Source organism: Solanum verrucosum, unplaced genomic scaffold (genome assembly GCF_900185275.1).
Source record: "Solanum verrucosum unplaced genomic scaffold, falcon-dt-bn FXZP01000101.1, whole genome shotgun sequence".
Lineage (NCBI taxonomy): Eukaryota > Viridiplantae > Streptophyta > Magnoliopsida > Solanales > Solanaceae > Solanum > Solanum verrucosum.
This window is the reverse complement of record NW_026020111.1, coordinates 838,676-910,764: the sequence shown is the minus strand read 5'-3', so window position 1 is coordinate 910,764 and position 72,089 is coordinate 838,676. Positions and strand designations below refer to the sequence as shown.

The 72,089-nt window shown below is 35.4% G+C and overlaps 1 protein-coding gene and 3 pseudogenes across 1 annotated transcript; 1 reads left to right on the top strand and 3 right to left on the bottom strand.

Moving 5' to 3' along the window:
- Positions 1–46,388: 46,388 nt before the first annotated feature.
- Positions 46,389–49,989, bottom strand: LOC125825404 (pantoate--beta-alanine ligase). The gene is made up of 4 exons (XM_049504746.1): positions 49,376–49,989; positions 47,326–47,439; positions 46,991–47,122; positions 46,389–46,560 (listed from the first exon to the last, which is right to left on the bottom strand). Exons 1-4 carry the CDS (start codon positions 49,955–49,957, stop codon positions 46,444–46,446), a joined length of 945 nt encoding a protein of 314 aa, XP_049360703.1. The 5' UTR covers positions 49,958–49,989; the 3' UTR covers positions 46,389–46,443.
- A 1,233-nt stretch (positions 49,990–51,222) lies between these two features.
- LOC125825456 (uncharacterized) lies at positions 51,223–57,029 on the top strand (annotated as a pseudogene).
- An 876-nt stretch (positions 57,030–57,905) lies between these two features.
- LOC125825406 (uncharacterized) lies at positions 57,906–58,798 on the bottom strand (annotated as a pseudogene).
- Positions 58,799–58,933: 135 nt separating this feature from the next.
- Positions 58,934–60,648, bottom strand: LOC125825455 (uncharacterized; annotated as a pseudogene).
- Positions 60,649–72,089: the final 11,441 nt, after the last annotated feature.

Here is a 72,089-nt window from a genome sequence, read left to right as displayed (position 1 = left end):
TACTAAATTGGAAATAGCAAAATCTGAAATTTTGCAAGTTATACTTAAGTATGAGTTTTAGGTCGACTTCAAATGACCATAACTTCCATCTCAAGATGAGTTAGGTGTGATACCAGATACCGTAGGGAAGATCTTTGAATTATCTTTCCAACGCCACTGAGTTTGATCAGTTTCGAGTTCGTATGAGGGAGATATGTCCATTCAAAGTTGGGCTGTCTAGTTAAGGAAAGTAAAAATCGGATTTTAGAGGGGTATTTTGGTCTTTTCCTTATCCAATTAGGTTTAATTCATTTTTAGTAATATTTTAGGGGTCTAATCCTATTAGGTTCAGTTTTATAATTCTAGTTTACGCCTAGGGTTTTAGTTGAGAGTTCAAGAAGAGAAAAGAGGAGAGGATCAAGCGTTCGTCGAGATTCTTGCGTCTTGTTGCGGATTTTCGCCATAGGTTTAATCCCTAAGAGGTATGTAAGCTTCCATAGTGTTGGGTTTTTTCACCCACATGCCAAACATATTATTTTTAGCGAAGTTTCATTCTCAAAAAGTTGAAGGTTTAAGTTCTTGATAGATGTTCTTGAAGTTCATTCTAAATCTTGTTTTGTTGGGGTTTTGATGATTTCTTGAGATGAAAGTGATTGTTTTGAGTGGATTAGTGTGTACTTAGGTTGGGTAATTGAGAAAAGAAATTGATTAAAAAAGATTTAGGGTCAGAAAACGAGAGGCTCAAAATTTTGCCTGGGGAGAGGCTGGCGCGGCGCGCCCCAGATGTGCCCAAGGGACTGGGGCAGCGCGCCTGCAGTGTGTCCATATGCAGTCTCTGAAGTTAGGGGCTGGCGCTCGGAACGCGCCAGGGTCGCCTGCCCCCACTCCTTTTCCGTCGGTTGTCCCGTTTGAGCCCCTTTTAAGTGTACCTTCACTCCCTTTGATTCTAATCACTCTAAAACTACTTCCAAATACCTAGAAATCATTCATAACATGATCATAACCTTGAATTCATAATTCAAAAGTCAAAGTAAAGTTAAGAGTAATGTCTTGAGAGTTCTTCCGATCATTTAGAGAAAGTCTCTTTTAGTCTTTTTGAGGTGTCTTCTACAATTTCTAATAATTTGTTTCAAGACTCAAGTAAGTGAGCATGAGAGTTAGGAGAATGTATTCATGAGTCTACACTATCACCTAGATCTTTCATGTCATGAACCAAACTCTTGAATTCATAATTCACATTTAAGAGAGAGTTAAAGAGTAGAGTCCAAGAAAGCTTTTGAGTTCAATTGTGAATCCTTTGAGATCAACTATTGATTTAAACTAAGTTTTGAGGAAGTAAGTAAGAGAATGATAAGAGTCATATACATGAGTTCCATGTATTTTGTAGACCTTCGAGTGAAGTCGTTCATGCCCATAAATTTCGCATGAACTCCATAAGTTGAGTATCTATGAGAGGAGTAATATCTCCAAGTTCTAAGCCTTTACGTGTTGAGTTTCTAACCCATTTGAGATTACATTCCTAATCATGAGACTATTACATGTTACCCTGAAGTCCTTGAGTTGAATTATTCATTCCCATAATTCCGCATGAACCCTATAAGTCGAGCAGTCTTGGGACGAGGAGTATTTTTGAGTCCTTGAGTTGAGTAGTTCATGCTCATATTTCTGCATGAACCCTCTGAGTTGAGCATTCTTGAAATTAGTAGTATCATTGAAGTTCTTGAGTTCCAAGTATTGAGTTCTATCTATGGTTATGGGGAACCTTGCCTTGAGTCATTCATGTCCATCATTCGACATGAACCATATTTTAAGAAGTCTTTTACAAATGTTTAAACTTTTTTTTAAGACTTAAGCTTTGAAGTTGAGTAAAAAGTAAGAGTAAAGTTGAAGTTTATTTCTTCGAAAGTATATGGGTACTATGTATTTGTTAAAGATCGAGATAAGATCAGTTAGATATAATTATTAGTTACTTGTGATAATCTAAGATATAGAGTCCATGTTAAATTATAACTCTATCTCTAGATAGTTGTCTTGTATTAGGAGTATTACTCTCTATGCTCTGCACGACTTGTAAGTGTATAAATACACTATGATGTACTCTGTATTTCTTCATCAGCTAATACAAAAACATTACGCTATATTAGCCTCATATTTCTCATGGTATCAGAGCTTTAAGCTCTTCTTCCGCTATAATTCTTGACTACTAAAACTCTGTTTTAGACGCCAAATGGCATCAGCCTCCAACACACTCTCAACCTCCTCCCTTCACCATCTTATTGCTTCAGTCTCAATTAAACTCAAGCCCTCAAATTACTTGATATGGAGGACTCAAATGTTGCAGCTTATCCAAGTCATGAGACTAACATATCTCATTCGGGATGAACCAAAAACAATTATCACTGAAGAAGACATTTCTAGCAGTGACAAAAACAGTGGCAAAACCAGTGATAAAGGCAGTGAAAATGATGATAGGGAGGAGAAGGACGTGTTGCTGAGAAGTTGGATCTCTGGTACACTATCAGAGGAAACCATGTACCTCATTGTAGGCTGCAATACTGCAAAAGAGATATGGGAAACCTTGGAGGAAACATACCTTCAAGCTACCAAGGACAAAGAATTCCAATTGAGCAACAACTTCAAACTATCAGGCTTGGAAACAAGTTTACAGATGAATTCTTGAAAGAATTCAAGGGCATATGTGATGGTTTAACAGCCATACACAAGCCAGTAGATGAGGATAGCAAGGTGATAAATTTTGCCAGAGGACTAGGTCCTAAGTATAAAACCTTCAGAACTGTCATGCTTGGCAAACCACCTTATCCAACTTTGAACCAACTGATCAATGCATTGAGAGGCTTTGATATCAGGGAGGATGATGGAGAAGAATCACAACATGTTAACCATAACACAGCCTTCACTGCTCAACAGGTAAATCAAAACAGGTCCAACAACTATAGAGGTAGAGGAAACTCCTATTCAAAGAGAGGAAATATGAGCTACAACTCAAGAGGCAGGGGTTTTAGACCATCTGGACAAAGCACACATCAAGCTGCTCAAGGACAAGGCACTGAAAATCCCTCCAGGGAGAAGGAATAAGTTGTTTCTTGTCAAATTTGTGGTAGGAACAACCACACCGCACTCAAATGCTTCTACAAGTGGGATTCCTCATACCAAGCATTAGAGGACTTGCCCCGAGCCTTAGCATCTGTTAATCTGAATGATCCTAACATTGGAGATAATACAGTCTATGTGGACTCAGGAGCAAGTACTCACATGACAAATTCTTCAGGTAAGCTATCTAATCTAAAACCTTATAAAGGGACCGATAAGATTGTAGTGGGAAATGGAAGTGAACTTAATATCACTCACATAGGCAATGGAAGTGTATCTGGTTTAAAACTAAATGAGGTCCTTGTTGTTCCTGAACTTAAGAAGAAACTCTTGTCAGTAAGTAAGCTAACTAAGGATAATTACTGTACAATTGAGTTTGACGAATCAACTTTTGATGTAAAGGACAAGGTAACAGGGAAGCAGCTGGCCAAGGGATCTAGAAGGGGAGGTATCTATGCCTTGGAAGACAACAATCTGCTAGCATTGGCAACAACACAGACAGGAAAAAGTAGTTTAAGTTCTAGATTTAGTTCTAGTGATGTTTGGCATGCCAGACTTGGGAACCCAAACTCTAAATTTTTAGAAGTTTTAGACAAAAATAAGTGTATCAATATCACTTGTTGGAATAAAAATCCTACTGTTTGTGTTAGTTGTCAAATGGGAAAAGGTTGTAAATTGCCTTTTAATTTGAGAAATAAAACTGAGAAAGAACCATTGCTGAAAATACATTGTGATTTGTGGGGTCCTGCACCAGTTGAGTCTTCACAACACATGAAATTCTATGCATTGTTTTTGGATGATCATAGTAGATACACTTGGCTATATCCATTGAGAAGGAAATCAGATTTCTTTGAAGTGTTTGTTAAGTTCCAAAAAATGGTTGAAAAATAGTTTACTAAAAGCATTAAGGTATTCCAATGTGATGGAGGTGGTGAGTTCTCTAGCTCAAAGTTCATTAACCACTTGGAAAATTGTGGTATTTTTAGGCATATATCCTGTCCAAATACACCTGAGCAGAATGGCATTGCTGAAAGGAAACATAAGCATGTAGTAGAGACTGGTTTAACATTGTTGTTTCACGCTAAACTGCCTTTATTTATGTGGACGGAAGCCTTCCTTACAACTGTGTTTCTTATAAACAGGTTACCATCTTCAGTACTTAAGGACACACCTTTCCATAAACTCCATGGAACACATCCTGATTACAATAGCTTAAACGTGTTTGGGTGCAGGTGTTTTCCCTACATCAAAGGAAGCAACAAGTTTTCACCAAAGACATATCCATGTGTCTTCATTGGATACAGTAGCCTTCACAAAGGATACAAATGCTATTATCCATCCACAAGAAGGGTCTTTATATCAAGACATGTTGTGTTTGATGAACTAACTCTTTCTTATGTGCAGGGAAACAACAATGAAAGTGATTCTGCAGGTTCCATTCATCTCGCCACATTCTCTGAATTTTTCTCAGAATCAAAGACCACAATTGATGACGTGCCAAGCCAGGAGTCTGAATCATCTGAGCATCTTCCTGCTGATATATTGCTAGATGGACTAGCACCTGAAGAACCTCTACAATATACCGAGGAATTGTCACCATCTACATCTCCCGCATCACTTGAGAACTCATCTAATGATTCTCCTAATGAGGCACAAGATGCTGCAATGATGCAGACACAACTATATGAGGATGAGCAGCAGCCCCAAGAATTCAGCATTGCAGATCGAAGGGGACTTCAATTTGAGGATGATCTATCTAAACTCTTTACTGATCAAGTCCAACCTCAATTACAGGCTCCATCTCAACCACCGACATCAGAACATGTCATGATAACCAGGTCAAAAGCTAAAAACGTATCTCACAGTTCATTATCTACAACTAGGAAAAACACTGCACTTAGTGAACCTATGTCCCTCAAAGAAGCGCTTAGCATTCCATATTGGGTAGCAGCTATGAATGATGAGTTGCAAGCACTGCATGAAAATGAGACCTGAATTCTGGTTCCCAGAACTACTAAGATGAATGTAGTAGGATCCAAATGGGTGTTTAAGACCAAAATGAAGTCAGATGGTTCAATTGAGAGACATAAGGCGAGATTAGTTGCAAAGGGCTACTCACAGCTTGAAGGAGTAGATTTTGAAAAAACCTTTAGCCTTGTTGTGAAAGCAACTACTATAAGAGTTGTTCTATCTCTTGCAGTCACACAACATTGGTTCATTAGAAAACTTGATGTTAAAAATGCATTCCTCCATGGATATCTTGCAGAAGAAGTGTACATGAGTCAACCACCAGGATTTGTTGATCCAAACTATCCGAACCATGTCTGCCAGTTGAAAAAGGCACTGTATGGTCTCAAACAGGCTCCTAGAGCCTGGTTTGAAAGGTTCAGCTTGTATCTGCTCCACTTCAAGTGCAGTAGAGCTAACTCATCTCTGTTCACTCTTCATAGTCCAGCAGGAACAATACTACTGTTGTTGTATGTAGATGACATAATTGTGACAGGCAATAACTCAAAGCAAATGGATGAAGTTGTGAGGAAATTGAGCATTGAATTTTCCATGAAGGGCCTTGGACAACTAAGTTTCTTCCTAGGTGTTAAAGTTACCTATTTTCGAGATGGAATTCACTTGTCTCAAAGAAAATATGCTACTGATTTGCTCAAGAAAGTGGACATGGAAGATGCAAAGGAAGTGCCTACTCCCTTAGTACAGAAGCATGGCTTACATGAAGCTATTGGAACTCCAGTTGATTCCTCAGTATATAGGAGCATTGTAGGAAGCTTACAATACTTGACACTAACCAGACTAGATATAACTCATGGTGTGAACCTTGCAAGTCAGTTCATGCAGAATCTAAATTCTGTGCACCTCCAAGCTGTAAAAAGAATACTCAGATATGTAAAGGGAACTATTACTCATGGTTTGTGTATTACTTCTCAGTCCTCACTCAGGTTGTATGGTTTCTCGGATGCTGACTGGGCAGGATGTGCAACAACAAGAAGATCCACCACTGGTTACATCATATATCTTGGTGCAAATTGTGTGTCCTGGTCCTCTCGAAAACAAAACACAGTTGCAAGGTCAAGTGCAGAAGTAGAGTATAGAGCCTTAGCTGCTACAGCTGCTGAGTTCACATGGCTAACTTACATTCTGCAAGATATTGGAATATACATCAAGTCTGCTCCTACACTGTTTTGTGACAATATGAGTGCACTGTACATGACCACAAATCCAGTATTACATGCAAGAACCAAACATGTAGAATTGGATTATCATTTTGTTAGAGAAAAAGTAGCTCAAGGGCAGTTAATCACTCAATTTGTTCGATCAAGAGATCAACTAGTAGACATTCACACGAAGGCACTGGCAAAGGACCAATTCTTTTTTTTCAGAGACAAGCTAAGAGTAGTAAACTCACCTCCAATTAGCTTGAGGGGAAGTGTTAAAGATCGAGATAAGATCAGTTAGATATAATTATTAGTTACTAGTGATAATCTTAGATATAGAGTCCATGTTAAATTATAAATCTATCTCTAGATAGTTGTCTTGTATTAGAAGTATTACTCTCTATGCTCTGCACGACTTGTAAGTGTATAAATACACTATGATGTACTATGTATTTCTTCATCAGCTAATACAAAAGCATTACGCTATATTAGCCTCAGATTTCTCAGTATTCCCAAAAGAGTTTAAAATGTTTTCACATTTAAATAAGAACGGAAACTGAGATTTTCAAAAGAGCCTTTGAGCTAGTTTTTCAGTAAAGAGCCTTTGAGCTAGTTTTTTAGTAAAGAGCTTTTGGGATAGTTTTCAGTTAAAAAGTAAATGCTTTCACAATAAAGCAAGAGAGGAAACCTTGATTTCTAAGATAGCCTTTGAGCTAATTTTTTGGGCACTAATCTCAAATCACAGAAAGAAGTATGTTTTTAAAACATAAAGAGCTAGTATATTTTGGGAGTAGTATTGAGCACCGATATGGAGGAGAGTTCAGATAACTCACAGCCCCCATAAACCATGTAGCCATCATGGGTAGAAAAAAGTCATACTTTTTAAATGAATCCTTTTCGCATAGACTAGTGGATCCACTTAGTAGTTTAGGTCCTATACTATGGCAAGGTATAGGATGCGCTGGCAGCGTGAGGGAGATCGCTGTATCATCACAATAGCTCTTATGTGTGGTCGGTTAGAGAAACTTCCACAAAAGTTACTGTATTTTTATATACATCAGTTTATTTGTATTTTTTACATACATCTCAGAGTTATTTGTATCTTTGCATACACACATAGTTGATAGCATGTTTTTAAACAGTTTGTTTCTTTATATTGCACTTGTTTTAAATTGTTTTATATTGAAATGAGTCCAGTCATATTGAGTTGAGTACTTTGAGTCGAATATCATATCTTTGAGTTGAGTATCTTATCCTTGAATACTTCTGAGTTGAGTAAGTTGAGTAGTTTTGAGTATCCTTGAGTATTCCTTGAATTGGGTAAGTTTGAGAAGAGGTAAGTATGTTTCCTTTTTATCAAAGTTCAAGCTTATGTTTATTCTTTAGAATTCCTCTTACATGCTCGTACATTCCACGTACTGAGCCATTTGGCCTGCATCTTCTCATGATGCAGACACATGTATTCAGGATCATCATATATGCGCTTCGTTGATACATCCGAGAGTTCAAGTTAGCTATGGTGAGCCTTCTTACTTCCGGAGGATTTCATTTACCTTTTAGTTATATCAGTTGTTAGGATGTCGTGGGTCTTGTCCCGACTTCCATCTTTATCAGTTAGGGCCTTCATAAATAGTCAGTATAGTTGAGAAATCTGTATTATTCATTTATTTTATTAAATGTTTTAAAGACTTAAGTTGCCTATTTTATGGCGAGTTGAATATCTTATTTTTATTCTAAGTTTTTCATTTGAGTTAAAGTTTTGTACAAAGTTGAGTTTATGGAATGTTATTTCAGTTTTTATGCTTTGTATGCTTGAATCAGTTTTCCGCTTGTAGTCAGCCCAGATGAGGGTTAGCTTGGGGACCAGCAATGGTCTTCGAGTGCCGACCACGTCCAGGGTGTAGGCTCGGGTCGTGACATACCTGGGGTATCGCTAGGCTCAGTGGCGGACCTACCAAGTTCAAGGGAAAATTACGTTGTATATAGTGGTCAAATTTTAGTCCAATAAATACATAAATTGACACCTCTTGAAACAAGTTGAATGTTTAGTCTATTGGTTAGGGGCTTGGAACCATTTCATGATGTCATGTGTTCAAGCCATATTAGCCTCAATATAATTCTAGCAGATCTCAAACTTAAGAGACTTCAAGTTGAAGAAGAAGACGAAATTGACGGAAGAAAATCAAGGATGACTGCACTCTAATTAGGGGAGGAATCGACCAGAAAAAATGAAGCTGGAAGTGAAGTGACAAGAACAGGTTCAGATCACCTACAGAAGCTCTGATACCATGAAAGCTTCAGTAATCCATCAGATACCAATGCAAGGTCTTATATATACATGCTATTTGTGTCACTTACTAACTTCTATTGTAGTTGATGCCAGCTGGCAGCCTTCTGTTAGGGATCTAATACTAACAGACTAATAACTAACTTATATTTAACAATGTACCCATATTAAAGACCTTCCCTATTTTATTTGATCGCACGAAGAACATGTCTCTATAGTCTTGTACGATATGATGATATTGGTAGGTGTCATAAAGCTATTCACCTCTTTCGACACATATTTGGTCTCGAGTGATAAAGTTAGGCAACCTCACGCTTATAGGTTTGAATGATTTGTCTATAAATACATAATTGTTCAACATGTTACAAAAAAATGATGGCAAAGAGGTCAGGGCCGGCTCAACAAGATCGGAGGCCTAAAGCCAAATCTTAAAGAGATCGAGGCCCTAATATTTTGAGAAGTATTTTGTTTTTTTAATCTCTTTAATAATTTTATTATTAACTTCACTTGCCAATAAGTTTAATAATTAACTTTGTATATTATGTCCAAGGTAATGACTATGAATTTCGTCATTGCTTATTCTTCGAATATGTTCTTGCATAGCTGGATCAAATTTATTAATCATTTCAATTAGGCTTTAAAAATTACCGTTACTTTTTTGATAGATCTTTCCATTTGTCCCCCTAAATGCTAAATTATTTTTCCCAAGAGTTTTGACCACATCAATAATTCTTGACAATACATTTTTCCATTGCACTGTATCTCTATCAATTTGTTCCTGCACAACTTTATCAATTATTTTTTTAATGCAATCTCATTTCTAAATCAATACATGAGCTCATATTATTAATAATATGTTCATTCTTTACTTCATGGACTTTGAGCTTAACACTAATATTTCTCCACTCGTTACTACCTTCACTAGCTAGTTACTATAACAAATAATAAATGCTGTGCTAAATAATTTACAACAAAAACAATTTTTTTTCCAAATCCTTAGAATAGATTAATCATTTTCTTTCATGTTTTTCTCCATTTACCAATTTTTGAATATAGTGTGTTGTAGAAAAATGTCGTACGTTACGTATTTATCTTGTAAAAAATTTATATCAGTCATTCTAAATGGTCCATTTTCTACTAATAGACTCAATTTTGTATCTACATTATTCCATTGACTTGGATCATATATATTTCTAGGGATGCAACTATTTAAATTATTTAGGAGTTCTTGATATCGGGAACAATGTCACATTTTCACCAACTTCTTCTAGATTTTCTTCTTGGATATTATTATTATCATCTAACTCAATTCTGGTGACTTGTTCATTTGAAGAACATCCCCCAACATTTTTTTATTCGAAATTTTTATTATTTGTTTAGAATCTATCAAGGGCTCTTTTTTAAGATTTGTTTAATTCTTTAAGTTTTCTCTCTTTTTTGCAAAATCGAAATCATGTTTTCTAGTTGACATATTAATAACAATTTTTCAAGAAAAACTATAAAACCTCTTAAACGTTTTTTTTTTGTTCAAAAAATTAATATAATTTTTTTAATAATATGTATAAGTACTTTTTTTTAAAAAGGGGCCCAAAAAATATGGGCCCCAAGTGCTGGCTTTAGTGGCCCAGTGTCACGACCCGAGTCTACACCCCGGAAGCGACACGGCGTACTCGACCCCGAAGGGGTCTTATACAAGCCTCATAGCATTCTTGAACATAAGAACATAGGAAAATAGAGAAGAATTAAAAACTTTCTTTTACAATTGAAGACATTTTCATTAAAAAGCAAGCGGAAGACTTTCTGGACTTTGTCTCAAACCATCTAACACTTTGGATACAACATTGGGACTTAGCCCATACAAAAGCTTTAACAAAAACTAAGACATAAATGGAACATAATGAGTTTTGTCCTCGAAACTATGAGGACTAAGTTTTCATCTTCAAACACCTTAGAAACCTATTTTTCAAGCATAGAACACCAATATCTCCAAACCCTACACTTTGGTAAAAATGGAGAAGAATGGGGTTAGCACAATTAAGTACCAAGTATGGAAGCCATGCAAAAACCATGCTTAAAATGGACATTTATTTGAAAGTCATGCTTTTATGCCATTTCGGTAAAACTTCATGAACATTGCTAAAAGAGGCATAATATAAGTCACAACCAACATTCAAGTCATATTTTCACATTTGAACATAATCAACATATAGACCATTACCTTCACCTAAAGCCTTCACCTCAAGTAACCCTCAAGCTATACCTTGTGCAATGTATGGATAGCGTCCCATACCACCATCCACACTAAAGTACCACCTTAAGGTCACCAAAAGTGAACTTACCATTCATCGTTTCTACCTTTACACAATAAAGCATATAGGAGACATAAACATTACATAAATCACATCATCACATTAAGGCCAACATCTAAGACAACTCTAAGTCATACTTGTGCAATGTGCAAGTAGCATCTCATACTACTACTCACACTAAGTACTTCTTTAAAGTCACCATAGACAAAGCACATTCATATACAATAAGTCATGACAAGGAAATAACTCATAATACAATCCAAGTATAGCATGCATCTTTACATTAGACATATAAGCATATAAGTCAACCTTCTTCATTAACTTCTTTTATGACACATTCATACATTAGCCATTAAGACTTAGAGAACTCACTATGACCCTCTCAAAGCCTACTCGTGCAATGCATGGATGACATCCCATACTACCACCCACACTTCATAGAACTCCTCAAGAAACCATAATGCACATCTCACATGATGGAAATAAGCGTTTAACCGACATAGACCATGAGAGCTAAATCATGGAATTCGGTGTCATGAAACCCCATACCGTAAAGAGGTGGTCTAGTACTTGCCTAAGGAAGACCAATAACCTAGCTTATGTGGATCCACTAACTAGACCTATGTGGGCATATAGTTTATGAGATAGGAAGATGTTCATTGGAACTCTAGCCTAACATTGGGAGAGTTTCCATCTTACCATATCCACTTGGTGCTTAGCCTACATTTCCATAGATAATGTCATTCACATTACATTAGAGGAATGCCATTGGCCTATCGTCCCAAGTTACATCATTACACAAGGAATGAATGCTATAAGCCTATTGATCCATGGTACATTCAAGGATAGCTCTAGAGTCCTCATGAAAGGAATGCCATAAGCCTATCGATTCATGATTCCTCATTACATTCTTATACTCATGAAAGGAATGCCATAGGCATATCGATTCATGGTACATTGACTCATTAAGAAAGGAATGTCATTAGCCTATCGATTCTAGAGTCTTCATTTCATTAGATCATTTATGAAAGGAATGCCTTAAGCCTATCGATTCATATCCATTAAGTCAAGACACATTCATTACTCATATATGAAAGGAATGCCATAACCTATCGATTCATATTCATCAAGTCAACACATATTCATTATATATGAAAAGGATGCCTAAGCCTACTAATTCAAGAGTCAACATTAACATTAATTTCATTTGTATAAGAAAAGGATGCCTAAGCCTACCAATTCAAGATACAACAATACATAGAAGAAACCCTTTACATTCCATCATCATCATTCATGAGTGTCAATTGAGAATATACTATCAACCACAACACAAGTATATTCTATACATGATAATTATTCTATCATTGAAATCACATGCATATCCTTCACATCATAATCATACATAGTAATTAAACACCTCCACCTTTTAAGTGGATCAATAGCTCAAGCACAATTCTATTTCAACATGTAACTAGGTCATAACTTGCCCTTTCAAGGCCATGATCACAAATCATCAACTCACCAACTCACCAACAATGATACAGTTCAATAACCCAAAGCAATTTAGACATATTTCATTCATAAGCCTTCATAATCATCAAACCCACTTCATAAGGGCACAATTTAGGAATTGAGAGAATTCATGGGTTCATAGAGTATTTTCATCATAAATCATCAATTAAACACTAATACAATCATAATTTGTCATTAGAAACCATTTGAAAACGTTTGATGAAAGAACCCATGAGATTGAGTAAAACCCTAGATTTTTCATACTTTGAAATCACCTTTGAATTGGCTCCTTGAATGAAAAGTTAGACAAGGATCCACGAAAATTCTTTGAAAACCTTGAAGATTTGACCTTGAGAGCTTGAAGTCTTCACCTCCAATGGAGGTTTTTAGAGAGAGCGGAGATGGGAGGTTTTGATTTTGGGATTTTGAAATAATGAGGTCTAAAATATGTTTTAATACTTTTAATACTCTTAAAGTACTTTAATAAACCCAAAATAACCATCCAAACACTTAAATAAGCAAAGGGTGAATTTACCAATCCACCCTTCACTAGGTTGCACCTTAGCAACTTTTACAGGTGCAAACCACGCCCCTCACCTACGGACCGTAGGTGGGGCTACGCCACTGTCGTGCTAATCCGTGGTTTGGGGGCCCTTGACCTACGGAGGCCATCCACAGGGTGTGGATGGACCTACGGGGCGTGGACCCCTTCCGTAGGTCACTCCATTTTTGACAACTTTCTAGAATCAAGCGGTCTTGGGGGTTAGGCTTAGGGTCCTCCTCAAGGACCCCTAGGGTGGTCTTTGGGGAGTTGTACCTTGACGTTTAACCTCTAAATCCCTCAACCATAGCTTGAAACAACATCAAACCACCTCAAACCTCATGACAAACTCACACCCTCACTCGTTATGCTCTAGTTTCACTTATTCGTTTTATGGGTCGTTACACCCAGTGGTTAAGAGGGCTTGAGAGAGGCACCATTACCCGCTCTTACAAATTTGAATGCAATTCCTTTTTTGAATCTCGAACACAAATTCAGTGGTTAAATTTTACAAATTTGAGTTGTCAACTGGATACTTGTGGTCTCTTGGGATAATGACAGAGACATTTTTTATCCCAAAATATAATTGAGGGTATAAGTGGTCTATTTCACATAGTTTATGAATAATTTTGACTCCTTTCCCTTATTTATATGAATAAAGATTAATTCTAGTTAATCAGATGTTAGCTATGTATTTTTAATAAATTACCTTGGATATTATCGTAAAATGTTTATCTATTATTATGAAGATTTGAGTACTTTAATTCAAAATTCTAAATTATTTCTTGTAAAAGATAGATAGTAATTTTAAAATCATTATAATAAATTTTGCATGTTTTGTTTTTACAATTTTCAATATTGTTTAAGGTGAAAATAAAATCATAAAATTCTTTAGAAAGTTTAGGGGACTAAGGTAGACATTTGACTGGCCTCATCCTTGATCGGTTGATCCACCCCTATGTGAATTGTGTGTAGGGGCGTATCAAGGGGTCACCAGGTTCACGTGAACCCATGTTTCTCTTCCGAGATCATATATAGTTATGCTATATTTTTTTAAAAATATTTAAATATACATGTGTAAACCTATACTCGGAGTATCATATAATGCGATGATGACTGAGTGAATCTCTCTACGTGAGGTTAGAAATTTGAATTTTATATTTATTTTTCTTTCTAAAATTAGATAACACCTCTCTAAGTGGTTATTGGTAGCATTTTTGACATTTTAATTTTATATATATGAATTAATTTTGGACCTATAATATTAAAATTTCAACGGTTTTCAATAATAAGAACCTAAATATCGAACCGATCAAATTTATATCTTAGATCAACCTTTTTGTAATAGTGCACCATCATCTCGAAATCCTGGATACGCCTCTGAATTTGTGTATCACCTCATGGACGTTTTGTTTTCAACTAGTTTTTAAAGTTTCCACCTCTTCTGTAGCTTTTATATGTCATTTATGACTTGTGGTGATGGGTGACACGATTTTTGAAGTGATTAGATGAGTTTTAGAGAAAATTTTAAATTATAAAAGTGTGATTTTTGAAAGATTTTATCAAAGTCAACATTTTAGTTTAATGAGCTCGAAATTCCGACAATCTTGTTAGGTTCAAAAGGTGAATTTTGATTTAGTTGGATAATTTGCGTGTATCCCCAGGCATTCAAGAGTAATACGGGTCATTGGATGAATATTTGTATTTTACGGATTGCAAAATTGACTACGGTCGATATTCGATTAAGACGAATGGTGATTTGATAATTTCAACATGTTTGAAATATATTTATGATCAATTTACACTATTGATTCGTGTTTGGGAGATCCGGATGAGTTTTGAAGGGTGATTTCAAAATTTGGGTTGTTTTGGTTGATTAATGATGCATCAGGTCTAGTGCAGCCCACCTACAATCTCAGGCGCGACCGATAAAGGTGGAGTTAATATCTCAAAATGTCACTCAACTTTGACAATTTATCCAACAAAGTTATTGAACTTTATTTTGTATCAATAAAACCACTCAACTTAAGCTTTTGTATCAAAAAAATCATTTAACGATATTTTATCATTAAAAAGCCAAGCTTTACAATTTTTTGGTCCATATTCCCTGTTGTCACCTGACAACAATTGAATTCCATTCATCGTTCAATATTATTATGTTAATCACTTCCCTAATTGAATTCCAGTTAACTAAGTAGTGGGAAAAATATATGTATGTACCGTATAATTTACTTGAATAACAAATGATATTAAAGGGATCAATAGGATTTCGCTCCTCAATGTGAACACACATAAATTCTGTACTAAGAGATTAAACTAAACAACTCAATGATCATTTCATGAAATACTGTTGAACTAATTCATGGACCAGATCCAACTGGTACTTGCATTTATATTTGTTTTTGGTCAAAATGACATCCAAAAGATCCAATTCCATAGCCATTTTATTTTTCCTTATAAACTTCTGCATAGTTGATTCATGGAATAAAATTCGTGCACGTCGCCCTGTAAAACTTCAATTTCTTACTTCCATGACATAATCTATAACGGTGAATGTCAAAAAGGCAACATCTGGGAGCTCCAGCTAGCAGGAAAAGTTTTTGGCTGGTCAAAATTATTTTGGAGATTTAGGGTGTGTTTGGTATGAAGGAAAATGTTTTCCATGGAAAATGTTTTCCTAGAAAATGTTTTCCTGGAAAACAAGTTGATTTTTGACTTATTTTCTCATGTTTGGTTGGTGAGTAGAAAATATTTTTCGAAAAAGATTTTTAGTGTTTGATTTATGAATGAAAAATATTTTTGAGAAATATCTTTTATTTTTACTAGAGTAGAAAATAATTTTTGAAATTGAAAATAGTTTTTAAAAACAAACTTAATTTTTTTTTGGGGGTGGGGGTGGTAGGGGGTGGGTGAAGGGGGGGGGGGTCGAGGGTAGGGGTGAAAAATTGAAATTTTGAAGTTGAAAATATTTTTGAAAAACAAACTTAAAATTATTATTTTTTTTTGGGGGGGATGGGGGGCTGGTAGGGGGTGGGTGGGTGGGGGTTCTAGGGCTGAAAAAATGAAATTTTGATTAAAAATATTTTTTTAAAAAAAACTTAAATTTTTTGTGGGGGGAGGGGGGCTGAGTAGGAGGTGGGTGGGGGATGGGGGTCAAGGGTAGGATGAAAAAATGAAATTTTGAAGTTGAGAATATTTTTTAAAAACAAACTTAAATTTTATTTTATTTTTGGGGGAGGGGGGTTAGTTGGGGGTGGTTTGAGGGTAGGGACAAAATAAATTAATTTTTTCAATAAAAAAATAATTGTAATTTGAAGTTGGAAGAGAGTTTTGGAAAATGTTTTCCTTAAGTTTAGAAGGGAAGTCATTTTCCTTAAATTTGAGGAAAATGAGTTGATTTGGAAAACATTTTCCAAAACATTTAGCCCAACCAAACATGAGAAAATTGGAAAACATTTTCCGGAAAATGTTTTCCTTCATACCAAACACACCCTTAGTTGTATTTGATGATCCAATTACTTTGGATAATTAATACTAATATTCATTCAAATCCAGTTGGAAGAGCATAAGTTCTATAAGCCTTATATATTTTTAATAATAAATTTAGTTGAATGATTTTATTAATATAAAGACCTAAATTGAGTGATTTTATTGATATAAAACAAAGTTTAATGACTTTACTAGATAAATTGTTAAAGTTGAGAGACCTTTTGAGATATTAACTCGATAAATGTGCTTCAACGAAGGACTAGTCACATCCGCATCTACGAGAGTCGGGGATTTTCAGTGATTCAGTTTCTGTGATGGGTTTTTCGTAGAAATGATGTCACACTCGTGGAACTCATCTGCACCTGCGGGATGTTAAATTGCAATTTATATATATAATAAAGAAAAACATAAACAAGGTAATATGACACCTCTCTGTGATCTCCATTCTTTTTTTATCTTTTTTCTCCTTTCCAGTCATAAACATGTATTCAAATTGATTTCTAGTTTTAGATTAGACTTAAAAGGTATATAAACTATTTAATTTGAGGGTATTTCTAATTACATAGCAACAGTTCGTACGAATCAATACAATAGAAAATATACAATCCATACGTTCAACTAGATATCTAATATAAAAGGGAAAATGCATAAGTACCCCAGTCTATGCCCAAAATCTCTGAGACACACCTAACTTTTACTAAGGTCATATTACCTCCCGAGCATATTTTTTAGCTAATTTTTTACCACTTTTCGGCCTACGTGGCTGAGTCCGTGACTTCACCTATGTTAGGCGTGTGGGTGCAACTTTTAGACAGCACTGACCAATAAAAATTGGCCATGTGTTAAAATAAACTTGAAAAAAATAAATATTAACTCAATTGTCTTCTTCTTTATTATTGTTCTTCATGTTTGGAAAAAAAAAACCTCCATTATCATAAGTTAAATTGCTCCTTTCTTCGAAAAGCTAACAAAATAAAATCAAGAAAAAACTGACCTTTGAACTCAACCACGATTCTTGATGACTTAGAAGTAGGGGTGTACATAGGTTGGTTTGGTTTGGTTTTCCATTAAAAAAAACCTAAACCAATTATGTCGGTTTATTAAATCTAAATACCAAATCAAACCACACAAAGTCGGTTTTTTTTGGTTTTAGTTTTAGTCGATTCTTTCGATTTTTTTTTTCGGTTTTTTGGTTTTTTTCGGTTTTTTACAACTTAACGGTGTTTGAAAAAGAGATCAAATATATTTTCACCTACCTGTGTGATAAGCTAAACTTAAGAAACGTTAAATGAATAGAAATTTTCGTAAAGACGATAAAATTCACATGAGTACAAAATATTTTTTTTTGAAATATCAACGTTCATTATGTTAAATTAATAAGATTAAAGGATACAGTCAAACTGAATACAAAACGAAATATTTACAAAGTAAATTGTTAACTTCAAATTTGAAAACTATAACAATATAATTGTAACTTCGGATCTTAATACAAAATAAAATATTTACAAGTTTTGCAAGCCCAAGTTTGAAATAAAATATATAAACATTGAAAACTATAAACTAGCTAAAATATACTAACAAAGTAGATTATAAGAAATATTTTTTTTTATCTATAAATAAAATAAAATTATATATATAATATTTGCAAAATTTTACAAGCCCAAATTTGAAATAAAATATATAAACATTGAAAGCTATAAACTAACTAAAAATATATTAACAAAGTAGATTATAAGTAATATTTTTTTTATCTATAAATAAAATAAAATTATATATATATATATATATATATATATATTTACAAAATTTTACAAGCCCAAATTTGAAATAAAATATATAAACATTGAAAGCTATAAACTAACTAAAAATATATTAACAAAGTAGATTATAAGTAATATTTTTTTATCTATAATAAAATAAAATTATATATATAATATTTACAAAATTTTACAAGCCCAAATTTGAAATAAAATATATAAACATTGAAAGCTATAAACTAACTAAAAATATATTAACAAAGTAGATTATAAGTAATATTTTTTTATCTATAATAAAATAAAATTATATATATAATATTTACAAAATTTTACAAGCCCAAATTTGAAATAAAATATATAAACATTGAAAACTATAAACTAACTAAAAATATACTAACAAAGTTATAATATTTTTTATCTATAAATAAAATAAAATTATATATATAATATTTACAAAATTTTACAAACTCAAATTTGAAATAAAATATATAAACATTGAAAACTATAAACTAACTAAAAATGTACTAACAAAGTAGATTATAAGTAATATTTTTTATCTATAAATAAAATAAAATTATATATATAATATTTACAAAATTTTACAAGCCCAAATTTGAAATAAAATAAATAAACATTGAAAGCTATAATCTAACTAAAAATATATTACAAAGTAGATCATAAGTAATATTTATGTTATCTATAAATAAAATAAAATTATATATATAATATTTACAAAATTTTACAAGCCCAAATTTAAAATAAAATATATAAATATTGAAAACTATAAACTAACTAAAAGTATATTAACAAAGTAGATTATAAATAATTTTTTTATCTATAAATAAAATAAAATTATATATATATATATATATATATATATATATATATATATATATATATATAATATTTACAAAATTTTACAAGCCCAAATTTGAAATAAAATATATAAACATTGAAATCTATAAACTAACTAAAAATATATTAACAAAGTAGATTATAAATAATATTTTTATCTAAAACATAAAGTGATAGCTTTCTGAAATTTTGGAAAGTGTAAAAGCTACTTTTGAACTGATAGCTTACTTTTTAGAAAGTTGAAAAAGTGGGGCTCAGCGCGTGTTGAACAAAGCTTTCAACCTATCTGATTTATATTGCCACGTAAGCCGAAAAGTGGTAAAAAATTAATTAAAAAATAAGTTCGGGAGGTAATTGGACCTTAGTAAAAGTTAGGTGTGTCTCAGGGATTTTGGGCATAGGCTGGGAGGGGGGGTACTTATGCATTTTCCCAATATAAAATTATAATGGGTAAATAATAGAACTAATCATATAATTATCAAATCAACATATTCTTTCGTCCACCAAATGCATCTAAGCCTCTCAAAGAATCATGTTAGTAAATGTCTTCTGAATCAATCAGAGCATATGCAAGTGATTGTATATGACCTGTTCATATAACAAAATTATACTCAACATACGCAGAAATAAAAAGCAATATTTAAAAAAAAAATGAAACATACCTCATGGATCCAAGCAATTACATTTTTTGGATTTATGATTTTTTTTTCTTCCGTAAGAAATGAAAATAGGAAAAATTTCCAACGGCTGGCCAGATATACAGGAATTGAGAAGGATTATTCCAAACAATGTGAACTGAAAGGAGAATGCAACAATGGATTACTAAGCGGCAGACACGTTTTGATCAGAGCATCATGTTTGGAGGATTATCTAAACTTGCTGTCGAAGCCGGCCTACTACTTACTACACAGGGGATGGACATATACAATGAGAACTTTGAAGTGGGATCTAATGTTTTATCCAGAGGAAGATCATCCACGGCTATTGCATGGATATCTTTTCCATCACTACCTCCAAACTTCTTCGTGAAGGAGGCAGTTTTCTCGCTAGCGGCAACGGTGGGAAAGCCTCTACAAGTGGATCTGGCGACAAAAAATCAAACAAGACCAAGCTGCGCAAAAGTGAAAGTGGAGGTTGATCTACTTCGTGAATTCTCAAAATGGATTAACGTGGGGATGAGAAAGAAATCAGGCGAGGTTAGCGAGAAGTGGATTCAGATTTTTAAGTATGACTATGTCCCTAAATATTGTAAAAGTTGTAAAATACAAGGACATAATGAGGCGGAATGCTTCGTAGTACATCCAGAGCTATATCCCAAAAAAGATAAGGAGAAATAGGCATCAAAAAGAGGGGAATGGAGAAACTAAGGAAGGGGACCAGACACTCAAGTCTCTCAAAGCGGTGGAACAAATCAAGAACACAAAACACGGAGAAGTGCAAGAGCTAAACAACAAAAATGGAGGGGGATGACGAGTACAGGGCAGAGGCAGACCAAAACAAGTTTGGAACAGGAAAAACATACAACACGAAAGGGTGGGGATCAACAATGAAAATAAATTTGGGGCCTTGAATGAGCGGGAAGACATGGGGGAAACACAACAAGAATCACAAGATAAGGGGGAAGAGGACAATACAAAGAAGTGGGTAGTGGAGGCCTTTAAGGACACAACGAATACATCAAGGGGGAGCGAGACAAAGTATAAGGTGAAACAAAATGTAATGGAGAGTAGCAATAGTATAGAAACAATCATCAATGCTATTCAATTGGACTAAACACAAAAGAATAAGAGATTGGAAGTGGTGAACCAGAACGAGGAGGAAGGGGATGCCAGAAGTAGCAATAATGAAACACATATGAATTCCATTGTGGAACACATTAAAGGAGCTGAAAATGAAGAGGAATCGGGGCCAATAAAACGTATCACGGACTTGGAAGCTATAACAGAAGAGGAAAAACAGAGGAGGAAGGAGAGGGAAGTGGACATAAAAGTAGAAGAAAACATAGAAAGAATGGCACGGGAGGGTGATCTATCACCCAGACATAGAAGACTGATGGAAAGCAGTGCCAAAAGGGGGAAACAAAATCAACCTTCACTTCCATTACAAGTGAAAACAATGAGCAACATGGATAGGTTGGAAGAAGTTTCGCAATGATTGGGAAGGCGATCTTTTGGAACATTAGGTTTGTAAAATCTCAGAAGGCATTTTAGTGACTAAGAGATTTAAATAGAAAGCATAAGTACAATTTTATAGCTCTTATAGAACCATTTTAGGGACCATAAGAACTAGAACAATACAAAAAGAAGTTGGGTATGGAAAATGCGTACTGTAATTGTGCATCTAAGATATGGGTATTCTGGGAAGATGATTGGAAATGTGAAGTATTTAAGGACAGTGGGCAACACCTTACAGTGAAAATTAGCAAAAGGAATGTGGAAATCCTGATTACGGCTGTATATGCAAGATGTGATGCTCTTGAGAGACTAGAGCTTTCGGAAGAACTAGAACAACTTGCTGAGGATAATACTCTCCCGTGGATTGTGGGTGGAGACTTTAATGTGATACTAAATGAAGAGGAGAAGTAAGGGGGATTGGAGTTCACACAATTTGAAGCAATGGATTTTAGTCAATGCATAAACAATTGTGATTTGATAGAATTGAAATACTCAGGTAACAAGTTTACATGGTGGAATGGTAGAATTGAAAGAGAATGCATTTTCAAGAAATTAGACAGAGTGTTTGTCAACTAGGAGTTTCATAACATGTTACCAACTAGTGAAGTTCAACATCTAGTAAGACAAGGATCAGATCACGCCCCACTTCACATAGAATGCAGTATTGAGAAATAGCCAATAGTGAAGCCTTTTAAGTTTCTCAATTTTTGGGTAAAACATCCCAAGTTCATGAAACTTATTGAGGACAACTGGAGGATTGATTTTGTGGGGAACCCTTTTACTGAGTTTCAGGCTAAAATATAGAAACTAAAAAGAGTGCTAGCAAGTTGGAGCAAAGAAACATTTGGGGATATTTTCCACCAGATTATGACACTGGAATACATAGTAAGGGTCAAGGAGATACAACTAGAGATAAGTCCAACACCGAAAAATAGGGAGGAGCTGAAGTTGGTTGAAGCAGAGTTGAAAAAATTCCTCTACGTGGAAGAGGAATTCTGGAAACAAAAGGCCGACATGAGATGGTTCCAAGATGGGGACAAAAACATGATATTTTTCCACAATTACGTAAAGGGGAGAAGAAAAAAATTACGCCTAACTGAGATTCAAACGACAGAAGGCGATACCATCAACACAAGCGAGAATATTGGAGCTGTTGTGGCCTTCTTTGAGAAACAATTCAAAGAAGATCAAACATCAGGGGATGAATGGATGCTCGATGTAATCCCAAAATTGATTACAAAGGAGCAGAATGAAGAGATAACAAGACTGTCTGGAATGGTATAAGTTAAAAAAATGGTGTTTGAATTAAATAGAGCCACTAGTACGAGTGGGCTAGATGGATTTTCGGGGATGTTCTTCCAATCATGTTGGGAAATCATAGGGGAGGATGTAACTACAATGGTAAGGGATTTTTCCTGTGGACACCAACTACCTAGATTTATTACGCATACCAATTTGGTATTATTACTAAAGAAGGAAAATGTGAGAAGCCTAACTGATCTGAGGCCAGTGAGTCTATGCACTTTTGCAAGCAAAATCATATCAAGGGTGCTGTATGATAGAATCTCTAATACTCTGCAAGGCATAATTTTAAAAAACCAATTTGGCTTCATAAAGGGGATAAACAATAGCTTAGGAGATTATTAGGGATATCAATCTTAGGAGGATACATCACAATGTGGTGGTTAAACTTGACATGGCAAAAATTTTCTTGGGTTTTCCTGACCAAGGTTTTAAGAAGATTTGGTTACTCAGATGTGGTGATGATATGGTGTGGAGACTGATTTCCAATAACTGGTACTCAGTATTAGTTAATGGAAAACCCTTTGGCTTTTTCCAATCTTCTAGAGGATTAAAGCAATGAGATCCCTTATCTCCAACTTTATTCATTATTGCAGCAGAAGTGTTGGCAAGAGGTTTGAACAAACTATTGGGTTTTGGGCCTTTTCTCCCTTCCTATGTGGATAAATAAATGGAAAAATTACATAAGTGAAGGTCTTTTATTTAATAATTACCACTTTTAAGTATACTTTTAATTTATTACCATTTTTGTCAACTTTTAGCAATACTTACTTAAAACAATTTTTCCTTTAAACTTAGCAAAAAGTGTTGTCATTCGCAACTTTTAGCAATACTGTCATTCAGCCAAATTGTTATATATGGTTAAAAGAATAATGTTGACAAATGACGTAAATATTTTTTAAAAAGGGTACATGTAAGTGATTTTCCCTAAATAAAAGTCCAAGGTTTTGGGTCTTTCTTCCTTTCCTTTGTGGATAAATTTAGCCCAAATTTGACTTGCCAACTTTTGGCCATAAGCCCAATATTATGATGCATATGTAAGACTTTATTTTAGGTCTTATTTGTAGAGAATCACAAGAGATTAAGAACAACCATATAGAGAGAAAAGTGAAAAAGTGCAGATTTTCGCACAAACCCTAGCAACCAATTTCAAATGGTGATTCCCACTTCGTTTCTTGTTCGATTGAGCTGATTTTTGGACAACTTGTTCCTTTCAACTTAATATTTGATTGGGAACTGAGAGAGAGGGTGATTTGGAGTACTGTAGCTCCAGATTTTATCCCGTGAACAGTAGTTGCGGGTTTGGTGTTTTTGCTTCTTTCATTTCTCTAGTTTTTTGGTGCTATCTTGTAGTTGTGTTGCTCATTATTTGGCACTTTGTTGGTGGCCATTTCGGAGAACACTTTTGTAACTCTTGTTGATTATAGTGGAGCTTTGACCTTGTGGTTTTTACTCTTCACACCGAAGAGGTTTTCCACGTTAAACTTTGGTGTCTCGTGTGTTGATTTATTTTCTTGCTTAGTTGATTTGTTTACTACCCAAACTATTTTATTCTTGCATTATTTTGTCTTTTCTTGGTTCAAATAGAAGGAAAGGTTTTGACTTGGGTTTTCTTCCGCTATCGCCCTGTCGTGCACATTTATTTTGTGGTTGCCTTTCCCAACAAAGTGGTATCAGAGCATTGGTTGTTGTTGATTATCTATTTGAATGATGTAGTCAAATATGAGCAAGATGATTTGTTTGAATGGTAGTAATTATCATACTCTAAAGGCAATATGAAAGATCTTCTATTTGTCAAAAAATGCATCTACTTGTGTTTGCTTCTAATAAACCCGAATCTATGAATGATGAGGATTGGGAATTTTAGCATTTACAGGTTTGTGGCTATATTAGACAATGGGTTGAAGATAATGTTAGAAACCACATTGTGAATGAGACACATACCAGAAGTTTGTGGGACAAGCTCGAAACAATTTATGCTTCGAAGACTGATAACAATAAATTGTTTATTGTTAAAACAATTGATAAACATCAGGTATAAATATGGCACTCCTATTTCTGATCATATTTATGATTTTCAGGGTGTTCTTGACCAGCTGTCCGGAATGGGTGTAAAATTCGAAGAAGAAATTCAGGGACTATGGCTTCTTAATACTCTTCTAGACTCTTTTGAAACTCTTCGAGTTTCTTTGACTAATTCTTCTCCCAGTGGTGTTGTGATCATGGAATATGCTAAAAGTGGTGTCTTGAATGAACAGATGAGAAGAAGATCTCAAAGCTCATCTTCTTCTAGTTGACACTCCGATGTTTTGGTTACTGAAGATAGGGGGAGAAACAAGTTTAGAGGTCAGAATGACAGAGATAAAAGTAGAGGAAAGTCAAAGTCTAGATTCAAGAATGTTACATGTGACTATTGCCACAAGAATGGGCATATCAAGAAATATTGTTTCAGGTACAAAAGAGATATGAAATAGCAAAAGAAAGGAGGCGATACTAAAAATTGTGTTGCGGTTGTTGCTAACGATGACCTTCTTGTTTCTTATGATGAAAATGTTGTTAATCTTATTTGCGATGAGTCTAGTTGGTTTGTGGATTCTGGTGCTACTTCTCATGTCACGTCCAGGAAGGAATTATTTTCTTCTTATACTCCAGGTAATTTTGGGATGTTGAAAATGGGTAATAATCATGAGGTTGCAGTTCTTGGTATTGGGACAGTTTTTTTGGAAAGTAACAATGGTTCCAGACTAGTTCTCAATAATGTCAAGCATGCTCCAGATGTTCGCTTGAATTTGATTTATGTTGGATACCTTGATGATGAGGGTTATGTTAATACCCTTGGTGCTGGCCAGTAGAAGCTTACAAAAGGTTTGATGGTGGTAGCCCGTGGTGACAAGTTGTCTAACTTGTATGTTTTTCAGGGCTCCATTCTCAGAGGCTTAGTAAATGTGATGGAGAATGATACTTCATCATTGTTATGGCATAGAATATTGAGTCATATGATAGAGAAGGGGATGGACAATTTAGCTAAGAAGAATTTCTTTTTTGGAGTGAAACAATCAAAATTAAACAAGTGTGTTCATTGCTTAGCCGGTAAACATAAAAAAGTTTATTTTCAAAGTCATCCGGCTTAAAAAAAGCTTGATTTGCTGAAGTTGGTACATTCTGATTTTTGTGGTCCTTTTAAGGTAAAATCTCATGGTGGTGCACTTTACTTTGTGACTTTTATTGATGATCATTCGCGCAAACTTTGGGTATTTTCTTTGAAGTCCAATGATCAAGTACTTGATGTGTTCAAGTATTTTTAGGCCTTGATTGAGAGACAGACAGGGATGAAATTGAAATGATCCATTCTGATTATAATGGTGAGTATATTGGTCTTTTTGATAGATATTGTAGAGAGCATGATATTTGGCATCAGAAAACTCCTCCGAATACTCCTCAACTAAATGGTTTAGCAGAGATGATGAATAGAACTCTTGTTGAGAGGGTTAGATGTATGCTTTTAGATGCTAAGCTGCCAGATTCCTTTTGGGCAGAAACACTTAATACTGCTGCATATGTTATCAATTTATCTCCTACTGTTGCTTTGAATGGTGATGTTCATGACAGAGTTTGGTCTGGTAAGAATGTTTCTTATGATCATCTTAAAGTTTTTGGGTGTAAAGCCTTTGTGCATGTTCCTAAGGATGAGAGGTCAAAATTGGATGTTAAAACTAGGCAATGTATCTTTGTTGGTTATGGTCAAGATGAATTTGTCTATCGTTTATTTGATCCAGTTGAGAAGAAACTTGTTAGAAGCTGTGATGTTGTGTTCTTTGAAGACCAAACAATTGAAAATCTTGACAAGGTTGAGGAAGTTGATTCTCAGAACAGTGAGAGCCTAGTTGATGTTGATCTAGTTTCTTTGATTATTCCACCAGATGAAAATCTTCAAAATGATGAAAATCAAGTTGATATTGAAGATTGTGATCATATTCAGAATGACCAGTATGCCGTTGATGCTCCAGTGCAAGACGATGCAGTTGGTCAGCAACCAACTATTATTAATGCTCCCGAGAGTTCTCTTAGAAGATCTACTAGAGAGAAAATACCTTCATCTCGATATTCTCCCAATGAGTATGTACTCTTGACTGACGGGGGGAGAACCAGAGAGTCTCGATGAGGCCATGGAAAGTGAAGAAAAAGAAATGTGGTTTGGTGCTTTGGACGATTAAATGAAGTATCTACATGATAATCATACCTTTGATTTGGTTATGTTACCTAAAGATTGAAAGCTTTGAAAACACGTGGGTTGTTAGGGTGAAACATGAAGATGGTAACCTAGTTCCAAGGTACAAGGCTAGATTAGTTGTGAAGGGTTTTAACCAGAAAGAGGGAATTGATTATGATGAGATATTCTCTCAAGTTATGAAAATGTCATACATCCGTATGGTTCTAGGCTTGGCTGCAAGTCTGGACTTAGAGGTTGAACAGATGGATGTTAAAACTGTTTTTCTTCATGGTGACTTGGATGAAGAAATTTATATGGAGCAGCCGGAAGACTTTGAAGTCAAGGGAAAAGAGAATTATGTTTGCAAGTTGAAGAAGAGCTTGTATGGTCTAAAACAAGCTCCAGACAATGGTATATGAAGTTTGGTTCTTTTATGAGTCAGCAGGGCTTCAAGAAGACTTCTTCAGACCATTGTGTTTTTGTCCAAAAATTCTCTGATGATTACTTTATTATCGTTTTGTTTTATGTTGATGACATGCTTGTTGTTGGTCATAATACTTGCAGGATTAAAAAGTTGAATCACGAATTGAATAAGTCTTTTGCAATGAAAGACTTGGGACCAACAAGACAGATTCTTGGCATGCAGATTGTCCGTGATAGAGATGCCAAGAAATTGTGGTTGTCACAGGAGAAGTACATTCAGAAAGTACTTCATAGATTTAATATGGACAAAGATAAGGTTATCAGTACACCTTTAGCTATGCACTTCAAATTGAGTACTAGACATTGTCCTTCCAGTGATAGTGAGAATGAAGATATAAAAAAGTTCCTTATGCTTCAGTTGTTGGTAGTTTGATGTATGCAATGGTGTGTACAAGACCGGATATTTCTCATGCTATTGGTATTGTTAGGCGGTTTCTTTCTAATCTGGGAAGAGAGCATTGAAATGTTGTAAAGTGGATTATGAGATATTTTTGTGGCACTTCTAGTCTGAGTTTGTGTTTTGGTACAGGGAATCCTATGCTTTGTGGTTATACTGATTCAGACATGACCGGTGATGTTGATACTCGTAAGTCTACTTCAGGCTACTTGATTACTTTTGCAGGGGGAGCTGTGTCTTGGCAATCTAGGTTGCAAAAATGTGTTACTTTATCTACTACAGAGGCTAAGCATATTGCAGTTGTTGAAGCTTGCAAAGAGTTGATCTGGATGAAGAGATTTTTGGGGGAACTTGGTTGTGCTCAAGAGAGGCATGTGCTTTATTGCGACAATCAAAGTGCTATCCATCTTGGAAAGAATTCCACATTTCATGGTCGGTCTAAACACATTGGTGTGAGGTATCATTGGATTCGAGATGTGTTGGATTCTAAGTTGCTTGAACTTGAGAAAATCCATACCAATGATAATGGATCCGACATGATGACTAAAGATTTGCCAAGAGGGAAGTTTGAAGAATGTTGCATGATCGCTGGGATGACGGTTTCCTCCACATAGTCGGTAGTGGGAGAATTGTTGGGTTTTGGGCCTTTTTCCCTTCCTATGTGGATAAATAAAAGTTCAAGGTTTTGGGTCTTCCTTCCTTTCCTTTGTGGATAAATTTAGCCCAAATTTGACTAGCCCACTTTTTTCCATAAGCCCAATATTATGATGCATATGTAAGACTTTCTTTTAGATCTTATTTGCAGAGAATCACAAGAGATTGAGAGAAGCTATATAGAGAGAAAAGTGAGAAAGTGCAGATTTTCGCACAAGCCCTAGCAACCAATTTCAAATCACGATTCACGCTTTGTTTCTTGTCCGATTGAGCTGATTTTTGGATATCTTGTTCCTTTCAACTTAATATTTTATTGGGAATTAAGAGAGGGTGATTTGGAGTCGTATAACACCAGATTTTAGCTCATGAACAGTAGCTGCAGGTTTGGTGTTTTTGCTTCTTTCATTTTTCTAGTTTTTTGGTGCTATCTTGTAGTTGTGTTGCTCATTGTTTGGCACTTTGTTGGTGGCCATTTTGGAGAACACTTTTGAAACTCGTGTTGATTATAGTGCAGCTTTGGCCTTGTGGTTTTTACTCTTCACACTGAAGAGGTTTTCCACGTTAATGTAACATCTCGCACCTAGAAACGACTAGAAAGAGTTAAAATCTGAAAATATTGATTTTTGGAAAGATTAAGGAAATCTGGAAAATTATGTCTAAGTTAAGAAAGTGAGTTTTTGCCATTTTCAAACGGCCATAACTCCTAGCTCAGGATGAGTTAGGAGAAGTTCTTGAGATGGTTGGAAATCCCTTGGATATATCTTTCCAACGCCGCCGAGTTTGAGAAATTTCGACATCGTATGAGTGAGATATGCCTTTCGGAAGTTGGGTTGTTGGATTGAGGAAAGTCCCAATCCAGATTTAGGGAAGGGCAAAGTAGTCTTTCCTCTAAGTTATTTCCTAATTTGATTTTAGGGGTTTATTGGGGTAAAAACAGAACCTAAATCAGTTTTGGAAAATTAAAGAACGCTTAGGGCTTGGAAAAGACAGAAAGGAAGAAAGAGCGGGAGAAAGAGGCAAGAATTCGTCAAGATCATCCAAGCTTGCGAGTGAAATTCGTTGGGGGTGATCCCTATTAAGGTATGTGAGATCTTTTCGTGTTTGGTTAGTTCACCCACACACCAACTTGTTTCAATCCATTGGTTTTGAGTTGTGTACATGTTGAAGAAGTGAAGTTCTTGAAGAACAAATTGTAGAATTCTTGTTGGTTGAGTTGTTGATGATTGGGGGTGAGTTGATTTATGTTTTCAGGTTGTTTTTCGAATTAGATTGGTTGTATATTAAGAGTACAATTGATCCTAAGTGTTTGGGGAACGAATTATGGAAGTTAGGGGAGTTTAGAGATGAAAAACGGAAGAGAAAAGTCAGAAGTCGCTGGGCAAAAAGGGTTGGGCGTCACGCCTGCCAGAGTGTCACAAAAACTTCTCTAAAGTTTGGCCTCTAACGTGTCTCGCCAGTTTGAGGGCTGGCGCCTCTCAGAGCGCCAGGGACACTAGTTATCCCCATTCGTTCCCCACATTTTTGCACTTATTCCTAAGCGATGTATCTATGTTTTCTAGTTGTTTCCAACACTCTACGGTACATCTAAACATCATGAAATCATCCATAAACATGAGGTCATGAACCTTGAATCCATAATCCAATTCAAGGAAAGTTAAGATCAAAGTCAAAGAAGTTAAGAGTCAAGTGTAGAAGTTAAGAAGCAAGTCAAAGCAAAGTTTCTTAAAGTTTTCAAGAGTCTTTATTAAACGTTTAAACTTCGTTTTAAGGCTCAAGTTTCAAGTAAAGTAAAGAGTAAAGAGTTGAGTTTATTTCTCAAAAGTTATTAGGGAACTAAGTATTCTCAAAGAAGTTTATAAGTGTTTTCACATTTGAACAAGAAAGGAACTATAATTTCCAAAAGAGCCTTTGGGCAAATTTTCAGTAAAGGGAACATCGATTCCAAAAGAGCCATTGGGCTAAACTTTGAGCAATTATCTCAAACTAAAGAAAGAGGTGTTTAAAACACATATGAGCTAAAGTATATTTTGGGAGTAGTATTGAGCACCAAACATTGGATTTAACGGGTCATACTTTTTAGATGATCACGTAAGTTAAGCTAGTGGATCCACTAAGTTAAGTAAGGTCCTATATCACAGCAAGGTATAAGATGGTCCTTAGGAAACGTGAGGTAAAACGTTGTATCATCACTTGGGCTCAGAGTGGTGGTTGTCGGTTAGAGAATCTCCCACAAAAGTTATATTACTTTTATATATAAGTAAAGTTGAGTTTGTTATTGCTTTATCTTTAACGACTAAATTGTTTGCACTGATTTACAAGCTTTATATATATATATATATATATATATATATATATATATATATATATATATATATATATATATAATGCATGTGTCTTATTACTTTATATTGAATTCAGTTATTCATTAGTTGTACAGAGCCGAGGAAAGTGTTCCTTCTTACTCCTTTCAAGCTTAAGTTGTTGTTTAGCATTCCAACTCGCATACTCGTACATTCAATGTACTGATGCTAGTTGGCTTGCATCTTATTATGATGCAGACACAAATAACCAGGATCAACATCCAGCGCGCCGTTGATCTAGTTGAGCACTCCAGAGTCAGTGGTGAGCCTCCTTGCATTTCGGAGGACTCTTTTATTCGCTTTCTAGTTTTTCTTTATTAGAATGTTGTGTGGTCTGTCCCAACATCCATCTCAGTATTATAGAGGCTTCATAGACAGTCAGACAGTAGTGATGAGTCTCTCATCTATGTATTTGCAGATACTTTGTTTTGAGACAGAAGTTGCCAATTTGGCTAAGAGGTTATCATTTAAACTATTACATGAGTCTATTTTGCTGAGTTATGTCTTCCGCTGATTTAAGTAAGCCATGCCAAGGGTTCACTTGGGGACATCAATGGTCTTCGAGTTCCAGTCTCGCCCAGGGTGTAGGCTCGGGGCATGACAAACCTGGTATCAGAGCATAGAGTTTAAGAGTCCTAGGGAGTCTATGAAGTTGTGTCTGTAGAGTCCTATTTATCGGTGTAAAGCGCGCCACATCTATAATTAAGAGGCTACAACATTTAGGAAATTCTTCACCTCCTTCATATCCATTTCATGTGTTAGAGTATATCTTTAAAAGTTTTTCTCGAATTTGTTCTTGTGCGTGTTTCAGATAACCATGCCTCCATGAAGAGCAGCATAAGGTCGTCTAGCTAGGAGAACTGTTGAACCACAAGAGCAAGGGGTACCTAATGCACCAAACGTCCAACCTCAAGGCGAGGTCACTAATGCTGAATTCCGTGATGCTATCTGGATGTTGAGCCAAGATGCGACTAACTAGGTTGGGCATCCAAGAGGACCAAGGAAAGATGAGGTTGACACTTCGAGGATTCGTGAATTTTTGAGAATGAATCCTCCAAGTTTCACTAGTTTGGTCACTACTGAGGATCTAAAAAATTTTGTTGAGGAACTGAAGAAGGTTTTTTATGTGATGCATGTTGTTGACGCTGGAAAGGTTGAACTAGTTGCATATCAACTGAAGGATGTTGCTAGAGCATGGTTCGATTAGTGGAAGGGGGCAAACCTGAGAATGCACCACCTGCTAGTTGGGCTTGTTTTGAAGAAGCCTTCTTGGGGCGTTTCTTTCCCCGAGAATTGAAGGAGGCTAAGGTACGAGAATTTCTTACACTGAAACAGGATTCCTTGAGTGAGCATGAGTATGGGTTGAAGTTCACCCAGCTGTCCCGCTATGCTCCTGAAATGGTTAAGAACATGAGGAGCAGAATGAGCTTGTTTGTTGCTGGTTTAGGTCGTTTATCAAGTGAAGAGGGCAGGGTTGCGATGCTGATAGGCGACATGGATATCTCAAGGCTGGTTGTTTATGTGCAGATGGTTGCAGAGGAGAAGTTGAGGGACAGGGAAGAGTATAGAAGCAAGAAAGCTAAGATTGGGAATGAGTTTGGGCAATATAAGGGCAGTGTGAATCGTTCGTCCTTTCAAAAGCAAAAGGGACCAGCACCATTATCTGCAGTGCACCTACACCCAGAAACAAAGGTGACTATAATGACCAGAATTCGCAGGACTTCAGGGCTAGACTAGCATAGTCCCGAGGTAGTGTGGCACCAGGAGGTAGTTTGACTCCTACATGTGCTAGGTGTGGTAGAACCCACCCAGGTAAATGTCATGATGGCCAGACAAGTTGTTTTAACTGTGGACAAGAGGGTCACTTCATGAAGGAGTGCCCTAAGAACAGGCAAGGTAGTGGAAATCCGGGCAATAAAGCCCAATCTTCATCAGTTGCGCCACTAGACAAGACGGCACCTAGAGGAGCTACCTCTGGTACTGGCGGAGGAGCAAACCGCCTCTATGCAATCACCAGTCACCATGAGCAAGAGAACTCTCCATATGTTGTCACTGGTATGATCAAAGTCTTTACTTTTGATGTTTATGCTTTGTTAGGCCTAGGAGCAAGTTTGTCTTTTGTAACACCTTATGTTGCAAATAAGTTTGAGATTCTTCTTGAGAAACTGTGTGAACCCTTCTGTGTTTCTACACCTGTTGGGGAGTCTATTCTAGCTGAGCGAGTCTATCGTGATTGTGTCATTTTCATCAATCACAAAGACACTATGGCTAATCTAGTTGAGCTAGACATGATAGATTTTGATGTCATTCTAGGTATGGACTGACTTCATGCCTGTTATGCCTACATAGATTGCAGAACTCGAGTTGTCAAGTTTCAACTTCCTAATGATCCTGTCATAGAGTGGAGTAGTAGTTCAGCAGTGCCTAAGGGTCGTTTCATTTCGTACCTTAAGGCGAGAAAGTTAGTTTCAAAGGGTGTATCTATCACTTAGTCTGAGTTAATGACTCTAGTGTTGAGGTACCTCCCATTCAGTCAATTCCTATAGTAAGAGAGTTTCCAGAAGTCTTTCTTGATGATCTACCTGGAGTCCCTCCAAAGAGAGAAATAGACTTCGGCATAGACATCATTCCAGATACTCATCCTATTTCTATTCCGCCATATAGAATGGCACCAGCAGAGTTGAAAGAGTTGAAGGAGCAGTTGAAAGATCTCCTAGATAAAGGTTTCATTCGACCAAGTGTCTCACCTTGGGGCGCTCCGGTCTTATTCGTGAGAAAGAAAGATGGTTTTCTTAGGATGTGTATAGACTACCGTCAGTTGAACAAGGTCACCATCAAGAATAAGTATCCTCTTCCAAGGATAGATGATTTATTTGATCAACTTCAGGGTGCCACCTATTTTTTGAAAATTGACATCAGATCAGGCTACTATCAATTGAAAGTTAGGGAATGCGACATTCCAAAGATAGCATTTAGGGCTAGATATGGTCATTATGAATTCTTGGTCATGCCCTTTGGTTTGACCAATGCACCAGCAGCGTTCATGGATCTTATGAACAGAGTCTTCAAACCATATTTAGATATGTTTGTCATCGTCTTCATTGATGACATACTAATCTATTCAAGAATTGAAGAAGATCATGCTAGTCATCTCAGAATAGTTCTTCAGACCTTAAAAGATAAGGAGTTGTATGCTAAGTTCTCTAAGTGTGAGTTTTGGCTTAAGTTTGTGGCATTCTTGGGCCATATTATTTCCAGTGATGGTATTAGAGTTGATACTCAGAAAATTGAGGCAGTGTAGAATTGGACTAGACCCACATCTCCAATTGATATTAGGAGTTTCTTCGGCTTGGATGGTTATTATAGGAGATTTGTTGAGGGTTTCTCGTCCATTTCATCTCCTTTGACGAAGTTAACTCAGAAAACAACGAAGTTTCAATGGTCTGAAGCTTGTGAGAAAAGCTTTCTGGAATTGAAGAAGAGGTTGACTAGTGCCCCAGTTTTGACCTTACCAGAGGGTACTCAAGGTTTTGTGGTGTATTGTGATGCATCCAGAGTTGGTTTGGGTTGTGTGTTAATGCAGAATGGCAATGTGATAGCTTATGCCTCCAGACAGTTGAAGGTTCATGAGAAGAATTATCAAACCCATGACTTAGAGTTGGTTGTTGTAGTTTTCGCCTTGAAGATTTGGCGACACTACTTGTATGATGTTTATGTTGATATATTTACTGATCACAAGAACTTGCAATATGTGTTCACTCAGAAAGAGCTCAATCTCATACAGAGGAGGTGGTTGGAATTGCTCAAGGATTATGACATGAGTATTATTTACCACCCAGGTAAGGCTAATGTGGTTGCTGATGCTTTAAGCAGGTTATCTATAGGTAGTACCATCGATGTTGAGGAAGAAAATAGGGAGTTAGCCAAAGATATGCACAGACTTGCACGCTTAGGAGTCCGACTGATGGATTCCACAGAAGGAGGAATAGTGGTGACGAATGGGGCTGAATCATCACTAGTGTCAGAAGTGAAAGAAAAGCAAGACCAAGATCCCATTTTGCTAGACTTAAAGGAAAATGTTCATAAGCAAAGAGTATTAGCTTTTGAACAAGGGGGAGATGGTGTATTGAGATATCAAGGTAGATTGTGCGTACCTATGGTGGATGGACTCCAAGAGAGGATCATGGAGGAAGCTCATAGCTCCAGATATTCCATTCATCCGGGTTCCACAAAGATGTATCGCGATTTGAGAGAAGTGTATTGGTGGAATGGTATGAAGAAGGGCATTGCAGAGTTTGTTGCTAAGTGTCTAAATTGCCAGCAAGTGAAAGTCGAGCACCAAAGGCCCGATGGTTTGGCACAGAATATAGAACTTCCAGAATGGAAGTGGGAGATGATTAATATGGATTTCATCACAGGTTTTCCAAGGTCTCACAGACAACATGATTCAATATGGGTGATTGTCGACAGAATAACAAAATCAGCCCACTTTTGCCGATAAAGACTACCCATTCGGCAGAAGATTATGCCAGGTTATACATTCAGGAGATGGTAAGACTTTATGGAGTTCTAGTCTCCATTATTTCAGATAGAGGTGCCCAATTTACTGCACAGTTCTGGAAATCTTTTTAGAAAGGTTTGGGTTCAAAGGTTAACTTGAGTACTGCCTTTCATCCCCAGACAGATGGGCAAGCAGAGCGCACCATTCAGACATTAGAAGACATGTTGAGGGCTTGTGTGATTGATTTCAAGGGAAATTGGGATGATCACCTACCTCTCATCGAGTTTGCTTACAACAACAGTTTTCACTCTAAGATCCAAATGGCTCCATATGAAGCTCTTTATGGGAGAATATGCAGATCTCCTATTGGATGGTTTGATGTTGGTGAAGCAGGGTTGATAAGACCAGATTTGGTTCACCAAGTTATGGTAAAGGTGAAGGTGATTCAAGAGAGGCTGAAAACGGCTTAGAGTCGTCAAAAATCCTACACAGATATTAGGAGAAGGCCATTAGAGCTCGAAGTAGATGATTGGGTGTATCTGAAGGTTTCACCCATGAAGGGTGTTATGAGGTTTGATAAGAAGGGGAAACTTAGTCCCCGGTATATTAGACCTTATCACATAGTCAAGAGAATTGGCAGTGTAGCTTATAAGTTGGAGCAACCACAAGAGTTAGCAGCGGTGCATCCGGTATTCCACATCTCCATGTTGAAGAAGTGCATGGGAGATCCTTCATTGATAGTGCAAACTGAAAATGTTGAGATTAAGGATAACTTATCTTATGAGGAGATTCCGGTTCAGATTTTAGATCGCCAAGTTCGCAAGTTGAGGACAAAAGAAGTTGCATCAGTCAAGGTCCTTTGGAGGAATCAATTTGTTGAAGAAGCTACTTGGGAAGCTGAAGAGGATATAAAAACGAGATATCCACATCTCTTTGAATCCAGAGAAGATGTGAATCAAGGTATTAATTCTCTTCTTAGTACTTCTTGAATTATTGAGTAAGCATGTTGTTACTTGATGTTGTTTGTTTAGTGTTGAACTTGATGTTACTACCCTTAGCTTAGTGCAATAAAGATCATTCGAGGATGAATGTTGCCAAGGGGAAGATATTGTAACATCTCGCATCTAGAAACGACTAGAAAGAGTTAAAATCTGAAAATATTGATTTTTGGAAAGATTAAAGAAATCAGGAAAATTATGTCTAAGTTAAGAAAGTGAGTTTTTGCCATTTTCAAACGGCCATACCTCCTAGATCAGGATGAGTTAGGAGCAGTTCTTCAGATGGTTGGAAATACCTTGGATATATCTTTCCAACGCCGCCGAGTTTTCTAAATTCCGACATCGTATGAGTGAGATATGCCTTTCGGAAGTTGGGTTATTGGATTGAGGAAAGTCCCAATCCGGATTTAGGGAAGGGCAAAGTAGTCTTTCCTCTAAGTTATTTCTTAATTTGATTTTAGGGGTTTATTGGGGTAAAAACAAAACCTAAATCAGTTTTGGAAAATTAAGGAACGCTTAGGGATTGGAAAAGACAGAACAGAAGAAAGAGTGGGAGAAAGAGTCAAGAATTCATCAAGATCATCCAAGCTTGCGAGTGTAATTCATCGGGGGTGATCCCTATTAAGGTATGTGAGATCTTTTCGTGTTGGTTTAGTTCACCCACACACCAACTTGTTTCAATCCATTGGTTTTGAGTTGTGTACATGTTGAAGAAGTGAGGTTCTTGAAGAACAAATTGTAGAATTCTTATTGGTTGAGTTGTTGATGCTTGGGGGTGAGTTGATTCATGTTTCCGGGTTGTTTTTCGAGTTAGATTGGTTGTATATTAAGGTTACAATTGATCCTAAGTGTTTGGGGAAAGAATTATGGAAGTTAGAAGAGTTTAGAGATGAAAAGCGAAAGAGAAAAGTCGGAAGTCGCTGGGCAAAAAGGGATGGGCGTGCGCCTGCCAGAGCGCCACAAAAACTTCTCTGAAGTTTGGCCTCTGACGTGTCGCGCCAGCCAGAGCGCCAGTCAAACTTCTCTAAAGTTTGAGGGCTGGCGCCCCGCGCCTCTCAGAACACCAGGGACACCAGTTCTCCCTATTCGTTCCTCACCTTTCGTACCTGTTCCTAAGCGATGTATCTATGTTTTCTAGTTGTTTCCAACACTCTAAGGTACATCTAAACATCATGAAATCATCCATAAACATGAGATCATGAACCTTGAATCCATAATCCAATTCAAGGAAAGTTAAGATCAAAGTCAAAGAAGTTAAGAGTCAAGTTTAGAAGTTAAGAAGCAAGTCAAAGCAAAGTTTCTTAAAGTTTTCAAGAGTCTTTATTAAACGTTTAAACTTCGTTTTAAGGCTCAAGTTTCAAGTAAAGTAAAGAGTAAAGAGTTGAGTTTATTTCTCAAAAGTTATTAGGGAACTAAGTATTCTCAAAGAAGTTTATAAGTGTTTTCACATTTGAACAAGAGGAACTATAATTTCCAAAAGAGCCTTTGGGCAAATTTTCAGTAAAGGGAACATCGATTCCAAAAGAGCCATTGGTCTAAACTTTGAGCAATTATCTCAAACTAAATAAAGAGGTGTTTAAAACACATATGAGCTAAAGTATATTTTGGGAGTAGTATTGAGCACCAAACATTGGATTTAACGGGTCATACTTTTTAGATGATCACGTAAGTTAAGCTAGTGGATCCACTAAGTTAAGTAAGGTCCTATATCACGGCCAGGTATAGGATGGTCCTTGGGCAACGTGAGGGAAAATGTTGTATCATCACTTGGGCTCATAGTGGTGGTTGTCGGTTAGAGAATCTCCCACAAAAGTTATATTACTTTTATATATAAGTAAAGTTGAGTTTGTTATTGCTTTATCTTTAACGAACTAAGTTGTTTACACTGTTTTACAAGATTTATATATATATATTGCATGTGTCTTATTGCTTTATATTGAGTTCAGTTATTCATGAGTTGTACAGAGTCAAGGTAAGTGTTCCTTCTTACTCCTTTCAAACTTAAGTTGTTGTTTAGCATTCCAACTCACATACTCGTACATTCAATGTACTGATGCCAGTTGGCCTGCATCTTATTATGATGCAGACACAGGTAACTAGGATCAGCATCCAGTGCGCCGTTGATCTAGTCGAGCACTCCAGAGTCAGTGGTGAGCCTCCTTGCATTCCGGAGGACTCTTTTATTCGCTTTCTAGTTTTTATTTATTAGGATGTTGTGTGGTCTGTCCCAACATCCATCTCAGTATTATAGAGGCTTCATAGATAGTCAGACAGTAGTTATGAGTCTCTCATCTATGTATTTGCAGATACTTTGTTTTGAGACAGAAGTTGCCAATTTGGCTAAGAGGTCATCATTTAAACTATTACATGAGTCTATTTTGTTAAGTCTTCCGCTGATTTAAGTAAGTCAGGACAAGGGTTCGCTTAGGGACAACAATGGTCTCTGAGTGCCAGTCTCACCCAGGGTGTAGGCTCGTGGCATGACAGTTAAACTTTGGTGTCTCGTGTGTTGATTATTTTCTTGCTTGGTTGATTTGTTTGCTGCCCAAACTGTTTTATTCTTGCATTATTTTGTCTTCTCTTGGTTCAAATATAAGGTAAAGTTTTGAATTGGGTTTTCTTCCGCTATCGCCCTGTCGTGCACATTTATTTTGTGCTTGCCTTTCCCAACACAAACTACATGAAGATGCGGAGTTTAGGGGATTTGGGATGCCAAAATGAATCCCCCCTATTAACCATCTTTCATATGCGGATGACACTATTTTGTTCTGTTCAGGGGATAAAAAATCCATTAGCAAAATGATGAATGTGTTGAGAAAGTATGAGTTGATATCGGGGCAAATGATCAATCTAGACAAGAGTTTCTTCTACTTACATGATAACACCCCTCTTATTATAGTAATCAGACTAAGAAAAAATGACAGGGATCAAGCAAGGGAATTTTCCTTTTACCTACTTAGGTTGCCCAGTGTTTTATGGCAGTAAGAAAATGGCGCACTTTGAGGAATTGGTGAAAAAGATTCACAGAAGAATCATGATGTGGCAGAATAAATGGTTATCTTATGGTGGAAAATTCATCCTGATAGCAAATGTACTACAATCTATGTTGATATACTTACTATCAGCTATGAACCCTCCAAAAAAAAACCACTGAGAAAATACATCAACTATTCGTTGGATTGCTCTGGAGCAAGACAAGAGGCCAAAGAGGATAACACTGGATAGCATGGGAGGAGATGTGCTATTCTAGGGAGGAAGGAGTAGTTGGATTCAGATCATTACATGAAGTCATGAAGGCATTGTTCGGGAAGTTGTGGTAGAATTTTAGAACGTCAACATCACTTTGGAGTACTTTCATGTGGAATAAATACTACAAAAAGGTACATCCTAGTATTGCTAAAGAAACTGGAGCCTCACATACTCGGAGTAAAATGTTGGAAGTAAGAAAAGAGGTAGAACATGAGATTTGGTGGCAAATTAGTTTTTGGTTTGACAACTGGACTAAACAGGGGGCCCTATACTTTACAGAAGATGGGGATGTAAGGGAAGACGAAATAGAGGTAAAAATTTTCATGGAAAATGGTGAGTGGAACAGACAAAAACTGATGGATTTAATCTCTGAGGAAATGACAGAATATATAGTGCATAATATCAGGCCAACGATAAATGGGCAGGCTATAGAGAGACCATGGTGGATGGGGAACTCCAATGGGGTTTTCTTAGTTAAGTCAGCTTATGTATGTGTGAGGAGGAAAAAGGAAAAGAAGTGGTGGTGGAGTAGTATCTGGAGCAAGAGAGTACCTTTTAAGATAAATTTTCTTCTATGGAGATGTTGGAAAGGCAGAATTGCCACAGAAGACAATCTCAAAAGAATGAAAATTAGTATGGCTTCCAGATGCTGTGAAAGATATGAACAGGAAACTATGAAACACCTTTTTCTAACAACCCCCATTGCCAACAAGCTATGAAGGCATTTTACTTCTTGTGCAGGGATCAAAATTGGAGAAGGACTACAACAAATAGTCACTAACTGGTGGGTAACATCTCATAGACCCAAACTAAGGAGGATATACCAGGCCATCCCAGCCATTGTGATGTGGGAGATATGTAAAAAAAGGAATGCAAGAAGACATGGGAGAGATGTTTATTATGAACATGCACTTCAACAGTTTCACACCAACATTTTCCTACTAATGAAGAAATTGTACCCTTGGATTAAAGCACCTAATAGCTGGAAAGGAATTGTGGAGATGCTAAGGAGATACAAGACAAACTATATCATCATGTTGTGGTCTGGGATAAGCCACCAATTGGATGGATGAAATGCAACATGGATGGGGCAAGCAGAGGAAATCCAAGAGAAAGCACATATAGTTTATGTGTCAGGACAGTGATGGAAATTTAATTCGTGCAGAAGCATAGAGGATAGGACAGGGAACAAGTATGGAAGCAAAAGTCAGGGCTATTCTTATTGCTCTAAAGTTTTGTAAAAACAATAGCGTTACAAATGTGATTGTTGAAACAAACTCACTGAGCATTACAAAGATGATCAGAAAGGAATGGAAAGTACCCTAGAATCACATAGAGGAAATAGAAGACATACATATTCTAAGTAGAGAAGCAAATGCAATAATAAATCATGTCTACCGAGAGGTTAACCAATTAGCTAATGAGGCATACAAGCAACAAGAAAGCATACAATGGAATAATTTCCAACAACTATCAGTGGATTATAAAAAGGTACTAAATGCAGACAAGTCACACATTTCAACATTAAGGATCAAAGCACAAGAGTCAGAAACATGTGCAAGCAACACTTCATATGCACAAGAGCTATCAGCCTTCAAGATGTGCTATGCCCATATAAAATGGATGGAAAATCAGAAAATGATGGAAATGGGAGTGAACAAGCTGAAAGCATACCTTTTCGAAGCTACAAGAAGACACGGAGACCAAGTGGTAGGCGTTTATCACCCACAACAAGAGGAAAGCGGGCAGAGAGCTTTATGCGGCAGCAAGAAGAGGAAAAGAGGGAACTCAATTTCGAAGCCCTACCGATTAGGAAACAAGATTTAAAAGCGGATAACTTCACTAAACTTGGGTGGGTGTTTTAGTTTTATTTTATGGGTTGAGTCATTTTGACTTGCCCTTTTTGTACGGACTTGAGCTTTGAAATAAAAGAGCTATAAGCTCAGAAAATTGATTTAAAAAAATAAAAAATAAAAAATTAAGGTGTAAAGTTCATTAGCTTATTAAAGATAAACAAAAATTTTATGAAAAAATATATAGTATGTTTAGCTTCAAGTACATATTTCAAAAAGAGTTTCAAGAAAGTATATTTTGCCTCAAGTGTACATTTTTAGAAAGAAAGCATAGTCCGTTTTTAAAGAAAATGTGTTCAGCTTAAAAGAAAAGGAATAAATACACTGGGATTTTAGTCATAATTCGGATAGTAATAGGGCCCTAGTTAAGTTAAGATATGTTGCTGAGATTTTGGTCATAGTTCAGAGATATGTATGCCTTATCCCTTAAAGAAAACATATCTCAACTTTGAGAAAGCATAGTCAACTTTTCAGAAGAAGCATAGTCAGTTTTAAAGCAAGTTCAGTTCTTCCTCAGTTCTAAAGAACTATTTTGAGCAATGACTCAAAGAAAGAGAATTCCAATTTTCTCCTAAAGTGGGACAACTTTAAATTATTGAACACCAATGCATGTTTTGCAAGTAGTATTAAACACCGAGGTGGGTAAGGATTCAGATAGTCTAAAACCCCAAAACTTCACCACCAACATATGATATGATTTTATCGTTGATTCGAGTGATTCCTTAGAAAGCCCCTAAAATAAGAGCTCAGAGATTGGATATAGTTAAGTTTGTCATTTATCGTGACAAGGTATTGAATGACTCTGACAACGTGGACAAGATGTTGTATTGTCATAAAGCTCACATGATGGTTGTCGGTTAAAGCAACTCCCAAAGAACAATAAAATTGTAAAACTTGATTTTTTAAAATCGATGTGCCATAATCGTGAATCATTTCGAGTGAATAATATATCAAAAGACTCTAAACATTGAGAGGAGCTCTTATCTAAATTTTAGGACTACTTAGAGGCTATTTGACTTAGTTGAGATACAAAGAGATCGATCTGCAATATATAAATATTATATAAACAAAATATATAATGTATATACATCATTGTTACTAGGGGTGTACATGGTCGGGTTGGTTCGGGTTTTTCAAATATCAAATCAAACCATTTGTGCCGGATTTTTAAATCTATAAACCAAACCAAACCAATAAAACTCGAGTTTTTCAACTTCGGGTTTTTTCGAGTTTTCAGATTTTCGGGTTTTTTCTGAAAAAGTATTCATACAAACATATAATTTACTTGTACTTCAAATATTTCTTTAGTCTTACCAAAGTACAACTATCTAAGGTGTTTCTTAAGAAAATAACACAAAAATATTAAATGAGTAATGATACTAAAATATCCAACAAAAAATAATAATAATAATGAAATCGCGTAAAACAAATATTGCAAATTAACAAGTCATAATGAAAATGATCATAATTTAAAAGTAATAAATCATGCTAAAATAAGTTTAATAAGTATTAGTTACATGACTAAATATTAAAGAAAATTAAAATTAGATTATGTATTTGAATAAACCAATGTAAAACCATAGAACAAATATTCAATATTATTGTCATTCTTAGTGTTGAATTGATAATTTTTTTTGCTTTAGTATTAATTTAATTTTGATTTAAGCTTTATTTTATTTACCAATATTTATGGACTATAATCTTTATTGAACCATTTAGATTTCTAAGTTTCAAACTTGAAATAATAATATATTAAAAGATAAAACTATGAAAAAGTATAAGAAATATTTAAAAATTATATCAAAGTAAATATTTTTATGTATAAAATAAAATTTTAAAATTATATATATAATGTAGGGTTGGTTTGATTTCGGGTTGGTTTTTTTTAGTTAAAACCAAACCAACCCAAATATAATCGGGTTTTTTTTCCAATACCAAATCAAGTAAAACCAACCACCAGTCGGGTTTTTTTCTCGGTTTAACTCGATTTGCAATTTGATTCAATTTTCGTTTGGTTTTGTACACCCCTAATTGTTACATAGTTATACATCATCTATATACAATTATACATTATTTATATAATATTGATACATTGCATATGCATATTAATTTATTTAGGAAAAATGATCAAAAATATCCTTACACTATTGGCAATAGAATAAATATACCCTCCGTTTGAGTTTGGGTGCAAAAGTACCCTCACCGTTACCCAATAGGCTAAAAAATACCCTTCAGTAACGGAAGAGTGGAAAAAAGGAATTTAGAAAACTTTTAAAATAAGAAAGGGTTGACTTTTTGTTTTGTTGCCTCCTCTCTCATTCTGCTCGCTCCCCCCCCCCCCCCCCCCAAGTTCCATCCACCAGTAACACCCTGTTTTATAATTAAAAAAAAAAGTTAATTTTTCTCAAGACAAATATAGCAAGAACTTGCATGATTTTTCCATTTACGAGCTAAAATGCTAAATTCAAGTTATGCCATCTCATTGCCAAGTAGAGCAAATATATATCAAGCAAAGGATATGTAGAAATATTGAGTACTCTTGTCAAAAAGTCTAAATCTATTACTCATTTTTCTATCATTACTGCACAAAATTGAGTTAAATTTTCAGTATATGTAAATTAAACTGAACAATTCAACATATACACTGGCAGTCTGGCACTAATTGTTCTTGTAGGAAAATTTTGCTCTATGTATCATTCCTACATGCTAGTTTTCTCCGCTCAATATCCTTCAATTTGCAATAAGTTCATGTTTACTTTTAGGGAAAAGGGTTTGAAAAATACTTCAATTTTGGCCGAAATTGCTGTTACGATATCAAACTTTGAAAATGACCTTTTACCCCCTGTACTATTTAATAGTACATTTTACCCTCATGTACTATTTAATAGTGTATTTTAAAGGTATATATGTGCCTACGTAGACATCATAAATATTGCATCATTTTAAATAGTAATGTGTCCACGTGGGCACATATATACTTTTAAAATACACTATTAAATAGTGCAAGGGGTAAAAGGTCCTCCACAAAGTTAGGTATCGTAACAACAATTTCGGTCAAAGTTGAAGTATTTTCCAGACCCTTTTCCCTTACTTTTAAGTAACTTATATGCATACAACAGAAATATTAAAAGGTTGCAATTTATCTTGATTGCTATATATGTTTCCACTTGTTGAAGAAAAATACTTGAAGGTTGAAGTTAGTTTGTTTTGCAATATTGATCAGAAATGACTTCAGTACAATAAAAATAACTTTTAACAACAATAAATATATGTATTAATAAAGAGATATTTACCACATTAGTTAATTATTATTGGATCCAATATCGTTATAAGCTTTAGACACATTTACGAAGAGTGTTAATTGTTGTTCAATATATATATATATAAACTATTGTCGTTAATTAATTGCCACTAAAGATATTTTTGATGTGGTGCTTATATACAAATTTATTTACTTGACATCATAAAATTTCATCATCGCACTCCAAACATTAGTTAATGGCTGTTTTTTTTTCTTTTTTCGAATACAAACCATGGTCGTGGGTGAAACTTGAGTGTAGATTAGTCAAAATGAATTCAGTTTTGTGTGACAAACGATGGATTTAAAATAGTTTCTTTTTTGTTTAAGAGGTAAGGAAGGAACAAAGAAGAAGAAGAGGTAAGAAATGGGTGTGGCAGCGGACATAATGAGAGAGAAAATTGGGAGGGGCAAGTGAAAACTTTTTCTTATTTTAAAAGTTTTTTAGATTCCTTTTTTTTTTTACTTTTCCGTTAGTCAGCGTATTTTTGAGCCTATTGAGTAACGATGAGGGTAGTTTTGCATCCAAACGTAAACGGAGGGTACATTTGCTCTATTTGCAATAGTATGAGGGTATTTTTAACCCTTTTCTCATTTTTTTTATTTTATATATATATATATATATATATATACTTGTCCATATATATTGGTAAATGACCTATTTATTTATCTAATAGTTTTCCAGTCATAATATTTTCTTGGATTATGGAGAAAATATCTAAAGATCTCTAAGCTTTAACCAAATGAATAAACTTGATAAGAGAGGGTAAATTTCATAGTTATTTCGTTGAATAAATGAGTTTGGATTTATGATTTTTTTTTTCCGTAAGAAATGAAATTAAGGTGTAAAGTTCATTAGCTTATTGAAGATAAAAAAAAAATTATGAAAATATATACAAAGTGTATGTATAATTATTCATAAAATAAAATATATTGTATACATATAATTGTAAGATTTGTGTATATAATTTATCATTTTGGTTTGTTATTTTCTTTAGTTTGTTTTTAATAAAAACTAAGTCAAATAGTATCAATTTTTTTTTTATAAAAAAAATCAAATCCAAATTAAACCAAATCAAATAAAAAATAATTTATAATTTAATGTCTAATTGGATCGATTTTTTAACCAAAATGTGAATACCCAAATTTTTCCATCAATAAATTGACTTCTTCTATCATTTGATTGTTTTTTGCTCCCTCCGTCCAACAATACTTGTCCACTATATTAAAAATAGACGTTCAACAATATTTGTCCACTTTATGAAATTCATAGATAATTTTACACTTAGTTCTTAATTTACCCTTATCATTAATTATAATCATATTCCTACTACACTTTTCAAGACATAGTATTTATTCAAAAATATAGTAAAATTATCCTTCTATTTATAATTTCTTAAGAGATGTACTAAGTTAATAGTTGACAACTATTGTTGGAGAGGGAGTAATAGATATGCTTACATATCTTCTACAACTTTCGTTACAAAAGTAATGCACCACAATAAGCATAACTTATTAAAACCCATTTCATTAACTGTTAAAGAGGATAATCTCAAAAACAAATTCTATAAGCTATCATAATTGACTTAATGGAGTTGGACTTGAAGATTTTTTGTGCTTTGATATAAATATTGTTTTGTGTCTCAGTTAATATGACTTACTTTCATTTTTAGTCGGTCCAAAAAAGAATGACACATCTATAAAATAATTTAACTTTAAAATACTCATTTTACCCTTAATGAAATGATTTATAGCCACACAAATATTTATCACTTATTTTAGACCAAAATTTCTAAAGTCTTCCTTTCATTCTTAAACTCTGTGTAGAGTCAAACTAACTCATATAAAATGGGAGTACAACTTTTCATACCTTTATACAAGTATAAGCAAATTTCTTTGAGGAAAAGTCATTGCAAACCAAGGTAACTGTATATTTAGTGGCTCCATGCATCTCAATTTATACATCTATTTCCATGTTGTCAATAAGCCTGACCTTTCCAAACCATACTGCTACACAAAATACAACTGGTCTCTTGATTGTTTCCACTGGCTCTAAACTTTCTTGATCCACAATCTGATGCAAGGAAGGTGTCAGCAATGAGGTAAAACAAAACCAACAAATCGGAAAGAAACTTTTTATCTGTATTGATGATAACCTTCATGTTGCTAAACAAAAATATTGTGGAACTTTGCACAGGTTCATGTCCGGATAAAGCTTCCAAGACGCTAAACATACCAAATACTGATAATGTGTCTACTAGTTCAAGAGGGTAGTATAGGAGAAGTGGTGTGACTAGAGAGCTTTATCATGTTACTCGCTCCTTAAAAAAGCCGATGTATGGTACTCCATGTATTTCTATTGGTAAATATATGTTACAGCTAGAGGACCTTGAAAGCACAATTGGCAAGATTATGCCATACTTCCTTAAGTAATTGAGTTACCAGTTGGTATATTCTGTTGTTTATATCTATATGAAAGACATTATTTTTCTTCAAGTTCTCACCTCAGCATAATCAACCGTTCCACCAGCTTCAGATATGGTAAGAATGGCAGTATTTATCAGCTCCCTGCAGTTGACCTGACCCTTTTCTGCTTCAACTTGTGCTCTAGACAGCGCACGACTAATTGATAAAGCCTGTAGAATAGTAGAAAGAGCAAAAAGTTTCAATTAACACAAAAACCAGACTAATAAAGAGAACCTTAGTAGGAAATCACTTTTTACGAATGCATTATCCCAGATATTTTGATTCTGAATAGCTTATGTTTGCATAATTAGTATATCTAAGAAGCAGGTTTTTATGATCATATATTAAGAGATAATGACAGCAGAAGAAGCACCCTTTGTCTGTCCGCAGGTGAAAGTTTCACATTACGGGAACTCATTGCAAGGCCATCATGCTCTCGTACTATTTCAGAACCAATCACCTTTATCCCAAAATCAAGATCTCGGACCTGAAATAGAATTACGTTGAGACTATCAATTAAAAATCACATCAGACTTCAGCTCTAAAGCATACTACTTGATTAAGACTAGCAAAGTAACAAAAACCAAGCAACATTTCAACATCTTCCTGATTAGCACTTTTACTTTCAGAGGGGCAGATATGGCCATATTTAGGGGTGGCATTCAGTATTTCCAAAGTTTGGTTTCCCTAATTCGGTATTCGGTAATTGAAAGTAGATACCAAATATTGAACTTTCAAAGTTTGGTCCGGTATGGTAAATTCCGGCACAATAAATACGTATTGACAGGGTGGAGTATTTCAATTATCTCTTAACCCAGAATTTGCAAATTGATGCAGGAAGATATTGAATTTTCTATCTTCAATTAATCATCAAAGTCATAAGAAATCGAAAAAGTAGAAAATGCATTTTTAGCCAATTCTTCAAATAGATCAAGCAACACCAAAACATCATTCATAATGACAAATATAGTGTCAAAGCTTCTAAATGCATCATTTGTTCTCTTCATAAGATCCCCAAAGATAACAACTTTCGGTACATGACTATCTGAGACACTCAACTCCCCTCTTAATACGAATCAAAAGAGCAAATAAACACATCATCAAAATCAAGCTATTGGCAAACAAAAAGTAAATGTTATTAACAGTCGTTGGAATAAAAACAAAATCCCTTTAACATAGTAGCATGTACTGACAGATGTTGTAAATCGGAAACAACCTCTCTACCTCTAAGGTACTTGATAAGGTTTGTGTACACTATACCCTTCACAAATCCCACCTTGTAGGATTACACTGGGTATGTTGTTGTTCTTGTTATACTGATAGATGTTAGATGGCCAAATACATAAGTTGCCCCTTAAAGTTGCCATGAATTTTCATTTTGACACCTAAACTAAAGCTTGTTCCTATTATACCCTTCAATACTTATTTATATGTGTCTATTGAACATCTAAGTCACAATCTTTCTTTAAAATAAAGAGTGTGCTATACAAACGATCTGATATAAAAATGTGACCAAGAAATGACTGGCACATAAACAGTAGAAAAAAAGGTTCTTCTCTTTCCTCAAGTTGTGTATTTCAATTACGAAAACAAAATAGAAAATTTCAACCACGAAAACGCAATCACCTCTTCGGCGGTGAAAGCAACGACTGCTGCTAAATTCGCCACCACCATCACTTTCTATTACATCCATCTCATTACCACCATCCATCCACACTTCAAGATTAACCACCAACATCAAACTCATCATTCATCACTCCACTCTCACACAACACCCCTATTCGCTGCACCATCAGCAACAGAGGAGGTAATATAACCCCCAGTCAACAGAGGAGATAAAGAAATTGTTGTCACGGGGGAAAAATTGAAGTTTTGGGTGACAAATGCTTACCAAAGTTGAAGAAATCAATAAATAGTAGTAACGCAAACGTTAAGACTTTGATGAGCATCGCAAATCTGAACAAACTCCATCACCTCACTCCCTTCATTCACTTATTCATTTTGTTCCTTACACTGGATATACACCCTCATTGAATGATTGGATTTTCAAAAAATCAAATAAATTGGACCACAGTACTTATAGCTAATTAAAAAAAAATAAAAAAAATTGACCACAGTCCACATAGAACTGCTAAATCAGAAGAATTCTTAGATACAGCAAAGGGATTGTTGTGGCCATATTTTGGGAGTCCATAATCAAAAACTATTAATGAGATAACATGTATCTTTTACCATAAAATCTACCACTTAGGAGTCGTTTGGTGTGAGTTATAAGGTATAATAATCACACAGATAAAATATTAGGCATACGGGATAATTAATTTGGGGATAACTTATAATACCTTCATCCAAACAGCTAGTACATGTAAAGTCATCCAACATTTCAACAGAAAAAACAAAAGAAAGTTTTTAGCAAATCTTACCATTCTCTGTATAATCCTCCATTGCTGATAATCCTTCTTACCAAAGACAACAACATCAGGCTCAACTATATTGAACAACTTGGTAACAACAGTAGCAACCCCTCTAAAGAAAACAGGCCTACTATTCCCACACAATCCCTTTTCCAATTTTTCAACTCTAACCCAAGTTTCATGCCCCATCCCTTTATCTTCAACACAAGATACCACCATTTCCTCACTCTCTTCTAAATTCCTCTCAGACCCATTTCCAATTTGAGAATTCCCATAGTCATACAGATTTTTGGGGTTGAATACAACATCAACCCCACCAGGTACAGAGTTGAGTTTCTCGATATCGCCTTGAAAATCAGATGGGTATGTTGAAAGATCTTCATTGGGTGAGAATTGACCTGGATTAACATAGATGGAGACAACTATAAGGTCAGCTTGATTGTGTGCATCTTGGACTAGAGAAAGGTGACCTTGATGGAGGTAACCCATGGTGGGTACAAAGCCAATTGTATTGCCTTGGGCTCTCATACTCCTTGTCCATTTTCTCATCTCATCCTTGTCTGTGATGATAATTGCTTCTTTAGCTGCCATTTTCGATTAGCTCCAATTCCTCTTTGGTCAGCTATCTCTTCACTCTATGAATATCCTTACTACCTATTCCATCTATATTCTTTCAAAATTAATTTAATTAATTTTTAAAATTAAATTAAATTTATTTGATATTTTAAAATTATATAAAAAAATTATAAAATACATTTATATGATGACAAAATACATTTAAAATTTTTAGTCAAAATTCATATAATTTGATTTTTAAGAATAGTTGAGGGTAAAATTTACTCGCACCGAATATATACATCAATCCAATACATGTATGTTATGTGTTTAAATTTATACTTCATCTTAATTAATTAACATGTGTTTTACTTCATTAAATCACATAATAATAAAAATTACATTAGTTTAATGTATACCGCGATGCGGATAAGTTTTTTCGACCAATAAGAAGGTGGGATGTGCTGGCGGCTACAAAATACTCCCTCCGTCTCAATTGACAAGTCTAATTTTACACAATATTTAAGAAAATAGGAAAAAAAATTAATAGTTATGGTTTAAAATAATTTTTAGATATTTATAAAAATTATAAATTATTTTATCAAGAATAAAGTAGAATTTAAAATTAAATTATTTCTAATTATAATACGGTGACTTGCATATGAATATTTTTTATCAAAATAAGTTATTATTTAAACTAATTCACCAAAATGATATATTTTTTAATTTTTTTTTTATAAAACTAGTATAAACAAAATTCATAGTAGCATTTAAGGTTTTATTTGATTAAAAAATAAATTAACGGCGTTAAATGAATATACGTTACTGTCAGTAACGATTTTAGATTAAAATATAGGAGAAATTACTAAAGTACACTACATATGTTTACCTATTATCAATTAATCCCTTCTCTTTCATAAAAATTCAAAAATCTCTACTTTTCCCCAATTCCTCTTTTCCGGATACTTTATTATGAAAGAAACCAAACCCATCTTCCTCACCCCCAAAATCTCGCCTATAATCTCTCCCACTACCAAATCAGTTACTGCTTTCAAAGCAATTGGATTTTCAAACAATTCAACAGTCCCAAAGTTCAAAATAGGTATTATTCTTCTTCTTCATTTTTCTTTCAAAATCAATTTTTGGTTTCAATCGATTTTGGATTATTTGTCACAATGGATCATCCGTCTTTTAATATTGGGATTTCCCAATTAATAACACCTAACAATGAACAATTTTTTGAATCTAAACACCCCAACTTGAATGAACATAGGTCTAAAAGCTTGCATGCAACGACATTAATGGCGAATCGAACTTCTTCCAAGAGAAAATTGAAAACGAAAGTGGGGTCATCATCTAAAGCAAAGGATGCAAAAACTAAAAAGAAAAGGGGTAGAAAGGTTGCCCCTCCCATTTTCCGACCAACACTACCCATGGTATGTCTTTCTTTTGCTTTTAATTTTAGACATTGTTGAAAAATAAACTTATATAGTGTATATTGTAATATGTAGTTTTAACCTAGAAACACTGATTGTTTGGGTTTGAGTTTAACTTTTAAATTTGTAGATGAAAGATATGGTTGAAAAATATTGTTTTATTGTATATATTGAAATCTAGAGTTTTTTACCAGAAACACTTATGTTTTATCTGATGTTGATATTGAGTATAGATTTTACATTTGTTGATGAAACACATTGTTGAAAAATAAAGTATCTTGGTATATACTGAAATGTTTAGTTTCTACCCAGAAACACCGATATTTATCAATTGTTGGTAGTAAGGTTTCATTGTTGAAAAATAAAGTATCTTGGTATATACTGAAATGTTGATTTTCTACCCAGAAACACTGTTATTTTATCAATTGCTGATATTAAGGTTTCATTGCTGAAATAAAGTATCTGTTACTTGTGATTCATATACGTAGATGATACAAAAATAAGTATTTGTTTTACATTTGTAGATGAAACACTAGTTTAAGGCAAGTTTTGTGTGCTGAGATTTGTATTTAAGATAGGCGTTCAATTCGCTATATGATATAGAGGTTATTTGTTGTACAGTGTATCATATTCGTAGATATGCACATGAATGATGCGAAAACAGAATTTAACATATATGTTAGTTAACATTTTGTATCATATTTAAATAGAAGCCAATGTATATACATAAGTAAAATGATTTTCTGTATCAGTCATGCAATTTTGGCATACTAAGTATAAAATGATCTGAAACATGATATTTCCCTTTTAGTTATGTATGCATCATTTATCAATTTAGTTATTGATCAACAGCATTTATCTTTCTGTAATTGCAGAATATGAAATATGTGATTAAACATATTCCAAAGCAACCCCTAAAGTTTGGTCCTACTTACAATTCTAATTTTAAAGAAAACTTAGAATTGTCAATAAAGGATGAAGGTATGAACAAGTTTAAGGATACCATATTTGGCCAGTACCTTAATATCCCCAAGTGCCACTACCAAGGACAAATTACCAAATGTTTATATCTTCTGGAGGTTGAGCATGATAATTTAGACAAAGAAATCCATATTCATCATGCTAAAGGAAATGTATTGCAATTTTCTATTAGAGAATTTGCAATTATTACTGATCTCAAGTGTACCGGAAATGTTAAAGATTTTACATATCCGATTTCAAAAATTAGTAAGCTAGTTCAGCGATGCTTTCCTGGTCCAAATTATAACGTAAACAAAGGACGGCTGGTAGATCGTTTTGAGTTGGGTATTTGGGACAGCAGTGATGAAGCTCTTCAGATGGCTATATTGTATTTCATTCATACGTTTGTTTTCTCCCAACTCAGTGATGCACCAATTCCTATAGAAGATTTCTTTATGGTAGAAGATGGCAGCTATAAACAGTTTTCGTGGGGACAACTTGCCTTCACGAAGTTAATGAAATCATTTAGGAAAGAGTACAAACCTAACAAACAAATGTATCGGTTGAATGGATTTCCATACGCACTTAATAGCTGGGTATATGAATGTGCATCGGCAATGCATAACAAGATAGCTGTTAGAGAAGGAAATGGTATACCAAGAGTATGCAATTGGAAAGTTGTGGGTGCAAAGCCTAAATACGAGATGTTTATGCAAAACATCTTTACTGAGGTAATTAGTATATAGCATCCTTTTTTACTTTATTGTTTTATTTGTGATACATTATTTAAATAGTTCTAACGATGTTTTAATTTTTGTTTCTATAGAATGATTGTTCTAACATGCAACCAACTCAAGAGGAACTCGAATCACTTGATTTACCAAATAATAGTCATGTACCTCCAAATCGGCCAGCCACATCAGTTGCAAATCAGGAAGAGGTGCAACCAGACGATGTTTCTGATTTTGAAGAGTTTTCATCAAAATCTCCGGAGCAACTGTTAAGGAGATGCACACGTCTTTGTACCACAGGATCCACCACACCCCCCAAGAGAAGAAAGGTTGCACATCCAACAAAGAATAATGTGCCAAAGACAACACCAGACGTGCAAAAGAATCAGCCATTTCAAACTTCGATTTCACAACCCCTAAAGTTTGATAGTGTATCTGGTGTTCATTTTAATACAGTTCCCCGAAGAACATTATCGGACAATGCAAGACTCGAGGATCTGGAGGGTCACATTAAGTCTTATGTAAGAAAACATAACTATGTCATTTAAACATTTTCATTGTTATTTATAATCTCACTTACTATGCTTAATTTGAATCCAGGTTGACCAAAAAATTGGAGCTCTTGAGGTGTTAATTATAAAAAATCATTCTGAGTTGATGAAATCAGTTGCCGCGAAAGATAACAAAAGTGATAAGGTAGTATTTTTATTTTTAGATTATCTTTTTAGTTTTGTGTTATACTCATTTTTTTCATCATGAAGGACATTGGTGGCATTTCTATGCCACATATAGTGGATGATTCAGTAGACAAAGGTAATGTTGATCTAGAATCTGCTTCTGATCAATTATTCCAACAACCCATTTCACCTATACAAATGAATTTTGCAACTGTTGATCACGATGGTGATGCATCTGCTATGGAGGTTGAACAACGACTTGTTAACGAAGAAAATGTTGCAAAGGTATGCATATGATACTTAAATTTAATTATATAACTTAATGACTTTCAATCATTAGTTAATTTCATTAAAATTATTAACAATGTATCATTTACAAATGATTGATAATTTAGTAATTTTAATTCATATAATGAAAAAATCATTGACTTTTTGTGTATCATTAGTTGTACAGTAAACACTTAAATCACTTTTGCTACTATATTTTTTGTTTTGAATCACCAGTCACGTATACTTTATAATTCCTTCCTTATATTTTGTTTTACAAACATAGATTGAAGAGCCATCCATTAAGGATTTTGCAACTGTTAATCATGATGTTGATGCAAATGATGTGGAGGTTGAACAACGACATGTTAACGAAGAAAATGTTGCAAAGGTATGCATATGATACTTGAATTTAATTATGTAACTTAATGACTTTCAATCATTAGTTAATTTCATTAAAATTATTAACAATGTATAATTTACAAATGACTGATACTTTAGTAATTTTAATTCATATAATGAAATAATCAGTGTCTTTTTGTGTATCATTGGTGTACAGTAAACACTTAAATCTCAGTTGATACTATATATATTTTTTGAATTACTAGTAACAGATACTTTATAATTACATCTTAATATATGCGTTTACAAACACAGATTGATGAGACATCTATTAAGGATCAGATTATGGAAGATTCAACAAATGTTATACCCACAATACACCATAGTGATGTTCCGATAGAAGAGTTTGTTCATAATAAGGAAGTGGTAAGTAAAGATCTTTTGAATTGTTACAATCAATTATTTTTGAAACTAAATCGAAATGATGTGTAATATTCTGTTTATTAGGAGGACGCAGTACATAAAGTCACACAATTGCACACAAAAGTATTGAGCTGTGATAAAATTGTTGCTGATTCAATTAAACAAGACTCAAAAAGACATGCTTCAAATCCAGTAATTGTTGATACATCTGTCTGATTCTAAATTGTTTAATGCAAATGTCAACAATTGCGTATAAAAATTGTACTATTTTCTTATAATTTACTAATATCATGTAGGATTCTTCCAAAACAACATTTATTCCATATGGCACTAAAACTCATAGATGCAATTGTCTACAAACTTCCAAACGAGCCAATTAATGTCGCACCACTTAGTGTAATCATTCCTCCACAGCTAACCAACAGTGATGATTTTCTATCTGATAGCCAGCTACCCACCCAACTTCCAATCAAGAAATCTGCACACAATCTTGATACAAAGACTTCAGCTCCACGTAACAGAATCCCTTCAAAGATTTTGCAGTCTCCATATGTGAATACTTTTGGATCCAGAGATAAGGGCAAGGAAAAAATAGACGATGACATTCGCCCATATACTCCATTTGAAGGATGTGGCATCACCTATCAAGTTTCGTCACTTTTAATGCAAGAGTACTCCCAATGGATACAGAAGGGATTCCTCAACACACATGCAAACAAGTAAGTTTTTTTATTAATAAATCTTTTTAGCAAAGCATATTCGAATAAGTAAGTTTTCGTTTTATATTATTTCTATACTATTATTTTGTATTAGCTTATTCTTAAGTTGCTATAATCATTCTCATAGGAAACCTTCAAAGGATAAATATAGAGGCAAAAATGCTCTATTTGGCTTTGATTATATGGATTTTGTTGTCGCATTTCCTTTGGACAAGAACTGGTTTTATACTATGTCACAGCAAAAAAAATGTTGGACTGATCAGGAATAATATACAATACAATTATGTATACGATACACAATTAACATGTGTAACTCAAAAAAACCAGATTACTAATTGTGTTGTATAATTGTTACATGTATCATATACTCCTTCCGTTTCAAAAAGATTGATCTGGTTTGACTTGGCACGATGTTTAAGAAATTAAAGAAGACTTTTGAATCTTGTGGTCCTAAATTAAAGTTTTGTCAAATGTACAAAATTGCCCTTAATCTTGTGGTCTTAAACATGCCACGTGGAAATCAAAAAGTAGAATGTTACCAAAAAAGGAAAGAGGTCATTTTTTTGAAACTAACTAAAAAGGAAAGGAGGTCATTCTTTGTGAAACGGAGGGAGTAATTTTTATCATATATTGTTGTTTTATGTATTGTGTTCTTTTTTTCTTTAATTTTGCAGTACATAGATGTAATTTTTTACTATCTACGCAAGAAATCAAAACTAAGAAGCATGGATCAATACAGATACACTACATGCAACTGCTTGTTCAATACCTATATAAAAAATGCGTACAAAAGGTACTATTGTAGTCCTGCGGACGATACTCTCAGTACACAGCAACACATTGCCCGAGCTGATATTGTATCTGTATATGAAAGGTCCATCAAAACGTCATTAATGGTTTTTCTGTCCCTGCTGCTTTACCATGACATCTAGTAGATGAGGTGTATATTCCGATCAACTGTGATGAAGAATTTCATTGGGCGTTGGCTGTGGTTGTTTTAAGGAATCGGTTAATTCGAGTTTATGACTCAAATTTGGGAACAAGGAACAAAAGTCAATCTGATGAGATAAAACAGTTGTCTATCATCCTGCCTAACTACTTTCATGATAGTGATTCTTTGATAAAATCGACAAAATTGATTGGGCAACATTGGATGCATACAAAGACAACAAAACTGGTGAATTGATGGGTCTACAACATTCGTTTGAAGTGGAATTTGCTCGAGACATTATGCAACAAAATAGCGATAGCCTGTAAATATTTAATCCACCCAGCTTTATTTATACATTTCATTCAATTTATAATGTATTCTTTATGTTTGCAGCGACTGCGGAACATATGTAGCTGCTTTTGCTGAATTTCTAAGCGATGAAATCAAGGTCCCATCGATTCCTTTTCAAAGTGAATATTTTCGCTCAAGATATGCAACACTGTTATGGAAATATGGTACCGACAGGGTCAATGCTGAATACGTTAGCGAGAATGATGATCCTATAAGGCTAAAGGTCGCTTTCATTCTATTGGCAGATGATGAATTGTTTAATGTAGAGTAGTTGTTTATTGATTGACTTACCGTAAAAATGTGAAGTTTTACTGTTTTGAAGATACATTAAGTGTTTTGTAGTATTCCTCTCCAGGTCTACATTATATTTCTAAGTAATTAATTATTCTATTTTTGAAGAGTTTTTATTTTCACACTTTTTATGTCGCTTCTAAATTAGTTTTCACTGCATTTTAATACCTTATTAATTTTTCTATATTATAAGTATTATACATGTCAATGAAGATTTTACTATAGTGAATCTGATACAAAATTTCATCGCTCATATTAAGTATATGATACAAAAATTAAAGTATCTTAAAATGACATAATTTTATTGTTCACACAACACTGTACAATTTATATTTTATAAGATGATACTAAATATTTTTTACTTACATAAAGATTAGGTATATGATACATAGGTGCCTAAAACATTTCAAATTGATACAGTTTTATCATTTCATGACAAAGTTTCAAAGATATCAAGTATCATATACAAACTTTATACGAAAATCAATCTAACTTTTTAAATATCTTATACTTAATTTCCAGAAAACTATTTTGTTCATGAAAACTCAAATTTCGTCCATAAATATCAAAATTTTATGTATATGATATATAATATTGGTAAAAAATACAACTTCTGATACTCTATTATTAGTAGATACAAAATTTAGAAGAATATATTATGTATATGATATATAATTGATTCAAATGATACCTTTTTTAAACATTGTCTTTATTACAACTATTTGGCACTATTAATCGATGTAAAAATTATAAAAAGCACATAGTACACCAATATAATTTTTATAATAAATTGACAATCACATAATGTTGTCAAAACATAACATTATTCATTTATTGCATCATAAAATAGTAACCATTAAGAATCTTTTGGGAAGAAAGTACATGTTCTTCTATTGTGACCTTCTTGTCCACATTGTCCACAACAGTTCGTGTTTGTGGTAATCTTTTCATCTGGATTTTTCTTCCTCTTTTTTCTTGGTCTTCCAGGCATTTTTTTGTATCGTGGTGGCAAGACGACTTCCACCAAAACATATTCTGGAGCTATCCAATCACTTTTGTCTAGCATTGGTTCTATTGAAAGTGCATACGTGTTTGTTAATGCATCATGTTTATAGTAATCAGAGCAATAGGGATGTACATCTTTAATATTCTTCTTCGTCAAAACAGTCATTGCGTGCGCACAAGGTATCTCGTCATGTTGAAATCTACCACATGAACAAGTTTTTCTCTCAAGACATACAATGTATCTTATCGCACCTTCATACACTGCAAATATATATTCAGAAGATGCAACTACCTGCAAATGTTTAAAAATTACAGATACATCAAATGAATTTGTAAGTGGTATACTTAACAATATAACGAGAAACATAAAAATTGATAATACAAATATGTACCTTCATTTTCACACATTTGGACGCGTTTATAATCAATATTTCTTCAAATCTTCTCCCTAATGTTTCCTTTGTATACGATGCTATTTTGTCAATTTTTGCAATTCCAAGTACCAAATAGAATTCTAACTTCTTCCAGAAAGTCTATAATAGGTAGTTGTCGTGCATCAACAAGGCAACCATTGATACATTTTGCTATGTTCGAAGTCATCATCCTCCCCCTGTTAACAGTTGCATGAGATCTAGCCCACCTTTCATACCCAACATCTTGAAGATACTTCTTAACTCTGCCATCTATTTTTTCCACTTTAGCCATTAATTTTTCAAAATCATCTTTCCGATAAGCCTTTGCCATCGAATAGAAAATATCACTTAGTATGGTTCTGCTTCTCTTGTAGTATGTACACACATTTTTCCAGAGGTGCCATATGCATGTGAAATGAGGAACATTTGGATAAACAATATTTACACTCTTCAATATGCTTTCATTTCAATCTGATACAACACATATTTGTTCTCTATCACCAAATACATTTTTAAAGTGTTGGAAGAACCATGAACAATCATTTTCCGTGTCTACAATTTCATAAACTAACGACAATATACAACCTTCAGATTGAAACACATAACATTACGATTCTTTATATATGATTGTTCCATGATGTTATATTACTATCTTGAAAAATCAAATTAATAAACAACATGTCATACCTGCCCCATCGAGTGTACTTGCCGATACAAATGTCCCTCTATAAGATCCGCTAAGATGTGAAGCATCAACAACAACAACAGGCCTACAGAACTCAAACCCTCTCATCATTGGCCTTAATGATATGAAAAGATACATAAACTCATTTTTTTCCGACTTGTGCATACGTATATATGAATTTGGATACACAATGTTCAACATATATATGTATTTGGCATCTGTTTGTATCCGTCTGCAGGTTTACCCCTAATCATCTCCAATGCACGTTCTTTTGCACGCCATGCTTGTTGGTAAGAAATTTCAACTTCATATAGTGCCCTAACATCCTCAATTATATCGTTTGGAGTATGTTTTCTTTTCTGATTCACTAACTTTGGAGCTGTCACACCACTAAGAAACCCAACAGTAGCTTGTACCTTACTTAATACCCTATCCCTCAATGGACATGTATGTTCACAATTGAAGTATCTCACTTTGAATATGTCCGTATTTTTCCTAACGGACGCCTTCAATTCCCAACAACAAGCATCTGAATGACATACTAATACGTAGCTGCAATTATACGATATACAATTGTTATTTCATCAAGTTTAATGTATCAATTCATAATATTATAAATAAAATAACAGTACAACATACATTATTACAAAGACTTTTAGTTAAATTGTAATCTGCACACAGTTCATAAACGACTCATTTTATATATTTGATATACAAATCAGATAACACATTCAAAATTCAATTATTAACATTATTTCAATAATCCTTCTTAATTATTAAAGTATCAAGCATAAACCCTTATGATACCTAACAACTACCATTGCACTAACACACGTTATTTGTATATCATGATCAACATGATATCAAATAAATCTTAAAAAATCAAGAATTTTATAAGATTGAAGTATCACATACCTTTTGCTATCAGATCTCTTAACTCTAAAATTGAAGCTATGCTTAATTTTATATTTTGTCATAACAACCATTAGAGTTGCCTTATCCTTGTACAATTGCTTCACTTCCACATTAGAAACATTTGTATCTGATATATAATTTTCCACCTCCATTTCTGGTATGTAATAAGAATCACAAATTTTTGATTCAACAATACTTAGAGCCTTTGGGTCCCTTTTTCCACCTTCAACACACACAATTGCACCTGTTGTTGCATCAAAATTATGTATATCTTCATCACTTCTATCCGATGTATCAATGCATAGTGGATACATACCAAATTCTACCTCATGTTTCTTCACTTCTATGTACAATTTCACTCCCATATCATTCCAAATACACAATGGACATGAATTACCTTCTACAACGTATCTGATCTCCATATTTTTTTATTCATCAACGTTCAATTCTGCTGCAATTGCTGATTTGAGATTAACGAACGAAATATTTTTCCCAACCACTATGCCATCAATTTTGTATTGCTCGTACCTAACATCACTTTCCCATATACCTGAATGCCTTAACAAGATGGAAATATTCATTACAAATCTTCACCAAAAAAAGCGTTGGAATTTTCAGAGCTTTTCGTAAAACAAGAAATAAAAATGAAAAAATTAGGCAAATGACATAGTATAAGAAAGAAATTACTTCATTTCCCAACTCTTTCATTAATTACCAAAAATCTCTTTTTTTAGTGTTTTCGAATACATAATATAGCAGTGTGGATACTTAATATAGCAGCGTGGATACTTTAATTAATAACGGGCAGATACTTAAATTATTAAGTTGTTAGAACCACAGATACTTAATTAACGGGCAGATGCATAATATAGCAGCGCGAATACTTTAATTAATTGTTACGCCCCGAGCTATCCCCAAGACGCGGACACGGGACCTAGGACCACAAGTGATCCCAAGCTAACCCTACTGGCATGATCATGAGCATACTAAAGATAATAAACTGATGCAGAAGCTAATTCATAAATAAATCTGAAAAGATGGGGAATACCCATATACTATAACTGAATATATCAAATCTGAGAGTTTAATACAAAGGAAATATCAAACTCAAAACACTAAGTTGAATCTAACTATGTCTGAAATAAGCCTCTAAACTGACTAGAAATGTTGGGACATGCCCCAACTAGATTTAGCAAAACTGAAACTAAAGACTAAAAGCGATAAAGATAAACATGTCACTAGTCCTCGAAGAATGAGGAATCACCACTGATGCAGCTGAACTGAAGATCGAGAACCGATCTAAGCGTGATCTGGATACTGAGAACCTGAACCTACATCACGAGAAGATGTAGCGCACGTATGCGTCAGTACTTGAAAGGTACTGAGCAGACAAGATAGAGTAAAGCTGAAAGAACATATAACTGAACAAAGCAATAAAGCAATGAAATAATCTGAACATGATATAGATACTGAATACTGAGCTAACTGAATGCAATGACCAATTTATAACATGTTGACTGAATACTGAATGAACTGTATATGTGGTCAATGCAATAGAGTCTGACTGAACTGTGAGAGCTACTAATAATCGACATAAAACCACATGAGCTAAATGTGGAGTCCGATGTATACGCCCCATCGAGAGGACCCAATATACCCGGCTAATGGTATAGAGGCATGACTGGCGTGATCACTAAACTGATGTTGCCCACAGAGGGGACTTACACATACGTGGCTCGTAGTTCTGGGACTATATGGGTACGCTGAAACCCTAGTCCAACTCGGTATTATGCTACTCCCAATAGATTAAGTGGTTAACACATTATGACTGAGTTTCTGTAAATACTGGATAGCTCGAAACTGAACATGCAAATTGAGAATGCAACAATTAATCTGATAATGATGCATTCATAAACTGAGGCATGTATAACTGAATACTGAAATATCTGACCTAGCAGGTGTAATTCAAGAACTAAAGAAATACATAGCTAGGGTTCTGAAATTCATGCGATAAACTGAGCAATAACATGATAATCTGATTTGGAACATTTAAATAACTAATTCATGATGATCTGTTCAAATTCTAGAAACCCTAAGTCTGTTCATAATCATGGAATCAAGAATCTGACTGAATTCTAGGGACCTAATGGCCGAAAGGAACCCACTAGTGAAATCCCACATACCTGGTGACGAATTCCACGGAGAAATCTTTCGATTTTGGGGCTGGAACTGAAGAAACCTCGCTGCGTTCTTGAACTAGGGTTCTTGACCTTTTTCTCCTCTCTTGCTTCTAATTTTTCTAAGTTTTGATTAATGAATTTGACTTAGGTAGGTTCTAGTTATGTTTCTAGGCTTAAACTAATTAAAACCTCATCATTTAGGGTCTAAACGACGTATCTTAGGGGTTAAACGAAATAGGAAAAGACCAAAAGACCCCTGAATTAACTGCTGTCGGAGTGACTGACAGAATGGACCTACGGTCCGTCAATCAATCGACGGTCCGTCCATTGGGTCCGTAGGTCGAGTCTGTCCGACAGGGCTTCACTAAAATGGGCATAACCTTTTACTCGGAGGTTGGAATTTAGCAAACTCGGTGGCGTTGGAAAGATAATTCAATTATCTATCTAACCATAGTTCATGGGACACATAATTCGTTTTGTGCTAAAAGTTATGACCATCTGAAGTTGACCCATCAATATTTTTCATCTAACTAGCTGCTAACCTCATCTACGGTCAGACCTACGGACCGTGAATAGAATGACGGTCCGTGCTGGTCGACCGTAGTTTGTGTCAGAGGCTGGTAAGGGAAGTCTCGATCCACGGACACAAACCACGGACCGTGGTCTGATCTACGGACCGTGGGTCTGTCCATGAGTCGGGACTTAGCCAAATTTTCTGACTGAGTTCTGGGGAAGTTTTCTGTCACGAACCACGGACCTGCAAGATGGATCGTGAGTCCATCTACGGTCCATGGATGGTGTCCGTGAGTGCCATCTGTAACACCAGAATTCTGAAATCTCCATTTTTGGATACGGGGTGTTACATTAGCTCCCCCTTGGGACTATTCTTCCTCGAATGAAGACTAATCTAGCTGAAATAGAGGGAGAGGGCTGCAATCCCTACCACTAAACACTGAGAACTGAATTTCTAACTGAACTGAGTTCCAAGAACATGCAAATACGCTGAAAATGCAAGTACAAACTGAAGGAACATGATTCTAAGACTGAATTTTCGCATGAATGATTGAAAAACTGAAGAGGAACTATTACCTCAAGCTGGAATGGAATCGGAAGGAAAGAGGTGAGGATACTTGGACTTCATGGCTGCTTCTGCTTCCCAGGTAGCTCCCTCTACAGACTGACTCCTCTACAAAACCTTGACTGAAGCGACTTCTTTATTTCTCAACCTTCTAACCTGACGATCGAGAATCTCAATTGGTACATCCTCATATGAAAGGCTATCTTTCACGGCCACACTCTCTAATGGTACTATGGATGCTGGATCACCCACACATTTCTTCAAAAGAGAAATGTGAAAGACTGGATGCACTGCTGCTAAATCTGTTGGCAACTCTAACTCATAAGCCACTTTACTAATCCTTTTCGAGATCCGGTAAGGGCCTACATATATGGGGCAGAGGTTTCCTTTCTTGCCAAATCTCATCACTCCCTTCATGGGTGACACTTTCAGGAAAACCCAATCATCAACTTGGAACTCTAGTTCCCTTCTTCTCACATCTGCATAAGACTTCTGGCGACTCTGAGCAGTCTTAAGTCTATCTCTAATGAGTTGCACTTTCTCCATAGCATCAAGGACCGAATCTGGTCCTATCAAGGCTGCTTCACCTACTTCAAACCAACCAACTGGAGATCTACATCTACGCCCATACAATGTCTCATAAGAGGCCATCTGAATGTTGGAATGGTAGCTATTGTTGCAGGCGAACTCTATTGGTGATCATCCCAACTACCCTTGAAGTCAATCACACAAGCTCTCAACATGTCCTCTAAGGTCTGAATGGTAGGCTCTGCCTGACCATCCGTTTGTGGATGAAATGTTGTGCTAAGATTAACCTGAGTACCAAGACCTTTCTGAAATGACTTCCAGAAATGAGATGTAAACTGTGGACCTCTATCTGAGATGATAGACAAAGGAACTCCATGCAACCTCACAATCTCATTAATGTAAAGCTTGGCGTAATCCTCTACCGAATCTGTAGTCTTGACCGCCAAAAAGCGAGAAGACTTAGTAACCCTATCAACAATCACCCAAATGGAGTCATGTTGTCTGCGAGTACGAGGTAAACCTGTGATGAAGTCCATGTTGATCACTTCCCACTTCCAAGTAGGAATGTCAATCTCTTGAGTCATACCTCCTGGTTTCTGATGTTCTACCTTTACTTGCTGGCAATTGGAGCACTTAGCCATAAAGTCTGTTATATCTCTTTTCATACCATTCCCACCAATAGACTTCTCGTAGATCACGGTACATCTTAGTGGCACCTGGATGAATAGAATATCTGGAATTGTGGGCTTCTGCGAGAATATGTTGTCTCAATTCACCCACATCAGGAACACACAATCTACCTTGATAGCGAAGTACACCATCTCCCCCTTGGGAGAAAACCTCCACTCTCTGATTGTGGACTGCACCCTTAAGTTCAAGCAAGATTGGATCACTATCTTGCATTTCCTTAACCTCTACTACCAAAGAAGATTCTGCCCCATTCTGAACCGTTACACCACCATCTGATATACTTATAAGACGAACTCCTAGGCGAGCAAGTCTGTGAACATCATTTGCTAGCTCTCTCCTTTCTTCCTCAACATGTGATACACTACCCATGGATAATCTGCTAAGAGCATCTACTACTACATTCGCCTTACCCGGATGGTAATGCACACTCATATCATAATCTTTGAGGAACTCAAGCCACCTTCTCTGGCGAAGATTCAACTCTTTCTGGGTGAACACATACTGAAGGCTCGTATGGTCTGTGAACACATCTACGTGAACACCATACAAGTAATGTCTCCAAATCTTAAGTGCAAACACCACTGCTGCTAGCTCGAGGTCATGAGTTGGATAATTCTTCTCATGTACCTTAAGCTGTCTAGAAGCATAAGCTATAACCTTACCTCGCTGCATCAACACACAACCTAGGCCGACTCTGGATGCATCACAATAGATCACATAACCATCTGAACCCTCTGGTAGAGTCAAGACAGGAGCTGTAGTCAACCTAGTTTTCAGTTCTGCAAAGCTTTTCTCACAATCATCTGACCATTGGAACTTAACCTTTTTCTGAGTTAACTTAGTCAATGGAGAGGCTATGGATGAAAATCCTTCCATAAACCGTCTATAATAGCCCGCTAGACCCAAGAAACTTCTGATATCTGTAGCAGAGGTAGGTCTGGGCCATTGTTTCACTGCTTCTATCTTCTGGGAATCTACTCGAATTCCTTCATTAGACACAATATGCCCAAGGAAGGCAACTGATTGTAACCAAAACTCGCACTTGTTAAACTTTGCAAATAACTGGTGATCTTTGAGAGTTTGCAGAACAATTCTCAAATGACTTGCATGTTCTTCCTCATTCCTAGAGTAAATGAGGATATCATCAATAAAGACGATAACGAACAAGTCCAAGTACTTCTTGAACACTTTGTTCATCAAATCCATGAAAGCTGCAGGAGCATTGGTTAGTCCAAATGACATAACTACAAATTCATAATGACCATACCGAGTTCTGAAGGCTGTCTTCGGAATGTCACTATCTCTGACTCTAAGCTAATGATAACCTGATCTAAGGTCTATCTTTGAGAAATGACTAGCAGCCTGAAGTTGGTCAAACAAGTCATCAATCCTAGGGATGGGATACTTATTCTTGATTGTGACCTTGTTCAACTACCTATAGTCAATGCACATTCTGAGAGAACCATCTTTCTTCTTCACGAACAACACTGGTGCACCCCATGGCGAAATACTAGGTCTGATGAAGCCCTTATCTAGAAGGTCTATCAACTGCTCTTTCAATTCCTTAAGCTCAGCTGGAGCCATTCTGTAAGGAGGGATAGAGATAGGCTGGGTATCTGGAAGGAGATCAATTCCAAAGTCTATTTCCCTTTCGGGAGGAACTCCAGGAAGATCTTCTGGGAACACTTCTGGAAACTCATTAACCACTGGAACTGACTCAAGAGTTGGGGTTTCAGAACTAGAATCCTTAACCCGAACTAGATGATAGAGATAACCCTTAGAGATCATCTTTCTGGCCTTAAGGTAAGAAATGAATCGACCCATAGGCGCTAAGCTACTCCCCTTCCATTCTAGGATTGGTTCGTCTGGAAACTGAAAATGAACAATCCTAGTTCTACAATCGACTGAAGCATAACATGAATGTAACCAATCCATGCCTAGAATGACATCGAAGTCTACCATTTCTAACTCTACAAGATTTGCTAAGGTGACTTTCTGAGAGACTGTGACAGGGCAATTTCTGTATACCCGTCTTGCTATAACTGGGTCACCGACTGGAGTAGAGACTGAGAAGGGTTCTGAAAGAGTTTCTGGACTAACACTGAATTGGACTGCTATGTACGGAGTTACAAAAGACAAAGTAGCCCCTGGATCTAACAATGCATAAACATCAAGATCAAAAGTCGTAACGTACCAGTGACTACATCAGGAGAATCTTCCTGATATTGACGAGCCTGAAGAGCATAAAGCCTGTTTTGGCGCTGTCCGCCACCAGTACCAGAAGAGTTACCCTGCTGAGTCAGGCGACCTGCTGGTGCTGCTGAAGTTGTAGACTGAGCTCTACCATTATTTCCTCCTTGACCTTGTCTTGAAAGACAATCCTTCAATCTATGACCAGACTGGCCACATCCAAAGCATCCTTCCTTACCTACAAAGCACTCGCCCGGATGGTTTCTACTACATTTCGGGCAAGTTGGGTAGGTTTTGGTGCCTGAAACACTACCTTGAGACTTAGAGCCTGACACCCTACCTTTCTGATCATTACGGAACCTGGGGGATGGAACACTAGCTGATGAAGGTGCTGGAGTCAAAGACTTCTACTGAAACTGCAAGCAATTTCCACCACTCGATTTCTGTTGGGAATACTCATAGTTACCTGTTCTTGCTTTCTTAGTCTCCTTAGCCTGTTCCCTAAGCTTATCACCCTCAACCTGCTGAGCATGAGTCATGAGCCTAGAGATGTTCATGTCTCCCAACAACATAGCATTCCTGCACTCTGTTTTCACTAAGTCTGACACTCCATAGAGAAACTTATTCATCTGAGCCCTGGAATTAGCAACCATATGAGGAGCATACCTGGAGAGTTGGTTAAACTTGAGCCCATACTCTTGGACAGTTATGTTACCCTGCCTTAAGTTCATAAATTCCTGGGCCCTTGCTTCTCTCAACTCTATAGGGAAAAACTTGTCCAGAAAGGTTTCCCTGAAACAATCCCAAGTAAAAGGAGCGGCATATGTACCCCTGTTCTCCTTCCACTGAGTATACCAGATATGAGCCACATCCTTAAGTTGGTAAGATACTAACTCAACCCGATCATTCCCAGTGACCTGCATTACCTCAAAGATCTTTTTGATCTCATCCAAGAAATTCTGGGGATCTTCACCAGTCTGCGATCCTAAGAACTCTGGAGGATTCATCCTAACAAAGTCACGGACCCTTGCTGCTGCTGATCCACCATTTGCATTCACAGGAGCTTGAACCCGCAGATTGTTCTGGTTAGCGACACTCTGAGCCAACATCTGAATAGCATTCCTGAATTCAGCATTTAAGACTTCCTGATCTGGAACTGGAGGAGCTGCGTTTGCGTTCCTGGCATTCGCATTCCTGACATAAGCTCTACGAGGAGGCATGATCACTGAAACGTAGAACGTCGAGTAAGAATGGAATTAGATCATACCTTACGCACGATAAGAATAACAAGAAAATGAAGATTTTTCCTAAAGACACTTTGTAACCTCCCTCTCATTAGATGTGGTGCGCACTACACACCCATGAAAAGGACTCTACCTAGTGCGGTTTTTCAGACATCCTAGGACACTTAAACCTAATGCTCTGATACGAAGTTTGTCACGCCCCGAGCTACCCCCAAGACGCGAACACGGGACCTAGGACCACAAGTGATCCCAAGCTAACCCTACTGGCATGATCATGAGCATACTAAAGATAATAAACTGATGCAGAAGCTAATTCATAAATAAATCTGAAAAGATGGAGAATACCCATATACTATAACTGAATATATCAAATCTGAGAGTTTAACACAAAAGAAATATCAAACTCAAAACACTAAGCTGAATCTAACTATGTCTGATATAAGCCTCTAAACTGACTAGAAATGTTGGGACATACCCCAACTAGATCTAGCAAAAATGAAACTAAAGACTAAAAGCGATAAAGATAAACATGTCACTAGTCCTCGAAGAATGAGGACTCACCACTGATGTTGCTGAACTGAAGATCGAGAACCGTCTAAGCGTGATCTGGATACTGAGAACTTGAACCTACATCACGAGAAGATGTAGCGCACGTATGCGTCAGTACTTGAAAGGTACTGAGCAGGCAGGATAAAGTAAAGCTGAAAGAATATATAATTGAACAAAGCAATAAAGCAATGAAATAATCTGAACATGATATAGATACTGAATACTGAGCTAACTGAATGCAATGACCAATTTATAACATGCTAACTGAATACTGAATGAACTGTATATGTGGTCAATGCAATAGAGTCTGACTGAACTGTGAGAGCTACTAATAACCGACATAAAACCATATGAGCTAAATGTGGAGTCCGATGTATACGCCCCATCGAGAGGACCCAATATACCCGGCCAATGGTATAGAGGCATGACTGGCGTGATCACTAAACTGATGTTGCCCACAGAGGGGACTTACACATACGTGGCTCGTAGTTCTGGGACTATATGGGTACGCTGAAACCCTAGTCCAACTCGGTATTATGCTACTCCCAATAGATTAAGTGGTTAACACATTATGACTGAGTTTCTGTAAATACTGGATAGCTCGAAACTGAACATGCAAATTGAGAATGCAACAATTAATCTGATAATGATGCATTCATAAACTGAGGCATGTATAACTGAATACTGAAATATCTGACCTAGCAGGTGTAATTCAAGAACTAAAGAAATACATAGCTAGGGTTCTGAAATTCATGCGATAAACTGAGCAATAACATGATAATCTGATTTGGAACATTTAAATAACTAATTCATGATGATCTGTTCAAATTCTAGAAACCCTAAGTCTGTTCATAATCATGGAATCAAGAATCTGACTGAATTCTAGGGACCTAATGGCCGAAAGGAACCCACTAGTGAAATCCCACATACCTGGTGACGAATTCCACGGAGAAATCTTTCGATTTTGGGGCTGGAACTGAAGAAACCTCGCTGCGTTCTTGAACTAGGGTTCTTGACCTTTTTCTCCTCTCTTGCTTCTAATTTTTCTAAGTTTTGATTAATGAATTTGACTTAGGTAGGTTCTAGTTATGTTTCTAGGCTTAAACTAATTAAAACCTCATCATTTAGGGTCTAAACGACGTATCTTAGGGGTTAAACGAAATAGGAAAAGACCAAAAGACCCCTGAATTAACTGCTGTCGGAGTGACTGACAGAATGGACCTACGGTCCGTCAATCAATCGACGGTCCGTCCATTGGGTCCGTAGGTCGAGTCTGTCCGACAGGGCTTCACTAAAACGGGCATAACCTTTTACTCGGAGGTCGGAATTTAGCAAACTCGGTGGCGTTGGAAAGATAATTCAATTATCTATCTAACCATAGTTCATGGGACACATAATTCGTTTTGTTCTAAAAGTTATGACCATCTGAAGTTGACCCATCAATATTTTTCATCTAACTAGCTGCTAACCTCATCTACGGTCAGACCTACGGACCGTGGATCGAATGACGGTTCGTGCTGGTCGACCGTAGTTTGTGTCAGAGGCTGGTAAGGGAAGTCTCGATCCACGGACACAGACCACGAACCGTGGTCTGATCTACAGACCGTGGGTCTGTCCGTGAGTCGGGACTTAGCCAAATTTTCTGACTGAGTTCTGGGGAAGTTTTCTATCACGAACCACGGACCTGCAGGACGGACCGTGAGTCCATCTACGGTCTGTGGATGGTGTCCGTGAGTGCCACCTGTAACACCAGAAATCTGAAATCTCTATTTTCGGATACGGGGTGTTACATTAATAACGGGCGGATACTTAAATTATTAAGTTGTTAGCAACACAGATACTTAATTAATGGGCGGATGCATAATATAGCAGCACGGATACTTTAATTAATAACGGGCAGATACTTAAACTAATAAAGTATCCGGTTAAGTTGAATTGGGGGAAAATAAGGGATTTTGGTATTTTAGTAAAAGAGTAGGGAAATATTGAGAATAGGTAAAGAAGTGTTGTGTATTTAAGTAATTTTTCCAATAAAAATTTCAAAATTTAAAATACAAAATTTTAGTTCAGTAGTGTTTTAAGATTGAACGATTTGTAGATGCAATAAACGTATGCGTGAATTGTGGCAGTTAATTTTTAAATCCCTTAATTAACGCATAATCTGTTAAAATTACTTTTTAACGTACTAACCTGATAATTACAGCTTCTTAATTAAAGTATCCGGACGCATATTAAAGTATCTGCAACACAAAAAAGCAGAGAAATTCATAATTTATGATAAAGTAGGGACAGGAAGTAATTTGTTTATTATACTATGTGCTTTATATAATTTTTACAAAAATATAACAGAAGTCCACATCTCTCAACCAAACAATGCCATTTAGTTTTTATTACCTTCAATATTTCATTACCTTTCGAACCTACTTATATAAAACCCTTTCAAATCTATTGCTGTAAAACTCAAGCCCTGCGCAAAAATTTCTCAGCCCTCACAATTTTGTTCCCAATCATAACCGATAATTGGTGGATGAAGTGAAGGTGTGAAAGAACAAAAACACAGAAAGACAATGAATGGGTCGATACCTCATTTCGTGGATAAACGATAGCTCTTATATTTTAAAATCAATTTTGGGGCTTTCTTGTTTTAACAAGTTCCACGATAAATTACGGTTATAAATCTTCGGAAAAGCTTGGAACCAAGTTAATTTTTTTATTTTTGAGGTATGTTTTTTTTTTCTTAAAAATAGTAGAAGGAATACTTGGATTTTAGAATTTCTATCTTTTCGTATTTATATCATTTTTGTAGAATAATGCTAAATAGATTCAGTCAAACAATTCTGATTCTTGTATGTTATGTATTCATTTAGAGGATTCATGCATGTTGTTGATGCAAAGAGAAATAATGAAAAGAGAAACAATGAAAAAATATATTTACAAAAAAAATGGAAGGGAAGACTATGACTATGAGGTTGACCTACAACCAGGCTCTACTAGCTAGCTAATCACTGTTTCTTGTTTCTTTTTTTTTAAAAAAAAAAAAAGAAGTGAAAAACAAGTTTCTATTACTATTAGTGCGAGTGTCTTGTATTAAGCTTCTTCTACTCTTCTCTAAAAATATATATATTGATCCTGATATTTTAAGTTTAAATGGCAAGTGGGAGGAGAATAAAAAAGAATCTTGAAAATTGACGTAATATTGAAAATCAAATGACAAAATAAAGTAAAATTGAGTTTTTTTTTCCAAATTTTTAATGGAACATGAGGTGACATTAGATTTGTGATTCTGTAAATTTGAAGTACACAAGAACATATATAAGTCAAAGAGTTACATATGTGACACTATCTAATACTCCCTCCATTTCATATTAAGTTAATTTTTGAAGCATTTTTCATTTTTCAAATTAACTTAATTGTTCAGTTTTCAAGACTATTTTTAAAGTGTTATTCCAATTTTACCCTTCATTAGTTAGTATTGAAATTTGTTATTAATTAATATTTAGTTATTTTAATCATAAATTTGATAATAATTAATAAGGATAAAAATGGAAAATTGGGTTCAATTT

Coding starts and splice junctions, on each gene's coding strand:
- LOC125825404 (XM_049504746.1), bottom strand. CDS start 49,957: ATGGCAGCTAAAGAAGCAATTATCATCACAGACAAGGATGAGATGAGA. Junction 47,123..47,325: donor CACCTGCGGACAGACAAAGG/GTGCTTCTTCTG, acceptor ACTATTCTACAG/GCTTTATCAATTAGTCGTGC. Junction 46,561..46,990: donor GAACGGTTGATTATGCTGAG/GTGAGAACTTGA, acceptor TCCTTGCATCAG/ATTGTGGATCAAGAAAGTTT.